The sequence below is a fragment of the Peromyscus eremicus genome, chromosome 1 (genome assembly GCF_949786415.1).
Source record: "Peromyscus eremicus chromosome 1, PerEre_H2_v1, whole genome shotgun sequence".
Taxonomy (NCBI): domain Eukaryota; kingdom Metazoa; phylum Chordata; class Mammalia; order Rodentia; family Cricetidae; genus Peromyscus; species Peromyscus eremicus.
The window spans coordinates 1,024,536-1,096,624 of record NC_081416.1 but is presented as its reverse complement, the minus strand read 5'-3'; the positions used below and the strand labels follow the sequence as shown (position 1 = coordinate 1,096,624).

The 72,089-nt window shown below is 40.2% G+C and overlaps 1 protein-coding gene across 6 annotated transcripts; it reads right to left on the bottom strand.

Moving 5' to 3' along the window:
- Positions 1 to 37,620: 37,620 nt before the first annotated feature.
- Fam204a (family with sequence similarity 204 member A) lies at positions 37,621 to 69,846 on the bottom strand. Of its 6 annotated transcripts, none has more exons than XM_059255790.1 (8): positions 69,734 to 69,846; positions 63,974 to 64,144; positions 63,399 to 63,486; positions 63,246 to 63,276; positions 62,958 to 63,057; positions 53,231 to 53,320; positions 39,124 to 39,230; positions 37,621 to 38,649 (listed from the first exon to the last, which is right to left on the bottom strand). In XM_059255790.1, exons 2-8 carry the CDS (start codon positions 64,103 to 64,105, stop codon positions 38,598 to 38,600), a joined length of 600 nt encoding a protein of 199 aa, XP_059111773.1. In that variant the 5' UTR covers positions 64,106 to 64,144; positions 69,734 to 69,846; the 3' UTR covers positions 37,621 to 38,597. The 6 variants fall into 6 exon arrangements, with proteins under 6 accessions (XP_059111773.1, XP_059111766.1, XP_059111763.1 ...); XM_059255783.1 differs by having other exon boundaries at positions 63,894 to 64,144; positions 69,734 to 69,845; XM_059255780.1 differs by lacking the exon at positions 69,734 to 69,846 and adding an exon at positions 69,293 to 69,589 and having other exon boundaries at positions 63,894 to 64,144.
- Positions 69,847 to 72,089: the final 2,243 nt, after the last annotated feature.

The following is a 72,089-nucleotide window of genomic DNA, read 5'->3' as shown; positions in this document are numbered from 1 at the left end:
AGGTTTGAGTTCAGCCTCTGACATTCCTCTATCCAGTGACCTAAGAAACTGATGTCAGCACTAACAAGATGTAGGCCCTCAGTGAAACAGAGGCAGTATCACTCACTGTCTACTCTGGAGGGTGGTGAGAAATAGTTCAGTATGGGAGGCTTGTTAGTAACCATTCAGAATGGGAAAGCTTGTGGTTTTGATGGGTTCATCTTTGGGATAAGTGACTACAGAAAATGATCCTTGATGCATGTCAGGAGAGATGAGTGATTGATGGAAGTGTGGTGGTATTTTACTTGTACTGAAATGTGATTTTAATTGTATGTTAATAAATAAAGTTGCCTGGGGGTCAGAGCTATTGGAGCCATAGCAAGAGGGTGGCAGTGGTGGTGCTTGCTTTTAATCCCAGCACTTGGTAGACAGAGCTAGGTAGATCTCTGTGTGTTCAAGGATACAGCCAACATTGGAGACACACACCTTTAATCTCAATAACATAGAGGACCTGGAGGGCTGTACATACAGGCAGTGACGAAGTAGTCATGTGTTTGGGTTTACAACCAATAAGAATGCAGAACAGACAGCCTATATAAAGATGAATAGACAGGAAGTAGGCCCTGTTTGGGAGAGCTCTCTTGGCTGAAGCAGGAAGGGTAAGGCTCTTAGCTCTGACCTCTTGATTTTCTTCTCTGAATGAGCTCTGTGTTTCTTATTTAATAAGATGGTTGGTTACATCTACATGGGAGAAATGTCTTTCTGTATGCTGTGAAAATATGTTGCTCTGATTGGTTGATAAATAAAGCCATTTAGCCTATGGCAAGGCAGCTTAGAGGCAGGCGGAAAATCCAAACAGAGAGAAAGGAAAAAGACAGAGCAGAGGAGACACTGCTATTGGCTGCCAGAAGAAGCAAGATGTACCAGTAAGCCATGAGCCACATGGCAAAGTAAAGATTTATAGAAATGGGTTAATTTAAGATATAAGAACTAGATAACAAGAAGCCTGCCATGGCCATAGTTTAATAATAATATAAGCCTGTGTGTGTTTATTTGGGTACAAGCAGCTGCAGGACCTTCAGGTGAGAGAGATTTGTCCTGACTACGGGCCAGGCAGGACATAGGAAAACTTTCAGCTACAAGTGATCTTGAAGAATTGAAAGCTGAAGAAATATGTGTAGAAAGCCTATATAAACAGACCATATATATGGTTTAAATTGTGATGAAATATATGTAATACACAATTTACCATCTTAACCATTTTCAAGTTTTTGCTTTTAAGTTGCCTTTAGTCCATTAACAATGTATAGTCACCAGCTTTACTTTGTTCTAGAAATTTTTATCACCCCCAAAAAGAAACTCTTGACCCATTAAGTAGTTACTCTCCATTCCTCTCTATGTATCCCCTAGAAACTGCCAATCTGCTTTCTAACTCTATGGGTTTGCCTATAACAGACATTTCCTAAAAATGCATCATATAACCAATGCATGGCCTTTGGTTTCTGTGTTTTATCACCTGGCATAACATCCCAAGGTCCATCACATTCTAGCACATACAGAGTATCCATAGGTACTTCCAAACTGCACTGAGTACTACATCGTATGTGCGCATCATGTGCGTGCATCATGTGTGTATATTGTGTGTGTGTGTGTTCTCACATCATCTTTATCAGAAAAGAACTATTATTTCCATTTTATGGATGAGGATTATAAAATTTAGAAAGGTTTAATGATTTGCCTCAACCCTGGTTTTTCAGATTTCAGATTTCTTACTCTGAATTGTATTTGATATTTGCACAGTCCAAGAGGGCCCTGTAGAGTATTTGGCTAGAAGCCAAATACAGAGATTCCCAACATGTTCTGAAAAGAGGCCATTTTATACACTTGCAAGCCCTATCCTGGCTGGTAACCACAGCAAGCTGAGAAGCCAACAAGAGAAGATACCAGAGGCGTGGTCTTTGTGACTGCCATTAGCCTGGACTCTTGCTGAACAAGGTATAGCAGAGCATCCACTCTTGCTCAAGTGCTGTGATCCTAGCCAGGCATGGCAGCATACACCTGTCATCCCAATACTCAGGAGACAGAGACTTGAGAATCTCAAGTTTGAGCCCAGCCTGAACTACACAGGAAGACCCCCAAATGCTGTAGCTTTATTTCCAGGGACCTTGTGAAGTCTACATTTGGCTCAGTTGATAACATTTTGGTTCTGAAAAGAAAAACCTGTTTCTGCTTCTGCTAAATGTCCTGTCCACTTTCTCTTGCATGATACATAAATACAAACACTTAGAAGTGGAAGAGTAGAGAAAAAAGCTTAAGTATATGCCTTGAAGAAACATATAAAGGCCTAATAGTCATGGGGATGGTCGGTGGTATGTATAGGGGCAGATCAGGATTTACCAGGACACTTGTGTACAAAGAGTTGCTTCTTTGATCAGTGAGAAGCTAACACTTAAAAAGCTAGCATTAAGTGGAGATCTGTAAACATCTTCATTTTCTTATGATAGTAGACTTGTAGGTGCCATGCCAATCATCTCAGACCACTCTTTTTTCCTCTACCCAATTGGAATGAATTTAAAAGATATTTACAGAAATACAGTTTTCAGTGTCAATCAGTATGGAATTAAAGGAAAGTGGGTGTGGTTTAAATCCTGACTCTACCACCACATGCATGTAGAGAGACCTTGGGGAATTATTGGCTTTCTTGTAGGCTTCTCCCTCCAAAATGGACCCAAGGAAGGGATTTGTGACTCTCTGTAGTGTGGGTCTTCCAAGACTGTGGCAGCCAGACTTCTAGGAAGAACTGTTTGCTCACGTGTCTTACTGTATCCATTTCTTCTCTCTGGGAACATGACATCAAGGGAGAGAAGGAACATAAGTCACTTCCCCTATGCTCTTCAAACATCAGTTTCTCAATTTTCAGGGTAACAAAATTGTGCATCTGTGAAACAGGACTCATGATCCCCCTGCTTTTACCCCAACAGTGCTATTGGAAAGACTTGGTACCACCACTGAACCAGTGTGGAAGCACATCTTGATCTTACTGTATACAGTCTGGTCCAAGTATAATGATTGGAAGAATTGACTTTTTTTTTTTAATTACATGTGGTAAGGGCCAGTTTCTGACTTCATAGGCACTATAGCTGAAAGGTGAGAGAGACAGTGTTCAGTTCCCAAGACTTCACTGGGTGAGTTGCTTCCGTGTGTCAGGGGGCTTTGGTGAGCAAGCACATTCAGCCTGCCCGATTACAGTTCATATCTAGCATTCAAGCCTAAGACCATAACTGATGGAAGTACTTTGATTTGTGGGAACTAAGGTACTAATTACATGGGCATCAGGTGGAAACCAAATACTTAACTTGAGAGCGTAGCCTGTGATCACCTTCCATTTCAAGTATTGATCTTTGAATTGCAAAGTTGAAATTTTCAACTTTTTAATGTGGATTTGTGTGTGCTATGTGTGCCCGTAAACATGTTCATGTGTGTGTGTACATTCATGTGGTCTCTCATTCGAACCCAGAGCTTGCCAATTCAGTTAGTCTAACTAGCCAGCTTGATCCAGGGATCTGCCTCCTAAGCACTGGAAGCTTTATATCATGGCTGGGGCTCCAAACTGTGGTCCTCATGTTCATGCGGAAAGTGCTTTACCCACTGAGCCATTTCCCAAGCCCGCAATGTTCAACTTTTGTTCTTATTTCTAGAAAATCTGCAGTCAAGAGAACCAGAGGAAAGCATTGGGGATTTGGACTGAAATTGTCTATGTTTGAATCCTGTCTGCTCATCTGTGTGACTTAACTAAATCATGTGACTGCTCTGATATTTCATTTTTTCATCTCTAAAATGAGGACAATTAATATCTCCTGGGGTTGTTGAGGGGCTTAAATTGCAGATGTCCAAGTTCTGCCTAAGAAGCCTTGCCCACCCTGAGGCATTCCTGAGCTGCATTGAAAGCCAGCAGCCAGGTCGGAGATGGGGGCAGGGGCAGAATTCAGCAAAGGTTTTTCAATTATCAAAAAAAATACTTTTCATGATTGTTCTCTGGAAGTGATGTGAGCATGTGTGAGTGTAAAGGTGTGTGTGTGTTCTGAAGTAAATGAAATTTACCAACTTAAATCTTTGCTAAAACTGGAACTTCTGTACTTCTAATTGCAGAATTTTGCAAAACAAAACAGATCTCTCATCTGCTTCTAGGCAAGTCCAAGGGGATTAATTTGCTACTCCTCAAAACAACTCTTTGGAGGGATCCCCTCTTGATTCTCTATTCTCACATTAATTAGAAGAAATGGCACACACACTTGGAATAGGAGAAATTAAGAGAAATAGACATGCCACCCTCTGGGGATAGTGCACAACTCAGCTCCACCTGGTGTGGGAGGGGGAACCCTGGCCAAAATGACCATCGTCATGGTCACCAGCTCACCTCCCAACCTCCACAGGGACACTAGGGCCTCATTGTTTGCAGGAGAAGTCCCATAGCTGGTATTTAGTAGAAGAACTTCTGTTTAAGTCTAACCTTCAGGCACAAAGACTTTTGAGAGTAAAACGGAAACTCACTGATTTCTTTCTTTCTTTTTTTTTTTCTCAGCAACGATGGAGGAGGGCGAGGACTCTGGAAACAAATCACTGCTCGGCTGCCAGAATCTGAGACTATTGTTGAGATCAAACATTGGATAGATACTATTTGTACTTTCGATAATCTTTGGATTTTTTTTCCAGATCAAAATCTTTCTCCATAGGTTTGTGTTGATCAGATTTGAGGTCTGCTGGAGATGTTGGCATTCTCTTATAACTCTTTTGTTGTTGTTCAAGCAAAGTTTATATTGATCCAGGACATTTCTATGTGAGTCAAATGCAAATGATTTTTCTTTAAAATATTTAAAGGAGTTGCTAAATTTCAACTCCAAGTAACAAAGGCTGGTGCTGGGGTGGCAGCTCAGTAGTAAAGCATTTGCTTGGGGAAAAAAAATAATAATTAAATAAAATTCAAATAATGCCAAATAGCCAGCTGAGAGAATGAGTTTTTCTGGCTGAATAGAGCTAATCTGCCACAAATTGGGCACAGGCATCATTTGCAAGGTGGGTGAGATTCTCCTTTACTGCCCACCTGACAGCCAGCAAGGATGGCTGACACCAAGTAGCTCAGTGTCTTCAAGCTTTTCAGGAGCCTGTACCAAGAGGCCTCAGGCCTGATCATTTATGGTAATTACAATACAGACTTCCTCACACTGCCTTGGTAGAGGCAGCAAGTACTTCATCGTTCTCTTCAGTCATGAGAATAAAGAGAAAAAAAAAATCTGGAACATAAACAGCATTCCTCCTTTGCATTCAAAGGCCAGGCTCAGGGTTAGTTTGAGAAGAATAAATCCAAGTTGGTAATCAAGCTAATAAGCAGGAAGTGCAGGCAAGAGAAGTCCTTCAGCCAGCCAGGAGCCAGGGGATGACCATGTTTTTGTTCTGCAATTGGTAAATATCAGGCCTTTATTTACATACAGTTGTTTTTCCATCTTGAAAGATATTCAAGGCTAGTGCTTGCAGTCACTTTACATGGAAGGACATACATCCATGTAAAAGTTAAAATAGATTTAGCCCTAATTAAATCTATGCTGCCCAGAGAGAGTGGGGGACAGGAGCACTTGTTAAGCAGATGAAGCCTGTAAACATAAATGCCTTCTCTCTGAAATCCGAATTACCCCAAGCTGGCGTTCATCCCTAACCATGGGCTCAGAGAAATCCCATAGCTAGGAGGCGGTGGGTTTAAGGACTTTAGATTCCCCATTTCAAAAAGGCGTTTCTCCTCTTGGTGTAGGCAAGCACTCTCGGCTTCAACCTGGCAGCCCCATTCAAACGGCCAGACTTTTCCAACGTTCCAATTTTAAGCTTGTAGCAGAGAAAATCTCTGGTAATGAGTTCCCTGCCAGTGACAGAGTTCTGCATCTAATTTGTCCTCCCTCCCAGCCCTGCCCAGTGAAATGGTTTACAAGTCTTGAGAGTCTGGGGGGAAGGGGGATCTAAAGGAATTCTCTGGAGAAGGAATGAAGTGCTATCATTGAAATCTTTATTTATGTGAAGAGAACGAGCTAAAACATTACCTCAGAAGGCAAGATTACAACATCAGTGGGATGTAAAGTAAATCTATCCTTAGTGGTGACACGCCAGAAACCCATAATCCTTTCTCAAAGCCCTTTTGTTATTTTAATGTCCAACAAATTATCTTTTTTTAAAAAAAAAGAAGAAGAAGAAGAAGAAGAAGAAGAAGAAGAAGAAGAAGAAGAAGAAGAAGAAGAAGAAGAAAACTGCCTAGATTTGAGAGGTTCCTTTGGCTCCAGTAAAAGTAATTTTAGCTTAAAAAAAAGTTTTAATTTTCTGTAACTGAGTCTTTACTAGGCTGGTAAGTAAGAGACTAAGGTAATTTCTAGGTTCAGTAGAACTGAGCACAAAGCGACCACCAGGATTGGCCCCAAGTTACTATAATAATGGTAGTCCTAAAAAGCACTTAAGCAGGGCATTCAGGGCAGCTGATTTGGAACTCTGGCCATTCTGGTTGTTTTTAAGTGGCTGTATATGGATGAGTAAGTTGCAGGATAAGCTGCACTCTCTGTCTTTTTATGTCAGTCATATCTGGACTAGTTAGTTACCCTACTAATGACTTCAGTATCTGCTAAAAAATCCAGAAACTGTCCAAGAGGATTCGGATATCTCTACCTATATGAAGTTTAACCATGTTTTCCCTCCTTTTTGTATGTGTATGCATGTTTACATGGTGGGCACATATGCAGGGATGCATGTGTGTGTGTGTGTGTGTGTGTGTGTGTGTGTGTGTGTGTGTGGAGGCTAAAGGTTGAGAGCAGGTGTCTTTCTGTGGCAAGGTTTCTCACTTGAGTTGACTTGTCTAGCTAGTCAGCTTGTTCCAAACATTCCCCATCTGGCTCCTGAGCACCGGGATTATAAATGGGCCACTAAGTGGGTCCTGGGACACAAACTCCAGTAGCTGGACCCCAGGATTCACTTGGACAGTAAGCACTTCTCCCACTGAGCCATCTCCCCAGCCCCTAAGCCTGCTTTCCTGTAGAAGCTTCTTTTGTGGGACATTGAGGTCTGTGAGAACAGCCCTCAGCTTAGGAAGGCTTCTAGGTGCCAAAACTAGCTTGTAGAAGATACATAAAGATGACTGAGTTTGGGTCCTAGGAATAAAAGTATATGCAGAAAAACACAATGTGACAGATGATAAGAGTGGAAGTACCATCAAGCATTCTAGTTTCAATGATAATAGCTGCAGTTTGACTTTTCCTTGAAAACTCAGAGTTGGAAGTCAATTGGCAAATATTTACTGAGTGTCAACTAAATGATCATTAAGAAAAATACTATTGTACTAATGAGCAAATGTTTGAGATGAGTTAAAGAAAAGCTATAGTAAATGATATTGAATGATGATAGGATAGATAGGTACATGACAGAGAGAGAGAGAGAGAGAGAGAGAGAGAGAGAGAGAGAGAGAGAGAGAGAGAGATGATAGATAGATGATAGATGATAAATAGATAAATAATAGTGAGTCAAAAGACCAGAAGTCCTATTCTAGAGCTAGACTGAAATGGGTTTTAGAATAGGGGCCAAGGCAGGCCTTCTTGAGATTAAGGGTAGTTGAGCAGAAGCTAGAAGCTAGTAAGGAGTTACAGGAAGCAAAAAGAACACTGAGCACCAAGCCTTTAATTCGGGAGATCATTGTGAAAATTAGTTCTTCATTACTATATTCTCAAAACCATCAAAACTCAGTGTTCGTAGAGCTTTTAAGTTCTGGTGTAAGTTTTGTGCTGCTTCACCATATTACTCCTGATGTCCCTTGAATACATTACTGACTCACAGTTGTCTCACCTCTTTTCTCTGAGTCAATGTGTCTTCTTCATCAGCACAATTTTGCTCTGCTCCAGAAACAATTACTTCCTCTCATCTGTTTGGTGTAAAGACACCAGATTGAGGAAAACAGGTAATAGGACCTGTTGGATTTATAAACAAGTAGAACTGATGCTCTAGAGGAGGGTGTGCACTGTGACAGAGCACAGGGCTGTAAAACACTTTGTCTTTTACACATGAATGCAGGAGGTCATGTGGTATCATAGCTGGATTCCTCTATGTCCACTGTGGGTGAGTGGATGTCCCATTTAGGCAGAAGGCAACTTGGAGAGTTTTGCTGTGTTGATTTAAATGCCCCCCCCCGACTCTGCCCTCATGGTTCTCACTATTCACAGATGTCAGAGAAGTGAGTGCAAGAATGACAACAAGCTTGCATATTTAGCTGAACATTTTCACCACAGCATTTTCAAATCCATTAACTCACTTGGCTTATACCAGTGACTCCCTAAAACTTCACAGAGAATACACCACCAGCCATCATTTAAAGAGAAGTTGGCAGATCAAAAGAAGCCAAACATACAGTCTCCTACAGTCTCCAGGAAAGTGAACCCCAGTAGGTCTAGGGATCCTGATTCTTAGCTCAGCACCTAAACCCCTCACACATGGTCAAAAGCTCTGTTCATTATAGACAATACCAGCTAGGACAGCAGAGGCTTACAAGTGTCACAGAAATGTGCTGGCCAAGAGCAAGACCCTGTGGTAAGCCACAGTTAAGATATAAGTTCAAAGAACCTGCCATATAATTGGGATATGTGAAAATGTGCCTAGAAATGGAGGCAGGCTGTGATGCTCAGGAGCTTGGGACCCTGAGTGCTGACCTTGACATGCAGGGGCCACCATCTGTAGTTTTGTTTGTTTGTTTTGTTTATTTCTTCTTTTACTCTTTGAGGGCCCACCACCCAGCTCCTAAATAAATACATGGTGATTTATTCTTATTTATGAATGCCCGGCCTTAGCTTGACTTGTTTCTAGCCAGCCAGCTTTTCTAAATTAAATTATCCCCCTTCTCTTCTTCTGCATGTTGCCTCTGGACTTTTTACCTTTATTTATTCCTTCTTCCCTTATTACTCTGTGGCTGGTTGTGTAGCTGGGTGGCTGGCTGTAGCTGGAGTTTTCTCCAGTCCCACCTGGGCCCACAGCTGCTCAGACCCAAATAAACACACAGAGGCTTATATTAATTAGAACTGTTTGGCCTAATGGCTCAGGCTTCTTGCTAGCTAGATCTTACACTTAAATTAACCCATAATTCTTATTTATGTTTAGCCACATGGCTTGGTACCTTTTCCCAATTCTGACTTTACATCTTACTTCCTTTGTGTTTGGCAGTGTCTCCTGACTCAGCCTTCCACTTCCCAGCATTCTCCTCTCTGCTTATCCCACCTATACTTCCTGCCTGGCTACTGGCCAATCAGTGTTTTATTTATCAATCAATCAGAACAACACATTCACAGCAAACAGAAAGACATCCCCAGTAGCTGGCCCCTGACAGCCTCCTTTCCTTCTTTTCTCCTCCTCTTCACTCTTCTCTTCCTATTTACTCTCTCTGCATGCCAGCCCCACCTATTTCTCTCCTCTGCCTAGCAATTGGCCATTCAGCTCTTTATTCGACCAATCAAGTGTTTTTAGGCAGGCACAGTAACACGGCTTTACAGAATTAATCAAATGCAACACAAAAGAATGCAACACATCTTTGCATCATTAAACAAATATTCCACAACATAAATAAATGTAACACATCTTAAACTAATATTCCACAACAACCATCATAGCCTTATGCACACAGTTCCCCTCTCCATGTCTCAGTTTTCCTCTGTAGTAAGGAAACAACTCTTGTAAACTGACTTTCTCAGAGTATAGAAAGCAAGCAAACTGGGAAGCTTAAAAACACAAAACAGCAGGGAGGAACTCCCCAGTCTGTTCCCTCATGTTCTACTTGAGGGGCCTGGGGCCCTGAGACTTGAATAGGCAGCAACAACCAGCAAAAATGTAATAACGCTGTTTCTAATGAGTTTTTTTTTTAAAGTTTCTTTGCTATTTGTACTAAATGTTGGGGTTTTTTTTTCATATTAAAATTCCTTTGAAAGATAAATAGACTTAAGTAAACACAGTCAATGGTTGAAAAGGAAGGTTAAAATTATGAAAGGTGACTCAGGAAGGACACATGGGAAACACTAGGTCATTAGACCTCAGAGAATTTACTGCTCTGAACCCCAGTGGAAAGTGGTGGTTCTGGACATGGCCTCCAGATCTGTACCCCTGGGTCTACACTTACACATCTGGAGAGACTCAGAGAGGTTAGCCTCTTAGTGCATCAGTTTCCTGTCTGTAAAATGGGACTAATACACACTTTTCTGGAAAGATTGCCCTCAGGATAAACCTAGCTCTATGCAGTTCTATGCAACCTGTATCTGACCTTCAAGGAGTCCTTGACCAGACCATAGTCAGATGGCTTTGGGAATCAGTGAGGAACAGTACCCATGGCCATTAGCATTCACTTACCAGCACAAACTTGCTTAAACACACTGCTTCCTGTCTCTAAACACACACCCACAGGGTTCCTTCCTCCCTCCTTTCTCTTCGCATTGGAAAGTGACTGCATGGGGTAGAGGAGTGAGGCCATCTGGCCCATTCCCTAGACACAGAATTGGAAAAAGGTGCCCAGGTGTCACCTGTCTTCTCCTCGTTTATCTAAGGGCCTGCAGGAGCCAGCTGTGAGCCACATGTTCCTTCATCTTCTGAGCCAAACGCTGGGGAGGGGAGCCAGAGCAGCAAACATCGCAGCTCTCCCACTGCCCAGGCTCTTCTCCCCACACCGAATCCTGCTCTGAGTCACACTTTATATTTCTCTGTGACAAACCCTGGTGCTTCTCCTCTTAAAGGCTGGCATGCTGCCTCTTCTTAGTCAACAAAGGACCCAGAAGGAGGTGAATTGACCCTGCATGTAGCCACATGCAGAACTTCAACCATGTCCATCTCCAGCTGGTCTACCCCAGCCCAGCTCTATTTCAGGGGCCACAGAAGTAAGCACAACTCAGAAATCCAGTTGCTTTCTTCTGGTGCCACATAAGTTTCTCTGGAATCAAACACATGGGTATGGTCCTTCTGAGCAGGGTGTATTTTCACTTATCATCTTCTGCCCAACACTCAGCAAACAAAGGCAATGAAACAGTCCTGTGTCTGCACTCCCTAGTGACAGAGAAGAAGAGCCCATCCATAGTTTAGAAAGTTTATTTACAGGGAAAAGTAAATCACATTCTTTTCCAGGGAAGTGTAGAACCCCCTGAGAAAGCACCATGGTGGCATCTATGGGATGGTCAGAAGCCATCCTGGGGTGTTCCTGGCCACCACTGGAGAAGGGAGACAAGTTCCATGCGCACATTGTGATCTTTAGCACAGCAGGGCTTCCAGATTCTGGAACACACTATTCTTAGCAGCAGATAAGCCATCTCTACTATACTACCTCCCTTTTATCTTTGATATTTCCTTTCTTACTCCCACAAACAATTGCACAACAGCCGTGGGAGCAGAATTTATTGTGACTTAAAGACAGAGCAATACAGTACTGACAAGTTCGGCTTGTAAAGATGGACCAGCTGAACTTCAGCGATGGGTTCCTCCCACTAACTGAATGACATATCCTCAGCCATTGCTTAAACTCTTAGCACCTCAGTTTTCTCATCTACAAAATGGGGACAACAGTACCCACCTCACAGAGTGATTGGACAGCTTGAGTGAATGAATACATGTGAATACTGTCAACAGTAGCCATAAGGTAGCAAATACAGAAAAAAAATGTTAGCGACTGTTGTTTGCTGGAAAACTTTCATTAGACAAGTATCTCATACCTTGAGTGATAGAGCCAGACTCCAGAATGGTCCCAATGATTCTTATTCCCCACACACAGTTTCTTCTACATTGAATAGGGATGACTGACCAATAAGACTCGGAGGGATTAATGGAGTGTGACATCTGAGAACAACATAGAAAAAACTCTAGACTAAAACTGCAGGAGAGGGAAACGAGACTCTGAGGTTTCCTCATTGCCTGTGCAGGAATTTCAACAGCACTGCTTAGAGCTTGGCTTTAAATTAATGTATTATTGCCTGCCCCCCCCAAAAAAAACAAAGCCCAGCCCCAGCCGAAAGCATGATTCCCTTGGGAATTTTATTAAAGTGGTAGTCAAATGATCTTGTATTTTGCTTTTTAGGTGTGCTTTTGAGGTCAGCCTGTGAGTTAGGCAGCCATCATGAGCTACCATGTGAACTACTGTGCAGCACCCCTCCATCACACTGAGCACACACCCATGATCACTCTTTAGGAGCCCTGCCCTGAGCCTGAGGCTGGGAAACAGCAGGGAGAAAAAAAGAGGATTCAGGCTGGTATGTTGTTGTTTCTTTACTCTTTTTTTTGGGAGGGGGCACCCAGCTCCCAAATAAATCACACATGGAGGCTTATTCTTAATTACGAGTGCCCAGCCTTGGCTTGGCTTAGTTTCTAGCCAGCTTTCCTTAACTTATTCTGACTACCTTTTGCCTCCGGGCTTTTCCTGTTCTCTAACTTCCTGTAAATCTTACTCTTACTCTGTGGCTTGCTGTGTAGGTGGGTGGGTGGCTGGCCCCTGGAGTCCTCCTCCTTCTCTGGCTGTTAGATCTTAGATCTCTCCTCTCAGATTTCTCCTTCTATTTATACTCTCTGTCTGCCAGCCCCACCTATCCTTCCTCCTGCCTTGCTACTGGCCAGTTCTTTATTAAACCATCAGGTGTTTTACATAGGCACAGTAACACAGCTTCACAGAGTTAAACAAATGCAACATAAACAAAAGTAGCACATCTTAAAATAATATTTTACTACACTTGTATTGTGGAATAATCTTTTTGTACACTGTGAAGATGTGTTACTCTGATTGGTTTAATAAAAAGCTGAATGGCCAACAGCTAGCCAGGATTTCCAGGCATAGAGGATGCTGGGAAGAAGAAGGGGGGGTTGCCAGCCAGACACAGAACAAGCAGGATGGGCAATAAGGAGATGAGGTAATAAAGCCATGAGGCAGAAAGGAAATTAGTAAAAATGGGTTAATTTAAGTTATAAGAGCTAGTTAGAAACAAGCCTAAGCTATCAGCCAAGCTTTCATAATTAATAATAAGTCTCCTTGTTGTGATTTGGGAGCTGGCTGGCAGGACAGTGAAGGACTCACTATAGGCTGGCCCTTCTGGGGTTTGAAGTCTACCAAGGGAGACAGACATAGAGCAAGGAATTAATTACCACAAACTGGGTCAAGGTTTTTGAGAGGAGGTATGGGATAATGTGGCTACATAGAAGAGGGCCACCCAGCCAGGACATAGGGACAGGAAGGGCATCTGGAGGAGGGGCAACTACTCGGAGGATGTATAAGATTTAGACACACACACCCAATCCTGGATCTCTGGCTAAAAGGGGAGCAAAGTAAGGGTATCCAGTAGGCAATGGCCTGAGCAAGAGAAATGAGGCCTGGACTAATGACAGTGATCCAGTCATTAAAATCCAGAGTAAAAGGATTAGGGAAAGCTCCCTAGGCAGGAAGGCTTCCCAGGGGAGATTCATCCTAGACCTATAGATGGGTTTCAGCCTATGTGTGGAAGCCCTGCTTCCTCTCTCTGGGGTTCATAGGCAAGATCATGACTCAGAAGGCTACTAGTATACCTCTATGATCTACACATCCAGATTGTGTAGTTGATATTGTATGTTAGCTTGTTTGGTCTGGAATCAACCAAGACACATGCTCTGGATAGGTGTGTAAAGTCATTTCCAAGAAAGGTTAACTGGGAGAGGAAGACCCTCTTCTAGAGTAGGTGACACCTTCTGGTGGCAGCACAGATATAAAAATGTCCAAGGGAAAAGCAGTACTTCCTGGCCTGCCTACCTTCACTTATGGCTGATGAGTGCATCTATCCTGTTGTTGCTACCATTGTTGCTGCCAACTTTAGCTGATGTCAGACTCTAGCTTTTGCTGTCCCAATGTGGAATGAAGACTGGAGGCTCTCCAGGAATCCTCCAGGCCTTCAGCACCAGATTGGAACTACAGAGGATCTAGCCTCATAAACTGAAGTTATGGGTTTCTCAGCCCTTTCTAGTGTGTAGATAACACTTCTTAATTAATAAACTTCTTTTCCCTAACCTATTCATTCTATCAATTCTGTTCTTCTAGAAAACCCTAATACACCAGGGGATATGGCTGAGCATGCTCCACTCATTCCCACCAGCAACCCTGGGTGATCAAGAGCTTTCTGACTAGTGAACAGAACCATTCTTAGAGACTCACACAGACGGCAAGAGACCAGCTACCAAGCCTGGAGGCTCTGTACTGCATATACTCAAGGAGTGCTATTGAGGATAAAGACAACCAGCAGATACTCAATGCTGATCTTCCAACGTATCTGGACCCACTGCAATACTTTGATCCAAACACAGTGATGAGCCCAGGAGGCCTCAGTGGAGGAAGCCTGTTCCCTAGCAGGCACAGAGCCAAGTCAGATCTGATCAGCTTCCAGGGACATTCAGACTCTTGAAAGACCTTTTTCTTGCTACTTGACTAGAAACTTCCCTTTGAAAAGCTTGTGCCTCAGAGCTGAGCAAAAGAGCCCTGTGGATGAACAGAGGAAAAGAAATGCTGTCAGCCACACTTAGGTACAAATAGCCCCAGCCACTGCCACCTTTTCCTTGGGGTGAGTCTGGACTCAGGATACACAGAACTGAGGTGAGAGCAGATGGGAAAACCTGGCCTGACATGGGAAGAGAGTAGATATGCTTGGCTGAACTAATTCTAGAAAATTTATCAAAATCTTAATAAATGCACTAAAAAAAAATCCATGATAAAAATAGGATAACTCTGAATAGAACTATTTTTCCACAACCAGAGTTGTGGTTCTTCCATTAGATCATGTAGAACATTATTTTAAGATGTGTGACATTTGTTTATGCTGTGGAACATTTGTTTAATGATGTAAAGATGTGTTGCGTTCCTTTATGTTGCTTTGTTTAACTCTGTGAAGCTGTGTTACTTTGCCTGTCTAAAATGCCTGATGGTCTAATAAAGAGATGAATGGCCAATAGTGAGGCAGGAGAAAGGATAGGTGGGGCTGTCAGGCAGAGAATAAATAGGAGGAGAAATCTGGGAAGAGAGGATCAAGGAGCAAGAAAAGAAGAAGGAGAAAGCACATCAACGGCCAGCCACTCAACTACACAGCCAGACATGGAGTAAGAATGAAAATAAGATACACAGAAGTAAGAAAAAGAAAAAGCCCAGAAGCCAAAGGTAGATGGGATAATTTAAGTAAAGGAAAGCTGGCTAGAAATAAGCCAAGCTAAGGCTGGCCATTTATAATTAAGAATAAGCCTCTATGTGTGGTTTATTTGGGGGCTGGTTGATGGGCCCCCCAGAAGAATAAAAATAAACAACAGATCACACACTGGAATTTTAAGTAAGGCTTTAGGCTGAGGGGAGATGGCTCAGTCAGGAAAGTGCTTCATTTGCAAGCATGAAGATCTGTGTTTGACCTCCAGAACATAGACCCTGCTTCAACAAGATAGAAAATGAGAACTGACTCCCATAAGCTGCCCTCTGACCCCCCACACCTGTCCTATGGCACCAAAGTACCCACAGATTCACACCTACATCCCCACACAAAAATAAATAAATGAATGAATATACAAACAAATCCCAAGTGAGAGAAGGCAAAGACAGGCAGATCCCTCCAGCTTGTGGGCCAGCCCACCTAGCCTACTTGGCAAGTTCCAGACAAGTGAGAGACCCTGTCTTAGGAAACAATGTAGTGTAAGTAATACAGTGGACATGTACACACATGTACCCCTGTTGTGGGAATTCTGCCATTTTGTCCAATGCCCAATTGGATGGAACACTTTTGGCCTCATGGGCGTGGTTTTCTCTGAAGATACAGTGAAGTAAGGGTTGCATGCTCTCTCTTGGGTGGTCAGTGAAGGAATGAGTGGCAGAGAAACATGGCTTGCAGTTTGGCTCCATCACCTTTGGGCAGAATGGCAAGATGGCAGCAGCTGAATCAGCAGTGGTGTCTCAGCTCTGTTCTGTGTTGTGAGTGTATCTTATAGACCTCATTCCTTAATAAATCTTGCCTGATCTAAGACTTCAGAGTCCCACATTATCACACACACACACACACACACACACACACACACACACACACACACAAATAATAAAGAATTAGTCCATGTCAATGTATGCTGGGATACTGCCCTTTCTGGTGACCTTAAATCTTTCTGTATTAATACTATGTTTAGGAAATCCCTGACTCCCAAGGTTAGTCTTTGACATTGCTTCAACTTGCACTTTTGACCTGACCCCCAATGCAAAGGTAGATCTATACCATAGGGAGCTTGTGCATCCTTGTCCATAGTCCTTGTCTATAGTAGTGACACTTCTCGGACTGGGGCTGCTTCTCCAAGTGAGGATTCAGATTTCTGACCTCTGTTGCATCTCATCTGCTTAAGAGTGAAAACTCAAGCCACTATTTGAGAAATCTACCTAATGAAGAAGCAATGAAGCCTCCAGACCACCAAGGAGATAGCACAATGAATGCACTGCAAAAAGAGCACTGGGAGAAGGGCTTTTAGGGGCCGCCTCCCTCTACTACATGCTCCATCTTTAAAACAAGTGCCTTTTCCTGGAGTATCCAAAAGCATCCAAAAAATGCAATCAAAGTTGCCTCAACTTCAAGAAGCTTGATTTACTTCAAGTAGAATGAGGTCTAGAGGGGAAGTCCTGATGTAACTGTTCAAGTAATGCATCAAGGACCTGCACTATTTGTCTTCCTAGTTCTCCTGTCTAGAATAAGACCAAACCATCATTGTCATGAGATGGCCATAGCAGTTTCTACATTTGGCTCAAATACTTAAGAGAAGAAAGAAGAAAGGTAAAACCCTTCTTCCCAGTAGCATGACATCTCTCAACATTTTATTTTGGGAAAATTTTAAACATGTACTAAAATGAAAATTGTTTGGAAAGAAACAGCAATACTCCTGACATCTAGCCCCTGCTGTTACCATTTTCCTACTTGCTTTATCAAATATCTGCTGTTGTCCATCCCTCTTGCTATCTGTCAATCCATTTTACTGACTTCAGAGACATTTCAAAATAAACTGAAGACCTCTTAATATTTAAACACTCTCATAAAGTTTGTTCTGACCAGCATTTTATATCTCATTGGCCAGAAATGTATCCAACAGTCATAAGCAAGCAGATTCTATATTAGTCATCTTGGCATTATAAAATAAGAGCTGTGGAAGAGAGAAAGAAGTGGCACTATATCATCCTAACATTCTGTCAATATGACACCGGATCTGCTACCAGCAGGGGCTGCACACAGGGAAAAACTCCTTACAAATCTAGGTATTACTGGTACTTTTATCACTAAAGACCTGAAAATGTGCCCAGAGCTAAAAATATGTGAGCTCTGGGCTGAGACCACACTGTGTTGGCTTACTCTCTGGCACATTTAGTAGTTGACCCCCATATGGGTACAAATAGACAAAGAGTCATCCATTCCTCCCCTTTGTCAACTTCTGGCACACTTTTCAATATCACTGTCTCAAGAACATCACCAGAAGATGAGGAGAGCCACAACAGCAAATATATGCATAGCAAAACACTGAGCTATGGGTATGCTTCTAGAAACCCAGATGTCCAAACTCTAGACATACACCAAATCAAATTCCATGTTCTTACCTGGAAATTAACCTGTGAAGGGGGTGGGTCACTTCTGGGCGAGAGTTAGGGACTTAGTTAGGTTCTAGTCTCCCTGGATTTGCTCCCAACCAACCATAGGCTTCTTTCTGAGTCTTATTCTCTCTATCTGGGATATGACATACAGAACTAACAAATAGCTCTCCTTCAGTATTTCTTCAGTGTGCCTATAATTGAATAAAAAATTACCTGAGTCCCACGTTGAAGAATCTGACACAACTGTGTGGTTAAACAAAACTTATCTTTACTCTTCTGACCATGGCACTGCTGCTTATGAAGAAGGCAGCATCTGGGCACCTTGCAATAGAAACTTATTGCTGTGGGACAATCTTTGTACACTGTAAATATGTATTACTCTCATTGGTTAATAAAGAGCTGACTGGCCTATAACTGGGCAGGAAAAGATTGGACAGGAGAATCATACTAGGAGGATGCTGGGAAGAAGAAGAGCAGAGTCTGAGGAGTCTTGAGCCAGATGCAAAGGAAACAACATGGGAAGTTCATAGATGAGGTAAACGAGTCTCAGGGCAGCACATGGATTAACAGAAATGGGTTAATTTAAGTCATCAGAGCTGTCTAGAGACAAGCCTAAGCTATCAGCCAAGCATTTATAATTAATAATAAGTCTCTGTGTGGTTATTTGGTAATTGGCTGGCAGGAAAAAAAGTCTGTTGTAGCAGGAATCTCAAAGAGTCTTATTAATAAAATCAAACCTGAGGCCAGTTATTGGGGTGAACCCTGGAAGATTAGAGAGATAGAACAAGCCACAGCTAACCTCACCTGGCCAACTTCTCAGCGGGTCTTGTTTCCTCAGACTGGAAGCTTCTGTGTCCTCATCCCAATGGCTCTCAGCTGAACTGCTTCTCAAAAGCCTGAAGCTTAACCAGCTAAAAGCTTCTAGTTTCTGGTCCTCATGCCTTATATACCTTTCTGCTTTCTACCACCACTCCCTGGGATTAAAGGCTCACTTTCTGGGATTAAAGGCATGAATCACCATGCTTGGCTGTATCCTTGAACACATGGATTTCTGCCTCTGGAATGCTAGGATTAAAGGTGTGTGCTACCACTGCCTATCCTAAGTATCTAGTGGCTTTTCTGTTCTCTCACCCCAGATAAGTTTATTAGGGTGCACAATATTTTGGGGAACACAATACCACCACAGTCTGCCTACAATTTACAGCCCAATGGAGAATGGAAAATAAGTCCAACAGTGCAGTTGTGAGGGGTGGGTATGTAGAGAAAGAAAGGGAAACTCTGCACCCATAACTGCCCCTTGGACAACCAATGACTACAGTAAAAACCTATAAATAATGATTATAATCATTATCCTGCCATAGCAAAAGATTCAAATTATGTCCATTTCATTCTGGTTCAGAAAGCACAAGGCATTAGTAACTTATTCCAGAAGTATATCTATATAAATGGCTTAGTATTATTCTAAATGCTATTACATTTAAGTTCCCTGGATTGTTCAATGTTCTATGTCCCATCTCAGTGGCATAGGCTAAAATGCATTCTTCTGTGTAAGTGCCACACAGAATCATGAATGCACCCACATGTTAATTTGGAAGTAGAAAGAGGATCAATTCCCTCCAAAGCACCAAGTCTACCACAGGCACAAAACAAAATATGGAAGTAAGAGTGACACATGGCCAAACTGAAGTTCAAGGAAGAAATGACTTTTCTTCCACATCAGTCATGGTTGCAGGGCATTTGATGTACAATGATGGGGGAAGGCATTTCTGGAATAATAGGATGGATGAAAGGTAGACAGCAATCAGAGGAGAGCAGGGTTTGTTGTAGATAGAACAAAGGTAAAGAGGAATGGTATTATAATGGGTGTGAAAAAATGTACATGTTCCTGATAATAAGAAATGTTGACATTACAGACTACAAGACACCACTGAAAGGGTACTGAGCTCAGAGGTTTGTCTGCAGAAGAATGTTCTGGAAGTGATATGTAGATTGTGTTGGTGCAGGATTAAGTTGGAGACATCTTGACTTAGGAAAAAGCTATTGAAATAGATTGACTGAAAACTATATTCTATGAATGTTCACAACAGCTTGTTGTGATCTGAATCTTTTATGTCCCCAAAGGCCATGCTAAAGGCTTGAACTCCATAGAATAGTGTTACCAGGAGAAACTTCAGGACATGAAATCTACTCAGAGGAAATAGGTGATTGCAGCCACATCTTTGAAAGGTATATTAGGATCTTCTCCTTCACCTCTTTCTTTTAGCTATGAACATCTTTGTTCTGCCTCATCAGAGGTCCAAAGTGATGACTCAAATGGGCCTGAACAAAATCTTCTGAAACTGTAAACCCAAATAAACCTTGCCTCCTTTTAACTTAATTTTCTCAGGTATCTGTCACTGAACAGAAAACCGACCAACAGTGTTAGTCATAATGGTATAAAATTGGAAACAACTAGATATCCTTCAAAAGCATAAACAAAGTGGTATAAGGACACAACGGATACTGGGAACACTACTTAAGAAATATGATGAAATGAACTACTAGTACATGCAACAAAATGGATAAATCTCTAAGTCAGGCTGAGTGAAAAAAAAAAACAGAAACAACCCTCTCTTCTCTCCATCCTGCTGCAAAGTTAGTCATCGGCTCCTGTGAGACCTCACTTGATTTCAGCCTCCCTCCCTAGCATCCTTTGGTTGCTTGCTTCCTGTGATTTCCCAGCTCAGTTCACCTCTACACCTTTAATATGGGCCTTCCCTTCCTTCATCCTAGTTGTCTCTATCCTATCAAATTTGACTTCCTCTGCTGAGCCTCATCCTGAAGGGAGCCCTGCGGATTGTTTTGAGCTCCTCGGGGTCTGACAGCTCTGGACACCCTCCCCCTACTCTTACCTGCGCTGTCTTTGAGTTGTTTAGCTTTGCTTTCCTGAGCATAGTGGGGGATAACTGGAGGTTTTCTCTGGTCCATCAGATACCTTACTGCTTTTCCCAGCACAGATGCTGATAATGTTCATGTGCTGAAGTTTCCCCAGCCACTTCATGCTTTGACTATCAAGTGGTTTCATTATCTTCTTGTTGTTAATGTGGTTAGTTAAAACCTAAAAACTACATTGTCATCACAGTCAGCTTGTACTTTTCATGGTTTAATGGGTAACACTGAAAGCAAGTAGTATAGGCAAATAACAGATACAGATAGAGACCACAAAATAAACATAATAAATTTTCTGATTCTCTGAGTATAGTGGCATATGAAAAACAGTAGTCCCCTTAAAAACTCATGGGTACATTATCTTCAACCTAGTAGCCAACTGTGGCAAAATTTCAAAACTGAGAACTTCCAAACATACCTGGGTGTTGGAGTTTCTTTTTAAATTATTTCTTTTATTTTTTTTTTGAGATTATATCATTTCCCCCTTCCCTTCCCTTTCCTCCTTCCAAAACTCAAATACACTCTTTGCTGTTTTAACTTCATGGCTTCTTAAAATGAACATCTGGTCTTAGTGGCCCCATGAATACTCTGCCAATCCCTGTTCCACCCTTATCTTCCCCCCTTTTTTTAAAAATCTTTCCTTTTTGTTACCTGCCTGGTCCCTTTACAGTAGTGGTTTTCAACTTTTCTAATGCTCCCAAACCCTTTAATATAGTTCCTTATGTTGTGGTGACTCCCAACCATAAAATTATTTTGTCCATACTTCAGAAGTGTAATTTTGCTACTGTTATGAATCATAAATATCTGATATGCAGAATATCTGATATGTGACCCCAAAGGGGGTCGTGACCCATAGGTTGAAAACCACTGCTTTAGAGTATGAAAACACCACCCTTAATTCAGAGTGATAGCCACATGCATAACGCTCAAGAACTATGAATGAGACAAAAATTCTGAGCAGTTTTAGCTGTCATTTTAATTACTCAATTAGCATTACCAAACGGAGGAACATAGACCCAGAGATTGTCTATCATCTGTTCTTTTAAGTAAATGATGGTTATAAATATATATGAATGATGATGATCATCATAGGGGTAATTTTCCACTCTGCTGTATTCATGACCCCCAAAGGACACCTAAAAGGCACTAGAAGTGGAGGAGCAACATCTTTTTACAAAGACAGCATGTCTGCATTCTGGGAAGGAAAGGGAGGCATCTCTGGGTGTCCAGAAGGGTGCTGTTCCTGGGGCCCAGTTTCTCAACCTGCTTTAGCTCTTTCCAGATGCATCATCCTAACAGATAGAAAAGCTCCAGGTGAAAGCTCCTCAACAACGGGGAAACGAAAGCTGTGATTCATTCACATTACCAACATTAAATGACAGATGTACAGAGGCACCAGGCAATGCCACAAGCAGTGTCTTCAGAGGCTGATGACATGGCAAAGCTGACAACCATGGAGAGCAGACATGTGGATGTAGATGTTAGGCCACACCTCTAAGCAATCTTGGAATTTCCTAGCCCCAATGCCTTGTAGCCTTTAGAGATGTAATACAGAAGGGTTAGGATTGCTACCCAGCATAGGTCCCTCCTCTCTTTACCACAAATCCTTTGTCTCTGTATAGAATCCTCTTCTTCGGGCTCACTCATCCTCACTTTCTAGAGTCAAATTCCATTCTCATTTCCCCAGTGAAGTCCAGCCCCTTCCCAGTCAGGCCACATCTCCATTGCAATCCCTTCCAGAAGCACAAATGCCTTTATAACATTTATCTCAGGTATATATTTTAAATCTTTGTGGGTGATGGGTAATCCTTTGGTGAAATCATTCTTCTGCACTAGACTGCAAGCTACAAAAGGAAGATGACTGCAAGAAGAAAAGCTGCACTCTATCCTATGACAGTTTGGTGCCTAGAAAATTGGTATGTAGGACCAAGGGTGTGTTGAATGAACAGATCACTAAAAATTTCTTCTGATTTTGCTGAATCAAGACACCAAAATTCTCTGCTTCTGATTTTTCTACTTCTCCTGACCACTCCATATCAACCAACTTATCACCCTTGGCATCTAGTAACCTACAAAGCTTCAAATACACATCTCCTATAAATGTCTCTACAGATGTCACACCTGCTAACTGGTGAGCTAGTAACCTGAACTGGTTGCATGGGAATCATGGCAATCTAACCACATATTGATTCTTCTGTCATTGTCATCGTTTTGCTGGGTGGGGTCTTCCAGTCTTATGTCTCATTGGCACATCAAGAGATGACAGGAACCTTAATTTTTATGTGGTTGTGTGACTTGCACAGACCTTCTTTTTCCTTATTCCCAGAAGGCCTAGTTGGCCAAGGCCAGGAATAGGACAATAAACAGCCCTAGTCCAACTTTGGGCTTCGGCTTTGCCATTTACATGAGTTCAGTCTTGAAAAGTTCTACAACTTTCTGGTATATAAGTTTCTTTATGTGTCAAATGAGGATAATTGTAGCTACTCCATTACTTCACAGATTTTTAAAATTAAGGAAGATAATGCATATGAAGAGCATAACACAGTGTTGGTTACATTGAAAGAAGAAAAGAGGAGGAAGAAGAAGAAAAAGAAAAGAAGGAAGGAAGAGGAGGAGAAAGAAAAAAGCAGAAGAGGAGAAACGAAAAGAGAAAGAAGAGGAGGAGAAGAGGAGGAAGAAGAGGAGGAGAAGAAGAAGGAGGAGGAAGGAAAGAAGGAAGGAAGGAAGGAAGGGAGGAAGGAACGAAGGAAGGAAGAAAGAAAGAGAGAAAGAAAAAGGAGGAGGAGAAGAAAGAAAGGAAGGAGGAGGAGGAAGAGGAGGAGGAAGAAGAGGTGGCTGTCTCAGCACATGGGAGAACCTGCTCTACAATGTTGTCACCTGTTCTGACAGAGCCTCGTACCCTTGAAGCCATTATTAACATACTGACCTACCATTGTTTGAAGGACATCAGTTACTCCACATGGCAGGGGTTCCTTTCTGTTAAAGAGCCCTTCCAGAATGGCATATACCCCACTCTTCCTATTCAGATGGCATTTTGGGAAGAGACATCTGAAACAGCAACCTGAATACTAATCAGATACAGAAACAGCAACAGTCAGGTAATAATTGTATTAATAGTGATCACCATCTAAGTCTGTTGCTAAATTCTCAGGACAGCCCTGACAAGGTAGTTATTATTCTCACAGGTGAAGAATGCAAAAAAACTTGCCCAAGGTCACAGAAGTAGGAAAACTAGAACCAGAACACAGTTGTCTACACACCCTTCTCAGGTCACAGTCACCTAATGTGTATTACAACAATCAAGAAGTTAACTTCACATGTGTGCTAATACATTTTTTAGCATCCAGTCCATGGAATCAACCATTGACTTGCCCAGAATCCCTTCTAAGAAAGGTCCCATAAGCAAAATGGTGAACCCACTGATATTTAAAAGCATAGGCTGTGAGCAAGGTACATGACAGACTAGGAGGAGCTCTTTCTTATTTTGATTGTATGTACACTTTTGCTTGTCACTCCAGTTTTCTCTTATACAGGTGGCTAATGTCTTTCTAAAATTAGAATGCAAATAGGTTTCTAAATAACAATGCTTCTTTTCCTAATAGGTACTTTTACTCTTTATGTGCCAGAAAGCACTCCTTATACAGACAGGTGTTATTTCTACATTCTTCTCAGATCTGTCAATGCTATGGTTTCAGGTGTCTACAGAGCTGAGTGAGTCAGAATGCCATGGTACCTACTGTTAACCAATCTGTACTGAAGGAGACACTGCTGTCTGAGGAGCAGGGCAAAGTAGAAGACTGAGGTTATTCAAACTAGATCTCAGGCTTCAGCTTCACAGTATCAGAAACTATAATCATTTCTCGTGTGTGTGTGTGTGTGTGTGTGTGTGTGTGTGTGTGTGTGTGTGTATTTTCTTTTCCCAACATGAGGACAGGTGATAGAATGTTTTAAGATTTCAGTCAACTGTCACTACCTATTGCCAACTATTCCACTCAAGAGTGATCTAACCTTTACAAAATCTTCACATTTTCATTGTTAGTTTCACTGGTAATTTTGCTGCATTACCTTTCCTGTTTAAAAAGTAAATTAAAACAATCTAAGAAGGCAGATAATGTTTAATGGAAAAGGGCAGCGCTGGGCTAATGGTTGCTTAGCAACCACTAGACATTGTTTGCTGCTTCACTCTAAAGAAGCCACAATGGTGGCTGTAATCCTTCTGCAGCCCCCTGGACAGTATGCAATGCATGACAATTCCCTCTGGGCCCAAATAATTCCATTCTTTGTCTTGTGGATGCTTCCTTTTTCAACCCCAAAATGGAGAAAACTCACTGCTTAATTCCTGAATATTCTAATGCTTACATCTTTCCAGAACTCTAGCTGAACTTTCCAAATCTTCCTTTGGGTGGCACTACTTAAGGGTCTGCATCCTCCTCTCCACCGCTTTGGTTTCCTCTTCCTGATGATCAATGACCAATCCTGGTTAAGTATTTATAGAGGTCAAACAAGGTACATGACATGGTTATTTGCCTTATCTTCCTTCCTTCCAAGAAAGTTTTGAATGCTCAGTTCCTTAAGAGTAAAAGAAAACCATAATTCTCTGACAGTTGGATTTTCTTACAACTAGAGAATGAGGAAAAGAAAAAAATGAAGAGATAAGTACACTGAGAATTGTCAGGACTGTAAACATAGACAATAAGAAAGAACACAGTTTTTTGGTTTTTTTCTTTTACTTTTTATTCTTTGTGAATTTTAATTCATGCACCCCAATCCCATGCATCTCTGTGTCCCTCCATATCTGCTCTCTTCCCTTGCAACCTCCCCACCAAAACAAAACAAAATTTAAAAAAAATTAAAAATCTCATCATGGTAGCTGCAGTGTGTCAATATGTCACAAAGTATATACCCTTTTGCCCAAACAGCTTTACTTGCGAATGTTCGTTATAATTAGTCATTAGTCTGATTTGAGGTCTCTGGCTTCTGCTACACTATCAATACTGGATCTGGATCCTTGCCTCTTAGATATACTGTTGTTGACCTGTGTCATGGAGATCCTGCCACTTTGGTTCTGCAGGACCAGCCCCTGCACACACTCCAGCAGTTCTTAGATGGGGTAGATATTGGAGTGTGCCAACTCAAAGCCCTGGATCTGGGCCTGGGTGGTAGCTGAGTTGGTTAGCCCACCTACATTCCTGCATCCACGCATGAGGACCAGCTCTCCCGCCTGCAACAGCAGGCTGGCAAGAGGTGGGACCAGCTCTCCAACACTGCCCTGTAGAGGGGCAGGGCCAGATCAACACAGTGCCAAAGCTAGCAAGTGGCAGGGCTAGCTCCCCCACTCTCAGCCTGGATAGGGGGATGGAGGGATGAAAGGTAACATTTCTTATAACATTTACATTAGTTTGTCTTGATGATCATGATGAGCCTCAAAATAACCAAACTACTTTACCTTTGCTGTCCTTAAGTTCCAATGTGACTGGAAGTGAGTCTTATGTGCCCTCAACTAGAACACAATTTCAAGTGTGGTTGTCCTTGATGGCCTGCTGAGCAGGGGTGAGGACACAGTAGCCAAATTGTCAGCTCTAGTGTAGCTAGACAACCCAGTGTGCTTAAACAAGTGTTTCCATAGATATGAGAAACTTAGAAGGTATGTGAGGACTAACTGTGAAAATTAGTGTTTATGTCCATATGCACATCTCTCTACAGAAAAGTTCTATAGCTTAAAAATCAGCAATACAGGAGATGAGAAAACAGTTTTCTGAATGATCTCTGATTTCAGAAATATATACTAAGGACAATTTAGTTCAGAAATATCTCAGGACAGGTAAAATTAAGAATCTGTTTGTTCCTTAGTTCATTAATTCTATCAGTGAATATTTATTGAACACTTGCCACATGAGACTGTTATGGAATATTACTTTAGGCAAAGATGTGTTTCACTTGTTTATGTTGTAGAATATTACTTTAACTGTGTAAAGGTGTGTTACTTTTGTTTATGCCGCATGTTTAATTATGTAAAGATGTGTTGCATTTGTTTCACCTTGCCTGCCTAAGGCACCTGATTGGTCTAATAAAAAACTGAATGGCCAATAGCTAGGCAGGAGAGGGATAGGAGGGGCTGGAAGGCAGAGAGAATTAGTAGGAGGAGAAATCTAGGCTTAGGAAAAAGAAGAGGAAGAAGAAAAAGAAGAGAACTAGGAGAAAGAGGGGGACACATCTTCAGCAAGAAGCCAGAAGCCAGGCAGTCAGCAGCCAGACATGAGAAGCAGTGAAAGTAAGATACACAGAAGGACAGAAAAGTAAAAAGGTAGGCAAAGGGTAGATAAAGAGAACAGGTTAGTTTAAGTTAAAAGAGCTAGACAGAAATGAGCCTAAGCTAGGCTGAGCATTAATAACTAATAAGAAGTAACATGTCATGATTTGGGAGCTGGTTGGCAGACCAAAAAGAAAAAGCCTGGTACATGAGACACTAGGAAAGGTCCTGAAGATACAGCATAAAAAGTAAAAGGCCTGTTTGACCATAGGCAAGAACTTGCACTGACTGAGCACATATTGCATACTATACTTGTGCACATTTATAAAATCTGCATAAGCCATCTAGACTTAATTTATACAATCATATTAAATATCATATAAACTAAGAGCTGACTCCAAAGGCAGTCCGTTTCTTAGTGCATCATAGGGACTTAGAACTGTGGAATTCTTTGTGGCAAAGTCTGAGGTGTGGTTCAGATAGTTCCAAAGAAACAGCTTCTACCTGGAATGTAAGAAAGTCATGAGGGCCTTACTATCCTGATGATCTAGGGTGAAGTTCCTGTGTGAGCTGGCCATGTCTTAAAATAAAGGAATGGAGAATCTAAACTGGCAATTGAGTGCTTATCTACACCTGGTCCTGTGCATGCTATTCTCAACAACTCTACAGTATAAGCTCAGGACACTTCACAGAGGCCAGAATGTCTGCAGCTGGTTAGTGCCCCCAAAGTCATACTCATTTTATTCCAAAGCCTGAGTTTTCCTATCATCATATCTACATTCACACTGTAATTTAAAGACAGTCTCACGTATCCCAAGTAGATAGTTTTGAACTCATTACACAGCAAAGGATAAACTTGATTTTCAAATCCTCTTGCTTTCACTTCATGAATACTGGGATTATACCCACACTCCATGATGCCTAGCTAATGTGGTTTCAGGGATTGTACCTACGGCTCTACACGTTAGGCAAGCACTCTGCCAACTGAGCTACATCTGCAACCTTTTTTTTTCCCCCTTTGAGACAGGGTTTTTCTGTGTAGCTTTGGAGCCTGTCCTGGAACTCACTCTGTAGACCAGGCTGGCCTCAAATTCACAGAGATCCACCTGCCCCTGCCTCCTGAGTGCTGGGATTAAAGGCATGCATCACCACCACCCGGCCTCCAAAACCTCTTTCAGTGTCAATTTTATTCATGAAATCTACCATTGCCTCATCTGTGAACTCTTTGAAAATAGAATCACTATATTCATGATTGTTTCTTCCACAAAATCTGCAGAGTACAACATAATCATGCTTTTTGAATACAATTTTGTCAAGAATCAGGAAAGATCTGATCCCACTTTTAAGTTACCGTTAGCCTGTTCATGGGTGCCAATAAGACACTAGACTCCCGGGTAAGAGAGAAGCAACAAAGTTTGTGACAGCAGTAGTACTGATAGTCTTGGCAGTTCCCCTGATTGCTAGTGAGTCTAAGAGAGTGGGACGGTATCTGTACACCGTGTAGTTTCATTAAAGGATAGCAACTTTTGAGTTTAGGGAATAAATGAAATGAGAGTAAACATAGCTGGTTGACCATTGATCTAGACCGAGTACCTGTCTCCCTGGTTGCCTATCCTTGTAGAGACAGAACAAAGGAGGTGCAATGTGCAAGGTGCCAAAGTACAACTCTTCAAACAAGCATCCTAGATGCTATGTGCTAATACTGGAAGTACTCTCATATAAGTCTTCTGTGCTCAGTAGTTCATTTGGGTGCTACTTCCACCAATTTTTTCAGAAAAACCTAACACAGAGAAAGATCCCTGATGTGTAGTGTGTGTTACCTTTCCTCCCCCCCCCCCTTTGATTTTTTTGAGACAGGATTTCTCTGTGTAACAGTCCTAGCTGTCCTGGAACTCACTCTGTAGAGCAGGCTGGCCTCGAACTCAGAGATCAGCCTGCCTCTGCCTCTCAAGTGCTGGGATTAAAGGTGTGCAGCACCACCGCCTGGCAGTTACATGTTCTTAAGTGGTAGAGCTGGGATCTGAATATAGTTGTCCTGTGGTCCAGAGCTGCTTCATTATAACATTTGCATGCCAGCAACATGGCCCTCTTTTTATCTATAGTTCATTGGTACATTCTCAACGTTGCAAGTCTTGTTTCAATGGTGTCTAATTTAGACCTTATATTAGCTGATACTGATGTTGCTGCCCAAGATTGCTTGGGTACCACCATGGTCCTGCAAAATTTTTCCATTTTCCCTACTAGAAGAGAAGCTCTATGAGGCCTGTGGCTGTTTTGTTCAGTATGGTTTCCATCATATATTTATTGAATCAAGAAAATGGACAAGCATATTCTTCCAGAGTCTGTTATCTGACCCAACTTTGCAATATCCTCTAGTGGCACCCTTGCAGCTAAGAGCCTTGGGTAGTCCCCCCCCCCCAAGGGTGGAGAGGTAAAGGGACTGGACAAGGATCTTGCAGGTGGCAGCTGGCAGACTGATTCTAACGACCAAAAAAAAAAAAAAATTTACGAGGCTTCCCATTGCAAGAATAGTTGCAGCCACTTCTGGTAATGTATTAATTTCATAAAAATGCCTTCCTAGGTGCACAGACACATCTGAGGACTTTAAGCTGTCATTGGGAACAGAACATTTTTTTTTTTTTTTAATAAATGGGAACTTTAGATTTTCTTTTCCTGTTTTCTTTAGGAGCACGGCTGGCAAGGAAGCAAGTGTCAAGTGAGGATTCCAATCGAATCTTTGTCAGGGATGGAGCCTTCCTTTGCTTTCTTTTCTTCTATTTGCAATCTAAGTGTTTTAGTGAGTGGAGCCAGTAATAGACTTCATATTTGCCCTACATAGTACACTTCTTTCCCTGTGGCTTTTGGCAGAATGTGCAAGTTTGGCTGGTATGTCTTTCTTTCCTATTCCAGTTTCTTCATGTAGGAAAGAGCCTGTCTTTGTTAGGATGCACTAGTCACCAGCTTGTGTATTCACATGTGTGCGCCTATGTGGAGGCCAGAAGACAATTCCTGGTGCTGTTCCTTGTGCCACCTGCCTTTTATGTTTTGAGACAGGCCTGGAGTTTGCCAAATAAACTACTCTACCCCAAAGAGGGACCTTGACATTTACATTTTAACATGTGATTCTGTGACAGGTGAGTGCTAATAACCAAGTACATTATGAAGCAGGTTATTTGGGACACTGTTCTGAGAAGTCCAAGAGCATGACAGTGGTGTTTGCTCAGCATCTGGTGAGGGCCTCCCTACTACATTGCAGCGAGATACAGCATATTTGCTAGCTTGGTCTCTCTTCTTAAAAAGCCACTAATCAAACCGGACAGGCCCAACTCTCATATGCTTCTCCTCCAAATACCACACAGTTAGGGATTAAGTTTCCAGTTTTTAGGGGGCACACAGAACACCATAATAGGGCACAGCCCAAAGGCCTGGCCTGGATTCTAATTCTGGCCCCTTCATACTAGCTATATTGTCTTAGAGCTCTTAATCCTCCTAGCACCCCAACTTCCTCATCTACAGAACAAATGTTTGCTTAGAAGGATGGTGCAAGGGCTCTGTATGCAGAGTGAAGAGTTCCGGGTTGCTAATCTGCTGCTTCTACAATGTTTGTAGATTCTCTAAGCTAAAAAGATATGGCAATAAACTGTTTGATTTAGTGGGTCTACCTGGATTGGGGTCAGAGTATGTGAGCACCATGCTAAATGCCAAGCAAAATCTAGAGGACTAAGGGGATTTGAGACCTAGTTTCATGTATTGTGAGTTAGTCACACTTTAGTTTCAGACCCAGCAGGTTTCTATCTAGGCCAGTATATGTATTCCTCACTTAATCCTAGCCACTAGGTAGACTGGGCATTATCTAAACCCTTTTGATTTCAAGATCACCATTGCATGTTGCTTTGTCTAAATAGATTTCCTGTGGACTGATGCTGTCCCACTATCCACATCCAGGATGGCTTGTCCGGGTGCTTGCTGCACTCATGAGCATTCTCTTCTTCAGGGTGGCTATCTTCAGTACACACCAGATAGCTACCTCAGTGTGTCTACTCAATGCTGTCCTGTTTGCCAAGTTCTCCAGCCCCTATTCTAGAGATGTCCTTCACTGAGGAAGACCTCTAAACCAGAAGCTGCCTCTCCCAAGGCACTGACCATATGACTCCAGTGTGAAGTTACAAATGTAGGATTCATGTGGGGTTCTGCCTGTGGGCACTAGCATTGATCTGTTCAGCCACTTCAATCTTGTCAGCTCAGACTTTTCAAGTACGTACCTGCCTGCATACATCATTCTCAGAAGAGACTTGTGGAACCACTTTGAGGAAACCCACCCAAGGCACCGTGCACTTCCACCCCAGCTTAAGGTTTCTTGTGACCATGACTACATGCCATCTGAATGCAAACAACAGCCACCTTTTCACTGTCCTCTTGCTGAACAGCTCAGCAGCATCTATTGATGGTATGCCACCTTTCAGAAACTTCACTTTGACCTGTCTTTCGCAGCAACCTTCTTTTCTGACGCCCACATCTCTGTAGCTGTCCCCTTGACATTTCTAGCGCACTCCATAGAACCTTGATGTAGCAAGTCTAAATTATGACGGACATTCCTTTGATATTACTTAGAACCAGATGCCTGCCATCCTGCTACCTTCCTGCCGCATGTGAGGATGCCTAGAAAAACCCCATTCCAACCAGTTATGCATCCAAACAGCAGGGAGCTGGTTCAGGCCAACACTGCAGCTTCATGGCCTTGCTAACCCTCCTCTGTGCAAAGCCTCTTGTTGCTTCTCAAGTGTCTCTTGCTCCTGCCTGGGACGTTTTCTTCAAATGTCTGCCCTTCACAACTTGGCCCTCACACTGCCTCTGCCTCACTCACTGAGCACAGTGATGTCCCTTCAGCACTTGCTCTACTCTGCCACCACACTCTACATTGTTCCAAGTGGCTATTTTGACACAGCTTTGTCAACATGTCCAAGTGAAAATGACTCTATCAAACCATAAGGAGCAGTCTGTTTCACAGTATCAGCAAAGCTTACCCTCACCACAGCATGGTCATGTGTGATTAAGGCAATGCAGCAGATTGTTAGCTACCTAAAGTTATTTCCTCTCCTTCCTGCAAACAGCAGTCCGTATTTCCCAGCTCCCTTGCTATTAAGTGTGGTACAGTAATAAAGTCGTAGCCAGGGAAGAGTGAGCAGGATTAGCCAGATTTATTTCCAAGCCAAGTCTGAACTTCCGGAAGATTAAAGAGGTGACACTCAGGTTTCCTATGCAAAGGTGGAAAGTTGCTGGCAGACTGGATCTTTCACGATTGCATGGAGCAGAGGCTTCTGGTTGCAGCCTTTGTCCCTCAAGTGAATAAGAAACCAATTCCTACTGTGCCTGAGTTACTGTATTTTGGATACACAAAATCATGACAATACCTAACATGGACAGGCACTAAGACAACCTTTCTAATGTAGGGAACATGCTGATACCATCGAGGAAAAACTCCCAGCTTAAAATGATGACAGAATGTACAAAGAAGTACATTCCTTCCTCAGTCACATACCACCAATGCTTAGAACACAGGAAACTGAGAAAGCGAAGACATCAACACACCTATTCTCCAGGAACACCAGAGTATCTATCAGTCATTAAGATAGACAACTACTATAGCCAGTTGCCCAGCTAGGGATGGGGATATGTAATAGATAACCAGACACTGCAATATGTAGGCCTGGGTTACTTAAGTTACCACATATGGATTATTTCTCTGTGTTCAGCAAAGCCGCCAAGTCACTAATAACTATGTAAATGCTAAGTTGTCTAAGAGTTAGTCTATAGTATTTTCTACTAGGTTGCATTTACTCATCTTTCCATGTTCAGAGCTAAAAGAGAGGAGGTGTTCAAGAAATGCTTCTCAGATATTACCAGGGTAGGAATTCAAAGGAACTCAAAGCTTCATTGTTTCACCACTCCCCATGACATTCATAATTACTTCTAGTATCCTCCACCTCACAAATAAATAAAATTTTTTTCTGGGCAGTCATAATTGTATGCTATCCGTCAAATAATAAAACCTCGAGAGCTGAGACATTTAGCCTGGAGATAAAGTGATATATTAACTTCTTGATCAAATGCCAGAGCTTACAGATGAAAATGAAACAGACATCAATAATTACAGCTTGTACTGTAGTTGGTTTCTAAAGCTCCAGGTTCAATGAACAAGTAACAACTGGACAAACACACCCTTCAGTAATGAGAGGTGGGAAAGGATTACCTCATTCCATACCTGTAACTGAGTAAGCCCCTCAAAGCAATTTAACAAAGAGGTGGCCCACAAACTCAGGAGGTGGCAGGCAGCAACTGCTCAGGTGGTACCAGACATGGGAGAAACCTTCCACAAGAGCATTTTGGAGTGGGTGGAGGCACTGCCCCTGACTTTCCCTTTCATTCCTGAATATTATTCCTCCAAGAAGTCTCATCTGAATGTTAAAGACATACACTAAACACCCAATGCTTGAAAATACCATCTCACTTGGAAAATTTTATTACTTTTTCTTGAATTTAAAAAGGAATTACTAATATCAATAAAATGTAATTATGTCTCAGTTAATTCTTAATTTTACAGGCAGATCTGAAAACATAAAGTACTGTGTGGCATTTCATAAACTGTCCCACCAGAGCTAGTAGCTGGATTCTAGAGATCAGATTTGCCAAAGCCAGCAGGCAAGAAGCTACTCAGGGCACTGCTGCGGTTGAAGACACCCTGGCAAAAGGAACACTCACCTGCAGAACACTAACCAGTGAGCAGAAGGGAGAGATGGCAAAGAGGCAACATACTTCATTCCAACCCCAAGGAAAGAGCAGTGATGCCTATGTTTCTTTATGGCCATCACAACCTGCCACACTGTCTTGTTCTTCACTGAGGTCAAGGATCCCTTCCCCAGTCAGTCTGCTGATTACAGCCACAACACTAACATGTATGTAAGGAATTTTTTCTTTCAAGGTGGGCAGTATAGAAAAGAAATTAAAAATACAGACTAAAGAATGCAGCTCTGCATATTTATCAAAACCTATGGAGTACTCAATCTCCAAGGTGACAAATGTTTACTTTAGTATCTTGTAAGGTCAAGAACATATATGCTCAAGGCTCACTGAACATTATAGAAAAGGGAGGTGAAACAAAGAAAAAGCCAGGGGATGGAGAAGAGTGCTATAACATGCTATCTTCTAGACTTGAAGAACAGTGCACAAATGAACCCACGAGGCCTGCACAAGATCAAGAAAGTCCACATTCCAACATAGATGGGAAGGAATTCATGAGGCCTCACCCCTAGCTAAGAGCTATTGGCAGGTGACTGATGAGGACATTTTTTTTGGGTAGTGATCATTTGTAGGTTACCCATGCTCTGGTGGAAGGAATCACACCCATATGTATGTAGGCAGCACTAATTAGTAGGTTATCATCATCATCATCTTTAAGTATATGAAGGTGAGGAGAATGGGAGGGGAGAGTTAAGGTAGACATGATCAAGATATGCTGTATATACACATGAAACTGTCAAAGAACAAAAGTATTCAAACCACTAAAAAAGGTACACATACACATTAATAAAATGCCTCAACACGTCACTGAAACTTAGGAGCCACACTGAGCTTGCTAGCATAAAGTTAATTTATGTTTGAAAACTAAAAACGTGTTCTGATTAATCCATAATAAAATTATATCAAGTGACCTGAGGAGATGGCTCAGTGCTGCAAGTTAGAAGACTGGAGTTCAGATCCTGAGAATATATGTAAAAGTTGGGCAGCCATGGTAGCCTTCTGTAATTCCAGCACTCAAGAAGTAGAGACAAGTCCTCAGTCAAGCTGACTAGCTGAACTGAATACACACACACACACACACACACACACACACATACATACACACACACACACGCACGTACATACACACACACATACACACACACATACATACACACACACATACACACACACACATACACACACACACATACACACACATACATACACACACATACATACACATACACACACATACATACACACACACACATACACATACACACACATACATACACACACACATACATACACATACACACACACACACACACACACACACACACACAGAGTCAGTGGGGAAAAGCACATAAAATGTGCTGCCCTGTGTTTATAAAGCCCCCAAGTTTACAGAGTACTTTCAGATCTGTTACTAGGTTAGAAGGCACTGATGCCACAAACACCAATCTACATTTGCTTTTGGAAAAAGGTGTTCATGTGTACATTTTCTCTAAATATTACTATTTATTTTATCAAAGTCAGAGCTAAGACTCTAGTAGAGTGTAAATTTTAAGCCAATGAATAAACAGTTGGCTTTAAAAAATATTAAGTTGACATGCAAAGTGTTTTTACCCCTGCCAGAGACTAAAAATAAAGGCAACTTCTGTCAACACAAAAAAAACTTGAATTGTATCAGTTGGTTCTGAATTTGATGACCACATTCCAAAATGGGACTGGACATAACATCAATTTATTTTTCTAAACCTTATTATTGTTTAAAAAAAAAAGCATTTGCCATCTATTTGAAAAATCAGCCTTGTATAATATGTTTAGTTATTAAAACATATATTTCCAAATGCATAGCATTAATCTTTTAATCTTTTCCTAACAAAGTGAATGTAGACATTCTGAAAGTAATACATTCATATTTTAAGAATTTTAATTTCTCAGGCTGGGGAGATGACTCAGTGGGTAGCAGTACTTGCTGCACAGCAGGAGGACCCAAGCTTGGACCCCTATAACTCCTGTAAAAAGCAGGGCATGGCCATGTGCAGGTCTATCACCCCAGTGCTGGGGTGCAGAGGTAAGAACAAAGTTTGATGGGCTCCTCTCACTCTAGCTTCAATGAGGCCCCATCTCCAACGAGGTACAAAGTGCTAAAGAACACCCAGGTGTGCACCAGCACACACCGCACACACCACACACACACAAACAAGGATTCAACTTTCTCACTGGTTGTTAATAACCTAGTTACTACAGGACTTCAAAGATAGTTTAGACAAAAGGTGTAAGCGGTATCAGATTTTAAGTATGGGGTTTACAGCTGTCACCAAAAGTTCCAATGACATTTTATTTCTGTTCGAGGCCTGCCCCCTCCTTTATCTGCCTGCCCCAAAACACAGTGCTTGAGATTTATGATCAGTTGCAAAAAATCAGAGTTTAGCTGCTGATTTACAGTCTTGGCCAAGGTATTTAACAGTCATCAGAACTAATTATAGCAAGCTTGAGACTACATATTCAAACTCCCCTTTTGGTGAAAGAAATAGAATGTTCTGCTGAAATCAGAAACATCCTGAGGGCTCCTAAACAAGAATGCACTACCAACTTTACTTCTCAAAACCAGTGCAGTAAAAGCTCAAAATTACTGTTCTTCAGTAAGCTGTTCTGCCTCAAGTACTTAGACAATAAATCATGTTACATTAATGCCATACCAATGGCCTAAAACATATTAATCTCACTCAACAGTAACTGACAATCACATTACTAATCTGATTCAAGCATTCTGGAGGTAGTAAATGAACAAGTTGAAGCTTCAGGAACCATAGTTATTACTGATCCACAAAGAACCCTTATTTCAATGTGGCCATGACTATACCCCTTGGGCAACACTGAAACTCTAAGAATAATGTTACCATTTTACTGTTCTAATGAATAAAATATCTAAGTTAAATTAAAGCTTATCCCAAATAAAACTAATAGCAAATAAGAGACCAGCAGATACAAGCAAAAGCACTGTGCCGCTTTCTCACCCAATCTTTCCTTCCTACTTTCTGGCCACAGAAATATATTTTAAAACTTCCTGCAATCCATGTCCACAAGAGGAGGGAGTAGGGAGATGTAACTTTTCTTGCCAACTGAGTCCTCTTCTCTGACCACCCTCCCTCCTGACTGTTCTCCACTCTGTTAAGCTCCACTGGTTAAGAGCACTGCTGCTCTTCCAGAGGATCCGGGCACCCACATGGTATCTCACAACTAACTATAACTCCAGTTGCAGGGGATATGACACCTCTTTTTTGGCCTCCATAGGTATCAGGCATGCACACAGTACAAGAGACATACATGCAGGCAAAACACCCATACATATAAAATGGAAATGTTTCTTAAAAAACAAATACAAACCAGAATGGGCATCAAGAGGGTAACTGCCACACTGGTGTGGGTGAGGAGGGCTTTGCTGATTAGACTGAGTCAGAGGCTCCACAACCTGACCCTATATGCTGACAAAAGTTACGAGACCTAGGTGAATACAAGAAAACAGAAAAGTAGCATGGAGGCCCAAGGAGAATGCATGTTCTGAGGCCTTACATACAAAACTATCCATACTAAGAACTTTCTCAAAGATACTACATCTTATGTGTAGTGGGTGGAAAAAATACTCCTATACTGTTAAGCATACATTCACTCACCAAGAGTGTGACATAGGTTACTATAAGTAAACAGTTCTCAGGAACATTTATAAATGGATACCTTTTAAAGGTATGAAGACAAGTGGGTTGGATATCCAATCTCCTAGATCTTGCTTTTTGTACACTGTTTTTTCTCAATTAAATGGAAACAAGATTTGACATTTAGACTTTTTTTTTTTTTAGACAGGGTTTCTTTGTGTAGCCTTGGCTGTCCTGGAATTCACTTTGTAGACCAGCCTGTCCTGATCTCACAGAGTTCCACCTGCCTCTGTGCACCATGACCACCCGGCGACATTTGGACTCTTAAAGAGCAACAAATTATTCACTTATTCTTTATATAAAGAAAATTTACGTATCGCCATAAGTTAATGAAATTGTTACTGCTTTAAGTATAAAAATAATGTAATTATAATCTAATTTTTCGCAGTGTCCACATTTAGTCTTGCCAGTTATCAAATGACTTTTCAAAGCCTCTTCCCATTAGGACTGTAAGGACAATGACTTCCCAGGTATTAGTTCTCTCTTTAGCCTCATTAATTCATTCCATCTGTTAAGGAGTAGCGGGAGAAGAGGTAAAAACAAATGAGCTGTTGGACGATCCAAAGTTATGATATCCTGAGTTACAACTATTTGTCTAACACAATCAGACCATTTCCTTTTCAAAGAACAATCGTAATTTAAAGAATTACATGGTTGAGAGATATTTAGAAAGACATTTTCTAGGCAAAGCTGAATTTAAATCATTCTCCAGATACACTATGTCCACTTTTTACTATAATTATTTCCACTGACATTACACAAAAATTAATCAATTGCTTTTACTATGGGACTACAAAATATTAATTCTACTGCCTCCAAAAAGAATCAATAATTATTCTTATAGCATTAAAGTCATTTGTAAAGTCAGTAACAATTGAGAATTTTTCTATTTATGACTAATCCACTATAAACAAAAGCCATTCTGAAAAACTCAATTCTAGAAACAGTTGCAGTCATGCTAAGAACAGATAAGGAAGTACAAGGACCTCACAGGCTATACTAGACCAACAGATGAAACACAAAATTGATTTTAAACTGTAGGCTTATACAAATAAATAAAACCTTATCCTTTTTTCTTGTATATATGCTTAAAATTTCTTACACAAATATAAAAATGTTCATTTCCTTCACAAACTTCTTAGAAAAAAAGACCACAAAGAGTTTATAATCAGCTCCCAAGTTTTAGGCTTATCTTTTTTCTACCCTTATCAATTTTCTGACATTTTTAACCTACGCAGAAAAAGCTTTTTGATAAATGAAGCATGCCAGCCTATCAACAAATGTCCTGAAGAACTCTGCAAGGCTACATATATCCCATGTTGCTTTTAGTTTCCCATCTCTTCTTCGCTTCAAACCTAAAATGAAGAACATAAAAATCTCAATTTATTTCTAAAATAAAATACTCTACTAAAATAACATGTTTAGTAAGTGACCAAAGTGTCTCAAATTTCACAAACACCACAGGCTGAGGAAATGCTGCCAGATTTACAACCTCATAACTATTCCACTGAGACATAAAACATTATTAGATAAGTATATTCGATAAATAAGCAGACTTCCTGAAATTCCTACCAAGTAAATAGAATCATGACTTTTTTTTTTTCAATTTTTAAACATTATTACTACTTTACATGACTGAGTGTTTTGCCTGCATGTATGTCTCTTTACCATATGCATGCCTGGTCCCCATAGAAACCAGAAGAGGGCATTGAATCCCCTGCAACTACACAGTTACGAGCCACCATGTGTGTGCTTGGCACTGAACCCCAGTCTTCCTGACAGCTAAGCCATCTCTTCCACCTCAGGACAGAAATCTTAAGTGAACTTACCCCCACGCCAGCTTCTTCTTCTTTCGAGCAGCCTGTGAGTTTTCAGCCTCTTTTTTGGCTTTAACAAACTTATGGCAGGCAATTGCTTTGGAAATTTTTACACCGAGCTAAGAATTATGAAAGAAAAAAGGAAACAAATGTTAAAAGAAATATTCTAGCTAATGTAAGAATCATAATAGTACAAAAAAATTGGGAGCACATGGTTCAGGAGCTGTGTCTAAGAAATAAATCCTATGCTCGGTCCCCTTGAACAAAGCATTACAAATACATAGATATTTCTCTCCACTACTCAAAGATCCTCTACCCCAGTTGCACCATCTCCTGGATGGAAATCCTTCCCAAACTCAGACCCTTTGAGGGTCCACAAAGGTAGTAATGAGGCCCTTCAAGCTATCTCAGCAATTCTGTAGGCTGAACAGGAATTTGCCCTGATAAGGCTGCAAACAGACTGACAGAGACATCAACTTTCTTTGCTCTGGGCTAGAATTACAGCAACTCAGTATGGTCACACCAGTTATCTCATGCTGATCAGAAGCTCTGATTGGCAGTCACAGATGGGATTAATGAAACATGGGGAAGCTAATTACTACTTCATAAATGCACTCTGCATGATGGGCAACAGCTCTGAGAGAGAAAAGAATATAAGGGGAGTCAGAAAGTAAAGAAGCTGGACTCCAGGACCTAGCTGTTCCCTAGGCAGCAGCCCTGTTCATGCTTCCCTGACTGCTAACTGCTGGCCCTCCAAGACTCATTTAGCATGAACCCCAATCCAGATGACTTCTTTAGCTCAGCCTATAAGTTCTTGCTCTGTATTTCTTTGCCAGGTTGCAAAGTATTTCCCAGGAAGCATCTCCAGAACAGCAATGCCAATACATAATAAGGAGGTTCTTAATGTAAACTATCCATCCATGTGTATGACTAAGATCCGTTAAGAACTGAGGTGAAGTCAGGTGGTATGGTGGGACACACCTGGAATCCAGCAAAGAGAAGCTGCCCAGTGAAGCAAAGCTGGGCTGCAATAATGAACACCAGGCCATTCAGGGCCGCATAGCCAGACTCTGTCTCAAAAACAAAGAAAGCTTTAAATCATCAAAGGCTTTCAATCTTTCAGATGTTTCTGGGCATTTCTATTCCTTCATTCAACTAAACACATATTAGAAGACAGGCAGACTCATGGACAGGAAACATAGGAAGCCATTCAAATTAGCCTATCAAAACCTGAGTTTCAGAGATTTGCTTGGCTGACAGCCTACGAAGGCATGGTTGGAAGTGAAGAGCTCATGTGCAAGATGAAGTCTGTAATGCTTGACACATCTCTCAGCTGATCTTGGGCAACACCTCCTCTAGAGCAAGTGGTAATCAAGATCTGTCTGGAATTTACAAATGTGAGAAAAACAGACCTGGTTTTTCAGTTCAGGAAACAAACACTCTTGTCTTTTTCTCTCTCGATGGAAGAAAGGTAACAATCAAACCAAGGTGCTGATATGGTTAACAGCAGTAAGGCCACTGAAAGAACCAAGTAGGATCTGAAAATCCACTTGACAAAGCAGAGCAAACTCCGCATCTTCTCAAAATCCAAACCAATTCTAGTTGCACAACTGTGCAAGAACATTTACTCCATAACCTTCATGAAGGCACAGACGCTTGCTTCTGCTAGCCACTGGAGACACAGCACTAAGCCATACAGGACATCCTTTCACACAACGGATGAGGAAGAAATATGGCTGCCTCCATGCTGGCTTTGTTCTGTTAACTCTCTTCTTTTTCCAGCTCTTTATCACAGAAAAGTCCACCTAAGTTAACCTCCCCCTTCCCCACAAAAAAAAAAAAAAAAGGCTAAGAACTAGGCAGGGAGATGGTTCCCTGGGTAAAATTCTTGCCATACAAGTGTGAGGACATGAGCTCAAAATCTGGACCCCCCCTATAAATTCAGGCATGGCAGCAAATGCATCTGTAATTCTGTTCCTATGGGGAATATGGGAGGCAAAAGCAGGAGAATCCCCAGAAGCTTGTAGGGCACAGCAGGAAAGGAAAGGAAAGGAAGGGGAGGGGAGGGGAGGGGAGGGGAGGGGAGGGGAGGGGAGGGGAGGGGAGGGGAGGAGAGGGGAGGGGGGAGGGGAGGGGAGGGGAGGGAAGGGAAGGGAAGGGAAGGCAGAGAGCCATGACACAAGACATCCTGTCTCAAAAAAGATGCAAAGTGAGGATCCGACATTCAAGATTGTTCTCTCTACACCTGAATCATACATAGTACATAGTTACGTATACACACACACAGAGATTAAAAAAGACTAATCAAGGGGCTGGGTAACACTACATCTCAGAACAGGAAACTCAAAGAAAGTACTGTGGCATCATTTTTCATTAAGACGGAATTCCCATCCACTGAAAACCTATGTACTCATCATACATGAAAACAAATTAAGTTAGAACCTGCTGCTCAGGTTAGTGCAATGGCCAGTGCAGTATCAAACAAATCCCTAAATATCAATAACTTTTATTTGTTTCAGTTTAACCCGAAGACAGCAGGGTCCTCATACATCTTGTGGTGCCAGTATCTCCTTATGTGGCAGAACTGGAGGGTTTCTTACTGGCTCGTAAAGTAACACAGACATTGTTTCTGATCAGAGTTAATCATATAGCTGCAGCTATGTGCAAGGGGACTGGGAAGTGTGGGGGTAAAACTGGACACATGGGGAGCACTAAGTTAACCTAAGAAGCTGTCTTCTGTCACAAAAAGCAGCTTGTGACCTAAGTTTGAGATGCACGACAAAATGCCAACATTCACTTGAATGACTTACATTTAATCTCTTTCCTGCCTCATTTCCCTCAATATCTGTATTTCTCTGTTAATTCCATTCCTACACATTACAAACTAAATAAAAGAATGATGTATGATACAGTTTACCAACTCCCCCAGGTCAAAGTCCTATTTACCTCTCAGCTACTTTTTATTATACTTAAACTCAGCCTCTACCTGAAGTAAGAAACAATATAATGTGAACCATATCTGCTATATACCATTACCATGAGTGAAAGTTGTTTTCCCAAACTGTTGTAAAATCAAGCTATAGCTCTGTATTTTTAACTTACTGAAGTTCCTAATCTGAGTTCCCCAGATATAAGACAGACAAGCCAAGGAGCACCTTGGTGTTCCAATGGACTACTCTCCATGCAACCACAGCCAAATAGAAATGCTTCCAGTGTTCCTACAAAGCTAAAAATAAAACCAAATCCAGAACCACCAGCATCATGACAAAGTTACAGAGACCACTATCAAGACTTAGTAGAGACTTTTAGAAATTGTTTACACTGCATAGTAGGCTCCATCACTTTGTGAACTATGTTAACAAACTCCCAGGTTCATAGGTGCACTTTCAGTCAATGCTCCTATAAGGGCGTACTATCTACCGACTTTAGACCATGGGCCAGATTAAATGGAATGTTCTTCAACCAATAAGCATTAAAACAAGGTTGTTCCATGTACTGTGGTTTTTAAAAAAACAACAAACAAAATACCCGTATGATTTGTAATGATGAAAATCCATAGCAGTTTTTGACCTTCGAATGTTTAAATGAATGTGTTTCACTATTTCTGTGGAGAAATAAATGGAACAAAGATATCTGGAAATACAAAAGGATAATAAGGCCTTCAATGAAGAGGAAGTTGAGAAGAAATGTATTTCTTCAGTCAAGATGACAAACTTGAGTATCAGAATATAAAAGAATATTGTGCTGTATTTCTCTATGACAAACAAATAAAATAGGCAGACAAGAATCATCCTTTCACTTCTATAAAAGAAAAATGCACCTTCTTGTCCGATGTAAACATCCCAAAAGCTTGGTCAATGGCTTTTATATTAAATAAAAAAATAAATAAAAAAAAAAAACAGTTTGGGGTCATCAGATAACTATAGTAACACAATGTGAGAAGACTTTTTTAATGAATAAAAATACATACAGAATTTCTTGTATGTGTAGCCAAAGTATCAGCATTTTCCATATAGAACATCCAATATTTTGCTGCATTTTAATTAAGGTGTCTAAACATTATCACAAAGAACTGCAAATTGGTCAGAGCATTCGGTAAGGAAAATTAAGCTCTAAAGGCTTTTTATCACCATATTTCAGGAACCAAGGGTGTAAAATGTTCTAATTTGGGATATATTAAAAGCCATAAAAGGTCTTTCAAAAAGATTAATGGTACTTTGCTTGGATTTAAGATAAGGGCTTTAGCTGGTTGGAAAAGCAGGGCCCTGGCTGGACCCTTGAGGCATTCATCTTTACAGCCACTTGGAAGATTTGTAAAAGCGCCTGCACAACCTCAAGCAAATGCACCGCGACATTTTTTTAATTCCTTTCAATTTTACAGGTTCAGTGTGTGTAAATCATATTGGGTCGTAAAACAGATACAATGGCACATCCTTATAAACACAGTGCAGATTTAAAAAAAAACCTTCAAAATCAAGTTAGCACCTCTTGCAAATGTCATAAAGTTTCCTGATAATCACTGGAAGCATCTGATTCCAACAGCTTAATCTAGCGCAGCTACAAACTACTTATCCATTTTATAAAATATTTTAGTCATCTCAAAATTACTAGCTTGTAACAGAGTTATGAAGTTTTCCTCTCTTTTGAACACTTTCAAGGCACTTATTTAAAAATACCAATTATCATACTTTAACTTTTTATACAATAATAGGTCTCTATGAAAAATATTTATGCCATTCTCTTTTGTTCTTTAATTAAATGAAAACAGATGTTTTCTGAAGTAAAGCGGAACCATTACTGGAGTACTTAAAGTGTTAAGGTCTTTAATTTTTATATCAGTTTGGTCGACAATTCCTGATTGTCTTTACTCAAGCTCAACATTAATGTCAAGCAAGTTACCTAGGAGACGAAAGAGATCAAAGAGACAAAAAACCCTCCAATGTCTGATTAATCAAGCCTGCAAACAGCTTATTTCTTTTAGCCTGCATGCAAGTATGAAAATGAGATTCTGGGAGCCGAACATTGTGCAGATTTGTTCATTCTTATCAGAACAAAGCCAGCGGCAGCTTATTTCATGGATCATTGGCACTGTCATCAGCGCTACACAGAACGGGTGACAGCTCCTCATTTTGAAGCTTGAACAAAATTAGCAAAAAGTCGGCACAAATTAGCCTCTCATCTTTTTAGTAATATGACATTATTCATTTACTTTTTATCCAATTTTTAATTTTTTCCTTGTCAGCTATCCCTTTCTAGTGTCTCTCACATGCCATCGTAAAATGCCTTCTGAAAAACAAGCAAAGAAACAGTCAAAGTTGAAATAACACACAAAGTTCAAGAGCGAAGAACAAGCATTTCCAATGGCCAGTTCTGCTGTGTTTTAAAATTAAGTTTCGAAACTTTGCAATAATTGATTTTTAAAAACAACTCAGGATGCCAGTGTATTTCAAGAAAGGATGTAACAAGGCTAATAGGTTTCAGGCAAATCCCAGCTTAAGGTGGTATCTGCCGTAGTAAATGTTACATTGGTCTTTCCATGGTTACACCTGGGATGCCAATGTTCTGACAACAGCCCAAGCTATGACGCAGCTCACCATTAACTGAATTTTCAATGAAGTTCTTTTCTTTGTATCATTGGCATCTTGTTTCAATGTCAACTTGAAATGTGTTCATACACAGGCTGACATGTTTGCCTATGTTTGTGTATCACATTAGTGTCTAGACGTACAACCAGATACATACTTATACATACCTATAACTCCTGCCAGTTTATTTCAAAGCATAACCAACAAATCCTGATTTAAAACACAGTAGGAAGATAGATGCACATATACACATATACATATGCATTGAGTATATGATCCATATACTCAACTTTGATTTAATAGTTAAATAGTTTACCTAACTCCTGTTTTAATAACTTCAAATTATACATTGATTACAATATTCCAAAGCAGAAGGAAAAGATGTTACACTGTTGAAATTACTCCAGGATATTGACATTTATATTCCAACAACTTATTCCATTCATAAAGGGGAAAAAGGCATTAAAAAATTAACCATAAGCTGTTAGATGTTTTACACAGCCCCCATAAAAAAGACAATTTTTTGAAAGAACTGTAGTACTGTTTTCAGCAATTTCTTTATCTCTGTTCTTCTAAGTAAGAAAGCCTATTAACAAGCTTTGAACTTAAAATCACATTTACAATAATGTGCCATCAACAGTTTTATAAGCTAATTAGAAAAAGATTAATTAATGACTGGCTGCTAATAAAATGGCAATCATGAAGAAAGAAACCAAGGGTGCTAAGCTTCAACTACCACCAATTAAGAGCTAATTACAAACAAATTATATATGTGTTTTGCTGTGGGCTTTAATTTACTAAAATGGTTTTAATTAAAAGAGAAAACATGCTGATTAATTGAACTGCAGAAAAAAATCTACAGTATAAACTGTGCTTTGTCTGTCTCTTTAATTAGACTTGTAACATCTGAAATCTTTTTTAAGGTTAGTTAAAAGCACAGATAAACATAATTAAGACAGCACATAAGGAATGCCATTCGAGGTGAGCACCCAGCCAGACCCCAGAGGTTAAAAGAAAGCATCACAATGCAACAAGATTAGAATGAGCACACCTGAAAACCACAGAGAGATGTCCTTTGCTAAATACCAATTTTACTTTTCTGAGGCCAACATGCTTTGACTTCGAAGCTACAGGGTTTTTATGGGAAGAAAATGTCTTTAAACTAGATGTGAAGGAATTCATCCACGTTCTCTCACAGGGTCAGACAGACTTACTCCACACACTGTGCTAAGTTCTTCTACATGTAACAACTGAGTTACTTGTTAGAGTTAAGGAGAATACGGCTTTTAAAAATTAAAACTACCATGTCAAAGACCCTACAACTATGTGCTGACAACAAGAGGGTAACAGGGAAAAACGTCTGAATTAAAAGGCAGAGAGATGACCAAAGTTAATGAAAAGGAGTCAGTCCTGGATGATCCTCAGCAGACACACACTGCCAAGGAGAGAGCTCCCATCTCCTCTAGGAACTGGTGCAGCTGCTTAGTAGCAACAGCCCCTTACCTGAGAGGGCTTTTCCTCCTCAGTGCCCTATCCTCTTTCCTACTGCCAATCCACCAGTGAGATATACCAAAAAGAAATGGTGCTAAATTGTAGTTACTACTAGAAAGAGAAGTCAATCAAGAAAACATCAAGACTGGAAGGCAGAATAGTATTAAAAGACAAAATATATTTTCCAGAGTCTGCAGATATCCACACAAAATGACTGTAAGTAAAACCTACCATCTGTTTTTAGAGAAAATTCATGGTTGACAGCATTTGTCACTGCTAACTGCAATATAGCCTTTCCATAAACATAAAATATTGGTTGGAAGAAAGATATGACATTTACTCTTAATATATGTATGTATTGTATATACTTTATATATATATATATTATTCTTAGTGTGTGTATTTATGTATGTAGAAAATCTGTACTATATTTTTACTGCTTTTATCCACTCTTCAGATGCCAGAAATCACAATATTTACAACTATAGAAAGAATCTGCCCTTCTTCAGCAGGGCTAGATGTTCCAGCAATGTATTTTTATAATGGTTAATTGGAATATACTGCTCAGCATTATATCTGAGCAGTTTTAACACATAAGCTTGGTTTCAGGATATTTCTTCCCAAAAGAGTATTCAGGAAAATAGGAAGAGGGCTATTTTGCCCTGACACTGGACAGGTAGAAATGAAGTCCATCTGAGGAATATATGTAGTTAAAGGAGGGGTGACTCATTTGAGGGTGGGAACATCTTGTTTTACGACCAACTGAAGTTGGTTTTTATCTCCACAGAAAGGTGCTTAGAGAAAAGTCCTTTTTACAAAATGTAACAGTTGCTCCAACTGCTGCCCACTAAATTAAATTCAGGCTTTAGAGCTGAATTTCAAAGTATTTGTTTTTACAGGTCTCTTTAAACTGAAGTGTGCCTTATAAAGATAAAGAGTCAGAAAAGACAGCAGCTAAGGATGAAGGGTGAGAGATGAGCAGAATGCCCTGCCAAGTCAGAGGTCAGTTCAGACAGACATGCCCCAAACAAGAGTTTAAAGAAACATTTCTTTCAAGTTGGCACAGTTTCATCAGTGTAACACCAGTCCAAGTCTGTGTGTCCATTTCTCCTTAGAAACTGCTAAAGCACTGAATGGGCAGATGGGCAGAGGGCACTCTCAAAGTAAAGCCACAGCACAGTTTAGGCTTAGACATAAGACTTTAAGTCACCCCTTCCCCCAAACCAGATTCCACACAAACTCAGTCACCACAAATTTGAGGGACACGTTTCTGGGAAATTATGTGGTTGCTGTGTCACAATGAGAGCACACCAACAGCCTAATTTTGACATACTTTCTTTAAGGGCTGTTTTCTAGGTCTATTCACAGACGTGGTTCTACTTTTAACTTCTTTTTTCTCAAAATTGATGCTGCCCTACTCTCTTCACAGGCTTTTAAATGTTAAACATCAAAATGAGCTTCACCTATGGCTGGAAAGGGCTTTAAGAACTCTGGGGTCTGTGCTTCTGAGCAAAGGCTTTATCAGCAGGTCCCAGTCACTGCTTCTTGAGAAAAGCAAATGGTGCTGTTATTAAAAACCAATCTACCTGAATTTCAAAAGGACACCTACCATGCATATATACACTCTATTCATAAAAGGTTTTTGCCCCAAACTCATACTTCTCTAAAATCCCATCTCATCATCACAGTGACTGGCACTAAGGGGTGAATATGAGAATCTAAAGTTTGCACCATTTCCCGCCAAAGCTCCTCTTGACTGGACACTCATCACAGGTGCTCAAAAGGTGGGCACAGCACTGGTGTCTTCCTGAGTCTATGTCAGGATAGCAAACATGACCCAGCTGTCCTTTCAATTATCCAGGAGATAAATTACTGGCTTTTCTTTTAATCAGAATTCATTGAACTCACAATAAGTCATCTGAATTTACCAGAACACAGCTTAAATATATATCAAAGTAAAAAGACAATTGAGAAAAATGTTATTTTCACATGTGCTAAAAACAGTATTTCCAAAGCAATTTCATTTGTCATGGAGTGTGTCAGGAAAGGACAGATCTTGAAATAAAACTCCTAGTCAGCATTATAAAATTACAACTTCTAAAACAGCAAGATAAGAAAACACCAAACTACAATACCAGTATCTTCAAAGGAATCCCTATTTCTAGTCGGCAAGGTAGTGCACACCTTTAATCCCAGCACTTGGGAGGCAGAAGCAGGCGGATCTTTGTGAGTTCAAGGCCAGCCAGGGCTGTTACACAGAGAAACTCTGTCTCGGGGTGGGTGGGTGGGTGGGTAATCCCTATTTCTAAAAATTTCTAAAACACTAGAGGTATAGCTCTGGACAACTTTTCAGGCAGTCAAACATGTACATAGCAAGGCAGCTCACCAAGGCGAGGGTGGAATTAATAAAACAAGGCTGGCACAGAATATACATGGAACTCCTTCCCAACCTATCACACCATTTGGGAAATTATCCAGGTTCATGAGATTTAATATGGATTCAGAAAACAATCCATAATCTAATTCCTCACACTTAAAAACTAAATTTTAATCTTGGTATGCCATGTAAGAAAAGTACTCTCGCCGGGCGGTGGTGGCGCACACCTTTAATCCCAGCACTCGGCAGGCAGAGCCAGGCGGATCTCTGTGAGTTCGAGACTAGCCTGGGCTACCAAGTGAGTTCTAGGAAGGCGCAAAGCTACACAGAGAAACCCTGTCTCGAAAAACAAAAAACAAAAAAAAAAAAAGAAAAGTACTCTCAAGTGGAACTGGAGGGATGGCTCCAAGTTAAGAGCACTTGCTGCTCATGCAGAGGACTAGAATTCAGTTCCCAGCACCCACATCAGGCAGCTTACAACTACTTTTAACTCCAGCTCCAGGAGATCTGACACCTCTTCTGGCTTCCTTGGGCACCTACATTCATACATGAACAAGTGAACACACACATACACAATTAAAATTAAAACGAATCTTTTTTAAAAGTAAAGTCAAACATTGCTTTAAAGATCTAAAGTCATCTGGCAATCACAATAATAACTTCCCTACACAAGAAAAGAACCAGCAACAGATGCTGAAACAGATGAAAGTACAAGGAAAGATGTGCAGCCTTAAACTATCTCTCCATAAAGTATTTATTCATCACAAAGGAGAAAACAGTAATTGTACAGTGCAGAAACTCAGCAGTATCACCCTCATCAAAGTAAAACCATCAAAAAGTGGCACAAAGGGATAGATAGCATGTGCCTCTGGAGAGCCTGAGAAGGCCCCAAGGTCACTTCTGTGACTCATCATGGGGAAATACTAGACAAAACAAAATTGAGGGGTGTGTACTACCTGGCTTCTCCTCAAAAACAAGGTCTTGAAAAATAAGGACAGAGCAGCCATTCTAGATCAAAGGAACACTGCAACAGAATACAGTGTTAGAGAATAGGAAATGCCTTTGCTAGTATGGAAATTAATGCAAATTTAAATAAAGTTACAAATTTTGTAGGTTTCTCTTAAAAATTTAAATGTCTTTATGTGCACACCCACATCACTTCTCCCCTTCTACGATGATGCCATCTAACTCAGGTTCCCGACTGAGCCAACTTGTTGGCACGTTTGTTTTTTTTTCTTATTAACATCTTTATATGTGTATATGGTGTGGGTATGGGGTCATTCACTGTGTGTGAAGATGAGAAGACAAATTACAAAGTTAGTTCTCTCCTCTCACCTTTACATAGATTCCTGTGATCAAGCTCTGGCTGCTACGCTTGTATAGTAAGCACCATTTCCCACCAAGTCATTTTTCTGGCCTCAAATTGCACAACTTCCTTAATAGCAAATGAAATAATTAACTCTGCTAAAAGGAACTCAGAACCTGCAGTAAAACAGATGCTTCTCTGCAAACTTCCCTGGTTTCAGGTAGAAGAGGTAATAAACTATACCCTGCCTTATCTTTTCCTCAACAAGACAAAAAGTCAGAGACAACTGACTGATGGAAGGGGTCTGCTGTGGCAGCTACCTTTGTAGTTGGAAGAGGTCGAAGTACACAATGCTTGGGTCCTCCAAAAACAGGATGAAATTAAAAAGGCAAGAGAGCACAAGTTTGAGTCCTGTAATCCTGAAGAGTGCAATGAAGACAGACACAGCATTTCTAAAAATCAGCAAGCAATCACAAACTATAATCCTGCTGGTTTTTCTTAAGTTGTGTCTTGGGCTTTACTACAACTATCCAGTAAACCCAGACCAGCAACCCAAACCAATACGAAACAGCCCTGGAATCTTTCAAGCCATTCGAGAGACACCTGGTCAACAACCAGCACAGGGTGAGATACTTCCACAGTAGAGAGACAGTTAAGCTCCAGCTCCCTCAAAGGTTTCATTCCTGATCCACAGTAGGCTGCCATTAGCTTCTACAACCAATTTAGGAAGGGTGTAACCCACTGACTGACTATTAGTGCCCTGTGTGCTTTCCAGTCTCGAAAGCCTCCCTAGATCCTACTGTTCCCTAGTCCCACCCTGATGTCCTCCTCTATCTGAATCCTTAGAGACATGGCAGACATCTAACACCTGAGGTCCTGTCCAAGCCCACAAGCACTGATCCTCCTCACCATTTCCTCATGTTTCCATGGCCACCCTGTCAAAATCTGCAGAGGACATTCACTAATTGGTATAATCTTGCTATCTCAGCAGTTAACTATACTGTTAAGAAACTAAGTCACTACTTACAACTGCACACCTACGGCTGTGTTCCAAGGACCACACTACCACCACTACCCCCCATACACACACATACACACACACACACACACACACACACACACACATTTGTTGAGTGAAAGCACAGACTGACATATAGGGATCTTACTCATACTGAAGAAGCCATAGATAACCAACAGCTAACCAGAAATCCTCCTGAACTTGGGGCACAATTTAATACATCTTCAAGTTCATTTTATTAAACGAACTTTATCTTTCCCCTTCAAAATTGTGATGAAATACTATTATATCCAACAAGAGCTACATTTAATCAAAATATGACACTTTTGTTTTTTTATAAAGTAGAGCAATTGTCAAACTGTAGGCATATGAAGCATTAGAAGATGGGAAGAGTAGAATACTTTATAAGAAAAAAGCAAATACAAGTATATTTCAGCAAGGTAACCATGTCAAAGCTTTGATGGCTATGCTGAGTCATAGCATCCTCACAAATTAAAAACATACCAAATGTTTGACATGCATTTATTTTTTTTCTTAAATGATGTAGCAATTCTATTTCTGGGTACATACACAAGGAAGTTCAAACAGGGATTCAAACAGATGCTGGTAACTCACGTTTACAGTAGCATGTCTGTGTCAAACTGTGAGAGTACTGTCTACCAGCAATTAAATGTACAAACAATGGCACAAATAACCGCAAATGAGACAGAGTATCAATCAGTCTTGAAATGGAAGAAAATTCTGACACACACTACAACACAATGATCTCTAAACCTGTTATGCCAGTATGAAGCATCTACAGACACTGAATGCAGAGGCAAAGGTATGCTGTCGAAGCAGGGTGAAGAGGAAACTGCAGAGTAACAATTTAAGTTGCAGAGTTTCCGTTTTGCAAAAAATTCTGGAGATGGGCAGTGGGAGACTCTGCACAACAGTGTGAGTGTGTTCAATGCAACTCAGTTACACACTCAAAGTGGCTACAAGCATAAATTCTACTGTACTTTACCACAATAGAGCAATTCACAAAATGTGAAGAGTTTGTTTTGGTTGAAATAGGGTCTCACTCTGTAACCTATGCTGGCTTTGAAGTCACAGTAATCTTTTTGCCTCAGCTTCCCAAGTACTTGGATTACAAGCATGCACCACCATACCCAGTTTAAAATGTCAACTTATTTTTTGTTTTTTCAAAGCCACATAATTCTCATTCATGCTATTTCTAGCCAATGCCCTTAATACCCACAGCTCTGTAATTTCTTTTATATTAGCCACTAATACATATGTATAAACATTATACACAGAAATATTTGATGTGACTAATTCTTTTTAAAGACTTAAAAAAAAAAAGACAATTTTGAAATTCTTAAGTGTCTTAGGTGATTTTGGAATCATCAGCCTTCAGCCTTTCTTTTGAATTTGTTTACTCCATACACCAAAATCCAAAAGATTTTTAAGGCCCACAGACAAAAATTCACACACAAAAAAATTCACAATAAAAAAAAAATGATGAGTTTTATTTTTAGACAACTGATATGGAAGAATGCAACAGTATTTCCACAGAATAATTGATGGAAATAGAACTTTCTAATTTCAGATTGGGAAAAAGAAAAAAACAAAACAAAAAGCCTGCAAGTGAGTTAGAACACTAGAAAGGGCCAGCAATTTTCATGAATGAACTCTGATGTTTTATGTAACTAAACACCAAGGAGTATTACAGGTTAAGACTACAGGGAATCGGGTACTAAAAATAAAAACTAGAATACGGATTTTCAAGTTTTTAGTCTATAAAGAGAAAGGAACTATAGAACAGGAAAATATATCAACTATGAGTGATAGGTCTACAGGAACCCCACCTTCAAGGGTGAGTCAGAAGTATCTTGTGACCTGCAGTTGGATATTAAATGCATCTATTTAGTTTTACACTGCAGACTATAGGAGAATTAGCTGAAAACCTGTAGGACTGAGCAGTATGTACAGAATCTACAATAAAAGACTGTAAACAAGGACTAAGAAAAGGCTGCAGAGTGTGACTGCAGAACACATAGCTGCCCTCGTGAGGATCAACTGAGGCAGACAAAAAGGAAAAATGAAGGCACCCTTCTAATCATACCTGAAAAGCAACACCAACCTCAAACAAAATAAGGAAAGAGAAAAGGAAAAAACAAAACAAAACAAAAAACAAAAAACCTGCTGAAGCCAGGTAAAACTAGGGTCAAATATCAATTTTTTAGGCCAGAATAAAGTTAAAGCATTAAAGTCAGCACAAAACCTTTCATTTCAAAATAAACTGTAGAAAGGGAGAGAAAAATAAGGGCAAAAAGAAAATCAGAATCAGTCTGACTTACCTCTCGAGTAGCTAGCTGGTTGCTGAGCTCTTCAGCCTTCTCAACATCCCACTCCTCCACAGCCTGGTCTATCCTCTTTTCAAGGCCTGACTAGAAAGAAAGAAAAAAACAAGACAAAACAAATTATTGGCAAGACAGAAAATCACTTGCTAATTAAGACTATGTCACAGGACTATAGCAAATGCAACATCCATTCAGTCCTCTCAATAACCCTATAAAGGCTTGCATCAATTCCCATTTATCAATAAGACATTTCTGAAACATTCAGTGACTAGTCAAGGTCTCCAAATTTCTTAAGCTAACAGTAAAAAAGAGATGCAAATTCAGATGGGGGGGACAGTGTAGAACCAAAGATTGCTATTCCCTAATAACACAAAGTTAATTACAGCAATGCTTCAAAATGATGGAGGGCTTACCAAATGGTAGAACCTGGGGGCTTATATTACTAAAGCTGTCACTTGCATCCTTATAACAGCTCCATGAAATGTTAGCTTGTTTGCAAGAGGTAGAAATAGCCATAAATTACTCAACTTGGCTGACAACAGTCTGTAAGTTGTAAAGCCATCTCACATTCAGGTTTACATAAAGCCTGAATTCTCATCTATGGCCCATTCCCACAGCTCAATACTTTCACTCACTGGCCTTTCACCATCTTCAATTAGGGTTATTATACTGACTATACAGAGAAGAAAGCAACAAATAACAGTTACTTTATCTTCCTGTGGAAATGTTTTAATTTACTAAAACTACTTCAAGAAATCAAAATTTAAAATGTCATGGAATTACCAAAATAGGTAGAGTTCATCACACACTTATCAAAAGACACCCTGACATAAACAAGGTCTAGTTGTAAATAGTTACTACAGAACACTAAAGTCTTAAGTGGTCTAATATGTGCTACTTGGAAGACTATTTTATTCTAATGACTGCCTCCTATCCCTTCATTTCAACACAGTAAATCTTGGACCTCATACAAACTCCCTCCTTATACAACAGCAAAGTGTTTTGTTTTTTTTTTAAATCTCTTCCACCAGCTTGATCACAGCAGTCAACAGAGGGAGATTTTGTTCCTGTACTGTTGTTGAAATGAAGACTTTATTAACTACAACATAATCTGCCAAAAACAAACAAACAAACAAACAAAAAACTGGAAGCAGAGGCCAATGAGCACCTCCTTGATGTCTGGCATAAGAAAAGACTCCTTTATCACAATCCCATCTAAGAACTGAGGCAGTCAACTGGCTTTCTTTCCATAGTAGCTGAACCCATTCATTATCTCTGACCTTAGGCCATATGATTCTAATGCCCATTTTCTACTCTTGTACAATCTCCAGAAATTTCCCTGTCTTACATCTGCAGAATTCTGCTCAGGCTGGTGCAAGTACTACGGCAGATTCCTTCCCAACCCTTTTCATTTTCAGGAAGCTCTAACTCTGTCTACTCTAACCCTGTGCCACTCCAACTGAGGTCTTACATACCAGCTCTTAACTGCCAATAGTGCAAATCTCCTGTGGAAATGTTTTAATTTACTAAAAATACTTGAAGAAATCAAAAATTTAAATGTCATGGAATTACCAAACTAGGTAGGGCTCATCACACACTTATCAAAAATGTATTATTTGGGTCCATGTAAAGCTAAACTAAGGATCTTGTGCCAAAATGCAGATCAACTACCTGGTTAGCAGGTTAACCTAGATAACTCTTTCTTAGCCTCATCTTTAGCAGTGCTTTATTTCCTAATCTCTGGCTACAAGTGCCATCTTATTAATGTTCCTAGGGCCTCTGACATACCTTAAAAAAATAAAACAACAACAAAAAACCTCTCCCATCTTTTCAGGTTCACCTCAGATATTACCCTCTCTAGTACCCTACCTTCTGACGGTGCCACCTTTCCTCATGTCCCACACCAGAGTTCTCTCCTGTCTGCATCACTAAACTTCATGTCTCCCTGTAGCACTTGTTCTTCTGACACATTGTCTTTTTCCTTTCTTGGGTACTATGCTCAATAAAGGCAAACTCTTATGTACAGTCACTGGCTTGGAGTATCCCAAAATCCCACCCAGTTCCTTCCACACAGGAGGAATTCACTCAGTCTATACAACTGCATTGAAAGTTTCAGTGCAATAATCCATGTCTGCATTAAGACTGAAGGAACCCAAGTACACTAGCAGCCCCTGATAAGAATTCCACAATAGTAACACTGAGGTAATAATGCCCTTCCAGTCAAAAGGGATAACATACTGTCATGATTATTTATACAAATTTATCTGCAACAAATAAAAAATGTATTTTTGGGGGCTCAGCAGTTAGAACACTGCTGCACTTCCAGGGGACCCAAGATCAGATCCCAGCACCAACATTGGATGCCTCACAACCACCTGGAACTCCAGTTCCAGAGGATTTGACACTTCTTCTGGCTTCTGTATTTCTTCAGGGCTCAAGAGTAACTTTATCTTGAGCTCCCAGAGCAGTACAATTAGAAGTTTATAGATTCCCCATTTAGAACTTCATATTTAATCTATAATGGAAATGAAGTTATTTATTTACAAAATGCTAACACAATAGTCTTTACTCCCTTTGCAGAACAGAGATTTCCTCAAATGCCTCTGAGACAGATGAAGTAAACATTAATACCAAATTCAATTTTCTTATATCACAAAGTATGAAGTAGCCAGATACTCAATTCATTATTTACACAAGCAATCACCTAGACCAGCTTCACTTGTTCCCCTTAGTAACCTGTCCACTAATCCTCTCTTAAGACATGTATGTTATACACAGCAGCTGTGCTCCCTTCCAATTATCACGGCTCCTTGAGATTTTAAAGACCTGGATGTTGCCTTCCTGTATACAGTGCCCAAAGTTACCCATAGATCCTCAAACCTGGATAAGTCCACGCAATGAACCATTCTACTGAATCAACTTATTAATGTCCCTCTGGTGCATAGAGCTATAGCTCAGCACTGAATGTCACAAAGAAAAGGGAAAACTCCCCTATCCCAGAAACACCTATAAACTGCTAAGCTTAAATAAAGGTAAAGTTTCACTTTAAAATTAAATCAGAATGGGGGACATCTCTTAGTAATATGGCCTAGAGTACAGGAAATCCTAGGTTTGATCTCTAGCACTGCATCAAATCTGGTGTAGAGGTGACACACACTTGTAATCCCAGCATTTGGGAGGTGGATACAGGAGGATCAGAAGTTCAAGGTTCTTGAAGGTCCTGATGGTGCACGTCTTTAATCCCAGCAAAGGGAGGCAGAGGTGAGCATATCTCTGTGAGTTCAAGGCCAGCCTGGTCTACACAGTGAGTTTCTTTTCTTTTCTTTTTTAAATATAATGCTTTTGTCTTTTTCTTCTTTTCTTTTTTTCAGTTTTGTTTTGAGACAGGGTCTCACACTGGACCCCAGGCTGGCTGGGAACTTCTGGCACTTCTCATGCCTCAACCTCCACAGTACTGAGTTTATAGGTTTAATCTATATAAGATGCCTAGCTCTGAAAATTTTTTATTCTATTTTGTATTTAATAAGGACATATTAGCATCCAGCTATGGGATGCCTTTCTGTATGCTGTGAATATATGTTGCTCCCATTGGTTAATAAATAAAGCTGCACTGGCCTATGGCAGAGCAGGATGGAGCCAGGAGAGAAATACAAACGAGATAGAGAAGAAGGGTGGAGTGAGGGCAAACGCTACGAGTGGCCACCAGGAGAAGCAAGATTCAAGAGAACAGTTAATTGTTTGGAAGGAGTCTGTTGGAAGATCCACCTGAGCTCCCTTCCCCTATCTCTTTCCCTAAACCCACCCCTTCAAAGCACGCCAAACACAGCTCCTCCCCCAGAGAGGCTCAGGATGACTCCCACAGGGGATACACAAGCAGCATCCCCGAAAACAGACTTGTGGTTCTTCGGTCTCACGTCTCTGTCTCCTCTCTCCTCCCCAGGGAATCGCCTGGGGAGCACTTTACCCATTAAACCTGGGCTTTCCAATTTGGTCTGATTCAGTTTGTTGTGATGGCAGAGAGGCCTTCAGGAGGCCAAAAACTTATCAGTAATGCCATGCACAAAGTCACATGGCAAAACATAGATTAATAAGATGGGTTGAGTTAAGTTGTAAGAGCCAGTTAGTTATAAGCCTGAGCAATAGGCCAAACAGTTTATAATTAATATAAGCCTCTGTGTGAATGGCTATTTAACCAGGTGGGATAGAAACTTCTGTCTAGAGCATTCCAAATACATTCAAAATTCTTGTATTATAAACACTCCCATTACCATAAGAAGACAAGTTCACAAGACTCTGCCAAGAACACTGCTGAAAAAGTAAAATGAAGTAGAACTTCCACTTAGGAACTGAGCAATCTGGGGAGGGTCTCTAAACTTCTATGGCTGTAGTTCTCTCATTGAAGCCAAGTAAATATAAAGCCATGCTCTCTAAAAAGTGATTAGGGTCAAGAAAATAAATATGAACTATCTAGCCAATATTTACAATACAGTAACCACCCAGTAGTGATTAACTGTTTCTCTTATCTCTAATATCAGATGACTTTCGGGTGAGGTTACGGACTTCACCATACTTCTTTGGGGGCTTAGATCCAAGCATCAAGAATTTAACTCTGAGCCAGTCAATTGTCTCATCAAACAAGATTTAAGTATCCAAGCTTTTTAAGATTTTCAGGAAGGTCCCAAAGTAGCTTCTGATTTACACAGGATCTTCCACATCAGAAGAGCAGCAGGAGCTGCAGGCTACTCTTGATAGCTACAGTGCCTTGGTGTACTCTTCACACTTTTTACTTGAATGAGAATTAAGCATAAAATATATCTCAGAGAATAGATATGTTTAGGAACAGCAATTTAGCCGCAAGTGGAAATTTTACCTAAGGCACTATGGGACAGCTTCCTGTAAGACAACTGACCTCTAATCAATAAAGCTGTTCTACAGATGCCAAGATGGCGTCTTGACAACAAGTGGGTGTGTAGGACTTCATGGACACGAGGCTTAACGCTAGGGACTGAACCCACATGTGTATACAAGGAATCTTTGTGTGACTAAAGCTCTTTATGTCCAACAGCATCGCCATATATTTCTCTACACAAATCTCAATGCCAAATGTATATTTGGATAATACATTCATCTTTAAAGCATAATAAAAATAAATTATCTATTGAAATTTGCTTAATTATGACTGAATTTAATAACTAGGAGCAAAATGAGGCAATTTCTCTATTTAAAAAAAAAGAGGAACATTTAAATACAAACATCTTATCTGTTATATAAGTCATATGTGATGATTTTGCTATTTTTATATATAAATCATATAAAATTTAGGTAAGTTAAAAACTAAATTTATCTATTACTTTAGAAAAATTCAGATTGAGGACCAAAAGACTTGAGTTTAAAGTCTTACATCTTACCTGCTGTTTGTTTTTTAAGGCAAATACACTAAGCTGCTTCTTCATGTATCAGGAGACTAACAATGGCCCTCCCTACTGAGATAGATAGCCATGGGGATCAAAAGAAAACACCATGACTGATATCAGGAGAACTTGTGGTATCCCAATTCTTCCCAAACCCCTGAGCCTCCCTCTCAATGCACTCAAGGCAGCCAGATTTTGATGTGATCTATATACTGAAGTTCCATATAATGGTCTAGATAGAAAAAGTACTCTACCACAGAAAAAGAAGAAGTTTGAAAAAGCCTATTACAACAGCAGTTGAACAACTTTATGAAAAACTTTAAACAAACATCAAAGACAGTAATTCTAAAAAGTAATAAAAGTATCTGTAGTTTTCATGCCAAAAGTATCCATTTGACACACTCAGGACTACTTCAATAATGACTGCTACCTAATAAAACTAAGTCAACTATGGAATACTTAAGACATTTATAGTGAAATGAAAGAGCAAAATTTATTCTATAGAAATTCCCACAGATTTAAAATACTTACGTTATGATTACAGAATTATTAATAAGCCCCATTAACTGCTGCCAGAATACAACTATAGCTGCATCTAATACAAAGAACACCTTAAAACACTGTTGGATATTAGGAAGACTACATTTAAGAAAAAAAAAATACAAGCCTCTCTGCACTGTCTGCAGACAGGTGACAGCAGTGTTATAATACACACTCTGGGCTGTGCAACAGTTTCAGTTTGGCAGGACTCCAAAGGAGGGTTGTATGATAGACATGAGACTAAGAAGTTTTGTTTTGCTTTACTGTTCTTAAGGGTTGAGTGAAAAAGACTTTCTGATATTGAAACATATCAGCCTCTGCTCCAGAGAATAAAATGCTAGCCTGGAAATCCATGCTTGTTTACACTGCACCACGTGTCTGCATAGGGCTACCAGATTCCTAACTATCTGTTGGACTTAGAGTTACTTGTAGCTTTTATCATGGTGTTTCCAATGTGGACATTTTGCTTTTGCTTTTTTAAAAAAAGTTTATTTACTTTGCTGGACTCACAGTAAAGCCCTCAGCAGGACAGCAAAAGAAGTATCATGTAAAAACCATGATCCCAACCAGAACTGCTGGCATGCAATTACATGCAACTCCCAAGAGAAGCTGAAGTAATTCAGCTTCACTAAATCCTTCCTTTCCTTTCATGCTTGCATTTATTTGTAGAATTTTAAGTGTGGGCACAACGTAAGCCTGGCCAACAACAGTTTCCTTGATTAGAAGACCCATAACTTTCTTCGTCAGGCGTCACTTATGCAGAGGAATAGCTGCAGAAAAAGAGCCCAAACTTACAAAATGGATGCACAGCAATTTCTCTTAAACAGAGTTCACACTTTTAACTGCTGTTTTGACTTTTCTGGAATGCATGTAACACAATGGTGAGACAAGGTGCTAGGTCCTAAGATGGAGTTCTTCAAATGACACTATGAAGAATCCTTGTAACTCTACAGGAGCTCGTGGCATCTATCCAATATTCAGACTGTACAACTTCAAACACTAGGGTAACAACAGGATTCCAGTAGACTGCAAAAAAAATTATTCTCTAAATCTCTGCTTTTTAGAATGTTTACAAAGTTCATTTCATGACTTTAATGTCTCTTATCAATTAGATACTCTGAAGTCAATACTGTTAGGAAAAAAGATAGTAAATATTGCAAACAACTGAAAATCAAGGGCCATGTAACTCAAATGTTTAAAAAAAAAAAAAAGAGTTGAGCAAATACTTAATTACTCATGTCCTGAAGGATCTAGTCCAGTGGTTCTCAACCTTCCTAGTGCTACAACCCTTTAATACAGTTCTTCAAGTTGTGGTGACCCCAACCATAAAATTATTTTCATTGCTACTTCATAACTGCAATTTTGCTGTTACAAACTGTAATGTAAATATCTGTGTTTTCTGATGGTGTTAGGTGACCCCTGTGAAAGGGTCATTCGACCCCCAGGTTAAGAACCACTCATCTAGTCAGTGGCTGGGACTCCAAAACAGGTCTACCAGAGATGGCCCATGGCTCAGGGCAGTCAATAAGGTCTTCCTCCCTGCTTCAGGACAGATTTGGCAGTCAAGAGCAGCCTAAGTCAAAGTCACATGACCTGCTCTCAATACACATGAATCACAAGGGTCAAGATTATGACAAAAACATGTTCAGAAATCCACTACTTTCCACAGTGTGCCCAAGGAACATCAGCATGGTGTCTTAAGACTCAGATTGCACTTGCAACTCTACCACTGGGCTTTGTGGGAAATGTATTATTTCTGTATCTGCTTAAAGGTTATTGCTCAGTAGTAGGTGCAGAAAATGAACCCAGGGCCAAGTACCTGGTTTTATAGGGACTATTTTAGAATTAATAATTCTTTGCAAAACTGAAGAGAAAAAGATACATGAAGTATGTTATGACTATAATCCCAGTCACAGGTTGAATCAATAGAATCACTTGATTGAGATCAGGAGTTCAATACCAGCCTAGGCAATATAAACAGACCTCATCTCAAACAGAACAAAACTACAAACACATCACATACAAAATTGGTTGCAAGAGGCCCTTAATTTACATCTCCTCAATGAGACATCACCACCTAATTATGAATTTAATATGAGAGGTTTTTCACAAGAAATGAAACCAACCGGTCAGAAAACAGCAAAGGTCTTTTTAGGTATACTGAGCAGTCCTCAGCAGTGACCCATGTAAAGTGTATCTCTTTAAAGCAAGCACAGGATACAAAGGTCCCACTAGGCCCCATAGGCCTCTAATGCTACCATGGAACAGATTCTCATGCTCTTAGACTCTAGCAACACCACTCTCCACCCCCACCATGAATATGTGCACTATTCCTTCAAGGCCTTTTCTAATTCCTAAAAAGTAACAACTACAATTACATACCTCAAGTTCAGACACTACTCTAAGCCCCCACCTCATATTATGGCAATTATTTACTCTTCTCTTGTGTTCTGATTAACACTTATGTCCCAACCTGAATTCTGAATAGGTTCTACTCTCAATCTTTTATCTCCCTAACTTTTCTCAACTTTGTAACTCACTTGAGGAAAAACCTGACAAATGATGCAAAGGCAAATACTATCAATTCTACTTTCACACTAAAACCTCAAGGCACCCACACTTTTCTCCATCTTCATCAACACCGTCGTCATTCAACGGACCATTATCTTGTGCCGAATCTGCTGTTTTCTCATTTCCTTTTGCTTCATCACCATCTATTCTCCATGTAACAGTCAGGGAATATTTGAAACTTAAGTTAGATCATGTCACTCTCTTAAAAGTGCACTATAAATAAGGTCCATTTCCTACCAGCGCTGAGGTCCCACCCAGTTTTGGCAGTTCTATAAGATTATCTTGAGTCTTGAGCTACCCTCTTCCTCACTGACTTCCAGCCAGTCTAACCTTCTCGCTAAAAAACAAAAAGGCCTCCCATTAACCCCTCCTTTAGGTTCTTCACTTATGTTTCAGTAGCCTCCGAATGACTATTGTTTATGGAAACAGCCTTCACCACCCTTCAGGTGCTGTGGGATGTCTTTCTGTATGCTCTGAATATGTGTTGCTCTGATTGGTTGATAAATAAAGCAGCATTGGCCTATGGCAAGGCAGGCAGGAAATCCAAGCAGATATACAGAGAGAAGAAAGGAGAGGCAGGAGAGACACTAGCCACCACCCAAGGAGAAGCAAGATGCCAGCAGACTAGTAATGCCATGGCCATGTGGCAACTTATAGATTAATAGAAATGGGTTGAGTTATAATAGCTAGCTAGCAAGAAGCCTGCCATAGGCCATACAATTGGTAACTAATATAAGCCTCTGAATGATTATTTTATAAGCAGCTGCAGGACAAGTGGGGGCCAGAGAAACTTTCCAGCTACATTCCAGGTCTCAGTAAGACAACCTCTTTTTTTTTTTTTTTTTTTTGGTTTTTCGAGACAGGGTTTCTCTGTGTAGCTTTGCGCCTTTCCTGGGACTCACTTGGTAGTCCAGGCTGGCCTCAAACTCACAGAGATCCGCCTGGCTCTGCCTCCCGAGTGCTGGGATTAAAGGCGTGCGCCACCACCGCCCGGCGAGACAACCTCTTACAAGGCAAAAAGAGTGAGGCCCTCACAATAATACTTTCACAACTTACTCTTCTGATGAGTTTTAAACTAGCAAGATATTTTGTTTCTAACTATATAAATTAATGAACTAGTATCTTAGGCAAGGCTAATCACAAATATGTCCTGCTAGCTAATATATGATGGAATAATATATAAATAATAAGACGGTTCTTACCTTCTCAACTTTTTTCTGCTTAACTGGGGGTTCAAATCTATCATTGGCTCCAAAATACTGAGTAAGTTCCTTCCATTGGGTTTCACTTGAGGACTGCTCACTGCAAGAAGATAAATTAAGTCTGTGTACACAAATTATGACTCTTTTAATTTTGATTGTTTTTAACTAGTTGCAATAATTACACTTCAATGACTACTTCTCATGTCTGATCATTATCAAGGTAAGTAGTACAGTAATCTAGAAAGTTCCACAAAATGTTAAATAGTAACTATTTTAAATTCCACCTACCTGTGAGATTCTTTTTCATTCTTCAATTTGCCTAAAAGGAATTTAGAATACTTAATTATTCAGCTATTATTTCAAAATCATGTTTTAAGAAATTAACTCAATTAGTCCATTTAGAGTTAGTACAACTAACAACCTAAGTTAAAAAATAAACACCTTTTTGGGAGCGTTTTCTTTTTTTCTGTCTGAATCTTGACGTTGAATTTTTCTGTTCAGAATGTTTTTTATGCAATTCTTGAAATTTCTATGTAAAAAGAAAAAAAGCATGTGTGTGTGTGCTGGAGATAAACATACATTTTAACAATGAACAGATATGTTAAGTAAACTCCTTATGCTCTGCCATTTCTAAAGCTCTTGAGATACTCCAGTCCTCACAACTCTCAGTTGAATTGGGATATTCATTGGTTTTGATATAAGCTGTGTGATAACAGAGAATGAACTCATTTATCATGGTAGGCGAAGTAGAGCAGATAATCCTATGAAGTTTTTCTTTTTATTTATGTAAAACAAAACAAGAATCAAAGTATCCACATGGCTAAAAGAACAGTGAAAATATTATGAGCCCCCTCTGCTGTCTATTATATCCCAACATATTCTGCCCACAGCACACACAGACATGCACACTTTCCTAACATCACACAGGAAACCTACACTCCACATGTGTAAGGGAATTCCAGAAGGACATTTCTCATACGCATTTGCATCAGCCTCTGTCTCAGCTTTTGGCTTGCCTGCTGGGAAATCTGACATCTTGGGCTTCCTACTGCTGTCAGTCTTTCCATCTTCCTGCAAATGAAGTTCCGTAAGCCCTGGACTCTCTGGTGTGGCTTCATCTTCAGAATCTGGCTCAACATCACTTTCATTTAGCCCAGGAGGTAACAGCCCACTCCACATCTTTTCTTCTAGAAGGAAAAAGGAAAAGATGAATTCAAACTCAAATAGTAGCCACAGAAACTATTTTAAAACCACTAACAAGATATCCCAGGAGACCAATATTTCTACCAATGCAATTTAATTTAAAATCTAAAATGAGATGAACCCTCCATATAAAATAGCTAAAATAAGTTGTGTTAAGTTGAAAAAAAAAGTTTAAAAGTAATTTAACAGTTTAAGTATGTTACAATACACATCTCCAGATAAAGTAGAATATTGATTCTCTAAAGTATGGATTATTCTACCTACATGAAACTAGTGAAGCACCCATGGCCAAGCACAACAATATACTCTGTAGGAATTTAAAACAATGTGTTTTTTAAATTTTATTTTGTTTTGTTGTTCTTATTGAGACAGGACCTTACTCTGGAGCCCAGGCTGGCCCTGAACTCATGAAGATCCTCCTGCTTCAGCCTCCTAAGTGCTGCAATTGTACCACAAAACATTACAGCCAGTTTAAGGCTTAAAATAACATGCTTCACATTGTACCCATTAAAGGATGAAATAAAGGTGGGTGGATGTATCATCTAACGAAGCACATATAACTTTCAAAAGGCTTACTGTCTAAGAGCAGGTTAACAGTTAAAGAAAAAAACTTTAAGCTGTATACATATGTTTTAAAGGTTATAGTAGTATGGGCAGCAAGATGGCTCAGCAAGTTAAAGACATTTGCCACCAAACCTGATGACCTGAGTTCCACCCGTACATGGAAGGTGAAAAACAACTCTTGTAAGATGTCCCCTGACCTCTTTCCACCTGTGTGTATGCAAGCATACCCATACACAAAATAAATAAGTGTTTAAAAAAAAAAACTAACAGTAAATAAAAAGTATGGTAGGTAGAAAATATATCCTAGTTTTAAATTTTATACTGTTTGCTAAAATAAACCAAATGAAATATAATTCCAAAACTTAACAAGCATACAGTTTTCATGAATGACAATACTATGTATTTGGGAAACAAGAAGCTCAGAACAGTATTCAACAATATCTGTATAGCTCACTGGTATAAGCATTAAGTTTCACGAAAATGACTTTTAGAATTAGTGTAATCACTTCATTTGACTTCCACAGTACAGACTATTTTTTCATACAACTGAACCCAAAACAGTCTCAAGATTCATTATCAGTCAGAAGGAACAAAAGAACAGAAAGCCGTCTTGCTGGGTGTCCTGGCCTATTTTGCAATTAATCTAGTAGGAAAACCAACCCCATTCTCTTCAGGTCATGGGTATCAAGGATCTTTGCATTACTCTGAATTACATATTTCTGCTTTCTTTTAAGGATCCTCTCTCAGATTTAAAGAAACAGGGTTTATTTTTGTGTTTTTAGGCCAGGTTTACCAGTACTTGATTTTCTGAAACATTCTCTTGGCTTTTTAAAAGAACCACGACGACTGGACTCCTTACTCCAGTTCCACTAGAGGTAGAACTCACTCAACAACTGTGACCCTCAGTTTCTTTATCTGCAGCACAGGATAATTACACTGGTTAGTCTGAGGATTAATGAGATACAACACTCAACAGCATTTAGGAGAGTCTAGGGGCTCAATAAATGTTTGGTGCTGAAAACCTTTTTATTTTTTAATAAACTTGAACTGTGCATCAAAAAACAAATGTTCAGTGGTTCTTGCTATTATTCCTATGGCCATGAAATGCATTTTTATCACTCCTAATATGGATAGAAGAGCTCATAGGATACCTTTGAAGTTTCTGATATTTGTGGTGCTTTATTTATCAACTGAAGCAAATCATGTTCCTCCCTGATCTCCAGTCTGACATGAAGCTTCTCTAAGTAAACCTGGTATTTAGCCTCTGAATAGGGCAATAAAACAAGAGGCAGATTACCAGGCCATTAATGGAACTCAAACATTAATGTTCCTTATTTATAAAGGTCTTCTCTAACCATTGTGTGTAATTTTCTATCCAGAATTTAAGTTCAACTCAAAGTAAAGACCCCAAGTTATACATGTTCAGTCTTATAAAACCTGCATCAACCCCTAAACTTGGTTGAGATACTCGATAAAATATGCCAGTAGGGAGAGCAAAGTAGTAATGGTCTCTAAAACATCTTTAGGGTCATTATCCATTTGAGGATACTAAAACTGTAACAAATTTCAGACATTTTTTAAAGCATGCTTAGGGTCTACTGTAGAAAGTATGCCCATGGCATTTTTCACTGCATGCTAGATATTCTCTAAGAGCCTGGGAACAAAAGTATAAAAAACAGAATAGAATCTGTAGCTCACAGAGCAATGTTTATACCATTTCAAGGAAATGTTACTCAACCTGAACCTTCAATGGCATGTGTCACCTACAAGTAGACCTCTGTTTTAGTATGTCTGGAGTTTCACAGTCTACATTCTGGGCATTCAAATGTGCTTCCCCATGGAGAGCAGTCTCAGTTACCCTACAGGAGTTATGCTTTTCCTTATCAGTTTCCAGGCAGCTATCCAGTTTTCATGGCTTTTTGAACTTTTTCAAAATTGCTTTTATCTACTGCTTGATATGGTATCCAAAACTGGTCTCAATATGGTATTTTCCTAGCTTGAAAGTTTCTTAAATGTACCTAAAGAAAAAAAAGGTTAAAAGAACCGCCAAATCCATAATACAAAATTCAAATAAGGTATATTTTTTAACTCAGTCCTTAAAAATCTTTAGCCACATGTTAGTTTCCTGTGATATTGAGGTGTGGCACAAAACAAAAAGAAAACATAAAAACATGTTAGGGAGATTCAAGTTTCTGCTGATAAACTTAGGTAACTGCTGGTAATGAGCCTGCAAAATGGAGCTGTCCATTGAAGCAGCAGCTCAACTGTAAACCAGCCAATATGGAGAGGCTGCTTAGTAATTTCTGCCATGGGCTCCTGTTTGAAGATATTGCTTTTCTATTCCTATCAATATGTGTCACTCATACGGTTTTCCAACTGCTCCTGCTACTCTTGTTTGGGCTTCTCTGAACAGAGTTTCTTTATTTCTTTGAAGTGTCTCTTTCATTCCTTTCAGGATGCATGTCTTTATTTCAAGGGAGAAAAGTCCTAAATTAGTCTCTGAGAAAATCCAGCCAGTCTCAAAAGATGTGGAATAACAGACAAACAGAAAGTCAATTCTTCTATGTAGATTAGAGTCAGGCCTATTATAGCACTGCCAATGAATTAATTTGTAGGCTTTCAGTTTTTAACCTGCAACTCAATAATATTTAATTTAATCACGAGAGCCTCAAGGAAGACGTAAATGAGCCAAGGATCGATCCCTTTCTCTAAAGTTTCAAATATCACCTTCATATCGTACACTCAGTACCACTGCAGTTGTGATTTATTACACCCTACAAACTATTTGGTACACAACATGGGACACATCTTCTAGTTCTGGGCAGACATTTGCTATGAACTGAATGTATTTCTGTACTGTTCTAAATCTAAATAAAGTGGGTTTTCTTTACCCTCAAAAAACAAACATAGCCATATTGAGCACACACTGGCAGAAAACAATGCATTTAAAACCAAGTGGTTCAGCAGCTGGTAATCTTTTTTTTTTTTTTTACAAAGTTTTATAATGAAAGTACTAGAAGTCACTAAGCTAATTATCAGTATTTTTTTAAAATCAAAATTATTTTATTTTTTCCCTAGTAGCACTTATCATCTACCATTAGGTAAGAAAACTTATTATCCTTCACTTGTTACCAGAGATATTGACTATACACCTCATTTTTATAATTTTTTTAAAAGTTTTATAAATATCATCCCTCAAAATACAGAAACCATAGAGATACCAAACCTCAATAATAAAAGTTCTAGCTTGTGTCAGAATTGGAGACCACTAGTTACAGGAGCTAAAATAGGCTTGGGATTCAGATGACTTCCAGCCCTGAGCAGGCCATTGCATCTGCCTGGGTCTCCATCCTTTCTAAGCTTTAAAATGAGAGTGTGATCAGCTACCACTGAGATGTCTCACACCTTTAAAATGTTTATAATCTTAATGTTGCCAGTGCCCCAAATGCCCAGAACGGCCTCACTCTTTGATGTAATATACTATTCTCTCTCAATCATGAAATCTTGATGAAAGTTCAGGAAATGCAGTTTCTCTCCTCTACCTCACAACACAGTCAAGAATACACCCTGCACCCAGGCCACTGAAAAAGGACAGGAAACGAAGTTACAACAAGACACAAAGGCAGTAGGGGAAAAACAAAGCAGGCCATGGCACACAAGTCAAGAGGCAGGTATCAATCCTCATCACAATACTGATTAAAAATTAACATCAACCCATTTTACAACTGGCCTAAGGCATTGTGATCCACTTATTTTACAAAAGCAGAGCCTGATGGCTTTCAGTTATGTACTTTTAGATCATCAAGTTGGTGATGCATTCTTGGAGACAAAGATTTGGGAGAAGGACCAAAACAATGATTCTAGGCTGTAATTATAAGATTGCTAAAATTTAGTAATAATTTTTCAGCACTTTTTACATGTGAAAAAAATCAGGCAAGATATTACACTAAGTAACATACTGAGAGTCACATGTAGTCCGAGAAATGTGTTTTCTAGACCACCTAACTGCTTACATGCTATACCCAAAAGATAAAAATCTGAGCATCTCAACAGATAAGCATTTCCTGTCTCTAACATGCCAAAATTTAAACTGTATTTTTATCAAATGACTATATTTTATCATAAATTTTGTATTCAATTTTAAATAATCACAGACATCTAAATTTAATCTTATTTGTAAAATAATTATAACCATCAGCCTCTAACCTATAAAATCCCAATAAAGTATTTAATTAGTTCATGAACGTTGGAATTAGTTAATGTACTTTTTCGGATTAACATCAACATTAACGTAAATGTCTTATTTATTGTTAGAAAACGTGTTCCTTTTTTTCAAAACAGCACAGAAAACACAAGGGGATCACAGGCCTGAGTTCGGATTTATTTCACATAAACTATTTACTTAGCGGGATTTCCTTTTGTTTTTTTCTTTCCAAGAGTGGGTGAGCGTGAATTAAAACAATGTTTGTTTACAGCCATAGCCCGGAAACTACTTTTCCCCCAGAGCCTCTACCTTGTACGTAAAGATTTACAAATTATGCAATCCACGCTATTGTGCAAATACTTACGAAGTTCAAGACTGCGACAGGGTAGCTCTAAAAAGGTAACCCTCTTCCCGCTGACAACCTGGAACTCTGCGGCTCTGGGTGTTTGGGGGCCGCGCCACCTTCGGATCTCAAGCCGCATCAGAATCCCCACCGGAACGCCGGCCAGGACGCCGAAGGGTCTAGCCTCCCTCCCATTAGCCGCAGTCGCTTTCCCCGAAACGACAAGTGCACCCACGAGCCTGCCGCGCTCGAGACTGCCCGGCCCTCCTCGCTCGGCCTGGAACGGGACGGAGACGGGGCCCGCCACGGCCGAGGTTTCCTAGCCCGCTCCGGCGACCCCGCGGGGGAGCGCTGACGCCCGGCCGCCCAGACTCCTCCGCTGCCCTCCCTGCCCGGAACCCAAGCCCGACAGGCCCGCCACGAAGCCCGCCGCCAAGTCGAGCAGCGCGAAGCCGAACCTACCGGCCAGGAAACAGCGGCTCAGCAGCCATCTTAGAACCCCGTCAACATCGTGCCTTCTCATTGGCTCAAGCGGCTCAGCCAATAGGCTACGGCCATTCTGGCTCTGCGGTCGCCAAGGCAACAGCCTGACTTGCCTATCCTCTCCTATCTCCCTGGCGGGGGTTGTTTTTTGTTTGTTTGCTTTTTCCTCCTTTTTCTCGCTGTCTTTCTCCTTGGACGCAGCGGGTTTTGGTTTTTTGTTTGTTTGTTTTTAAAGCTTTGTTCTTTCCTAACTCTTTGCCTGTGCTGGTGCGTCTGGCTGAGGAAACTGCTGACTTCCACATTTACTTGAGTTCAAGCAAGAATTGTTGTGGATGCCCTCTTCAGGGAATGTTTTCATTCATCAGTCCCTCTTCCTTCCTTCGCTTCCCCGTTCCTTTCTTCCTGTGTATATTTGAGTGCTCACTGTGTTCCAGGCCTCATGAAATTCTCAATCCGATTCCTGTTCCTCTGTTTTCTGGGTTGGCACAGTGTATAGGTCCTGATGAGGGCCGTGGAGGCGTGTAAATGGTGAAAAGATCAGAAAATATCACCATGTGAAGACAATAAAAACAGACACGGAGACAGAGACGAATATAGGACTAATTCAGAACTGCATCCATTTTCTGAAGTAATGTTCCGTAGTAAGATTTAAGTATATGTTCCTTTTTTCTTGTGGTTACATGAGAAAATACAGGGCTAGGGAGATAGCTCAGTGAAAAGCTTACCTAGCAAGTGGGAGGACCTGAGTTCATTCCATCCCCAGAATTCATATTTAAAAAGCCAGGGGTAGTGGCCGTGCGTGTAATCCCAGCACTGAGGAGGCAGACAGGCAGACTCTTAGGACTCCTTGTTCAACCGCTCTAGCCTACTCGGCAAGCTCCAGGCCAGTGAGCAGAAAAGACAGGTGAATATCCCCTGAGGAACTATGCTTGGGAATTGTCTTCTGGATTCTATATATGTGTACTGGAAAATGTGTGTGGGCACTTGCACACACAAAATACAAAGCCTTTAACAAGTTTTAAAAGCCTATGGCAAATTAAACTTTGAAGAATTTATTTGAACTAACAGCTGTTTCATGAATGAAGTAGTGTTATGTTCCAGTCAAAATTCAGAGAGGTCCACCAGTGAGCAAACAATCTTTCCAGATTAAGAAAAGGAAAAGAAACTGATATAATAGTGTGGTTGGTCATATCTGGGCATTTATTTTATATAAACATGGTCCGATCAGCTGTCACACTGACTAGGCTGAAAGTCAGCTACCATGATTTGACTAAGACTTGGCAACACATAAGAATGCTAAAATACTCTTAAATTAGGCTGAATAGAAGGTATTTAGTTATTTAAAGCAAGGAGTTCATTGTAGGCCAAACAACGTACACATTGTTTAACCCACAATAATTTTCACTTATTAACATTATCAACAAATGCCTTTTTAAAAATGTTCTGATGTACAAAATGTTTGTCTGTATTTAATAATATGAATGGACTTAGCATTATTAGGTAGTTAATCCTACTACTTAAACACCTAGTACACCCATGCATCCTCTAATATCTTCTGGAAGACAGGCCAAGTTTATGATGTAGTGATATGTCCTAATTTCATAAGTTCCCCCTCAAGCATTCCCTGATTTAGAGAAAAGCAAAGCTAAATAATTCAAGGATTCATATGGAAATCTCCAATGACAAGACTGTCCAGCTTTTAAATGGGATTTCCTTCTACTCGAATCCCTAAAGATCAAGGAAGTATATGAAACTGGTTTTGTAATTGTCAGCATTGAGTGGTTTAATTGTTGTGTTAGTCTGCTGTAAATTGCCATAACAAAATATTATAGGCTGAATAGCTTAAATGATTAATGCATTTCTCCTGCTCTGGATACTGTAAAGTCTGCTAGCAAGGTCTCTTCTCTTGGATTATAGGCAGCTACTATCTCTGTGTGCTAATGTGACCTCTTTGGAACGCAGTTTAGGAGAGCTCTTTGGAGTCCTCATAAGGACACTAATGGTATCCGGGACTCATCCTTTTCATCTTATTTTACTTAACTTACTTCGTTAGAGGTCCCATCTCCAGATGCAACTGTGTTGTGGCTTTAGGCTTCAACATGAATTGGGGGAAAGCACACAACTGTCCAGCCCATAACAATTGTTAAAGGTAGAAGTGTGGCCAGAATAGCGAGAGGACAGGGAGAAAAGCCATAGCATGGGGTAGAAAGAAATTATGTCAGCATGCTTAAGTATCTGAATTACTTCTACACATATTCCATTCATGAATGCTCATTGTTTACTGCATATTACTGTACATTGGGTGGAAATGGGTAAAAACTCCAAAGATGTATAA

Coding starts and splice junctions, on each gene's coding strand:
- Fam204a (XM_059255780.1), bottom strand. CDS start 69,410: ATGCGGCTTGAGATCCGAAGGTGGCGCGGCCCCCAAACACCCAGAGCC. Junction 63,487..63,893: donor TTCCCTTACACATGTGGAGT/GTAGGTTTCCTG, acceptor CTTTTTACATAG/AAATTTCAAGAATTGCATAA. Junction 38,650..39,123: donor AAGAAGAAGCTGGCGTGGGG/GTAAGTTCACTT, acceptor TCTTCATTTTAG/GTTTGAAGCGAAGAAGAGAT.